The sequence below is a fragment of the Acomys minous genome (genome assembly GCF_964271855.1).
Source record: "Acomys minous genome assembly, chromosome: 14".
In the NCBI taxonomy this organism is placed as follows: Eukaryota; Metazoa; Chordata; class Mammalia; order Rodentia; family Muridae; genus Acomys; species Acomys minous.
This window is the reverse complement of record NC_140496.1, coordinates 23,628,799-23,700,887: the sequence shown is the minus strand read 5'-3', so window position 1 is coordinate 23,700,887 and position 72,089 is coordinate 23,628,799. Positions and strand designations below refer to the sequence as shown.

At 47.9% G+C, this 72,089-nt stretch overlaps 1 protein-coding gene across 1 annotated transcript; it reads left to right on the top strand.

The window, feature by feature from the left end:
* Positions 1 to 19,312: 19,312 nt before the first annotated feature.
* On the top strand, positions 19,313 to 65,614 carry BEAN1 (brain expressed associated with NEDD4 1). Its single transcript, XM_084756449.1, has 5 exons — positions 19,313 to 19,447; positions 29,891 to 29,994; positions 58,837 to 59,097; positions 62,567 to 62,717; positions 64,251 to 65,614. The coding sequence occupies exons 2-5, from the start codon at positions 29,970 to 29,972 to the stop codon at positions 64,585 to 64,587; spliced, it is 774 nt and encodes a 257-aa protein (XP_084612575.1). The 5' UTR covers positions 19,313 to 19,447; positions 29,891 to 29,969; the 3' UTR covers positions 64,588 to 65,614.
* The last annotated feature ends 6,475 nt before the right edge of the window (positions 65,615 to 72,089 follow it).

Sequence of the window (72,089 nt, the reverse complement as noted above, 5' to 3'; positions counted from 1 at the left end):
CTGCTACCCTATCGATACTAGGACCTCATCCTATTGTTGCCCTGTGTCATGGAGATCCCGTAGTTTTGGATCTATAAGACTGGTCCCCTCATGCACTCTAGCAGTTTTATCGATGAAGTAGATGTTAGGGTAGGCCAATTCAAAGCCCTGCATCTAGTCCTGAGAGATATCTGAGCAGGTCAGCCCAACAACTCTCCTGCACCCAGGCACCCACACCACCAGGGTGATTTCTCCTGCTCGTCTACAGCTGGCCCATCCAAAGAACTCAGGCCATTCCCAAGCCTATAGGTTGCTCTCCACCAACTGATGGTAAGGTCCTACTGCAGAAGACAACCCCTACAGATCTCAGTGAACATAGAGAAGTTGAACTGGTCCCCAGCTAGAGCCTTCACTCTTACTTGTATTCATAGTACTAGAAGGCACTCTCCACGCTACCAAAGGAGAAAAGTAAACATCAACCCAGCTATAAACCCTTCCATCTACATGGTGACCTGCCTATATGACACACTGGTACAATAGTAGCACATTAAGGGAATAACCAACCAGTATCTGAGTGGATGTAAGACCCACACCCTGAGATGGACCCACTCTGAACACTGCTTGGGTGGCCCAAAGCATAGACCCTAGATAGCCATTAACCTAGAGAAAAAGCAAATACTATTGTTCTGCTAAAAGGACATGGCAATAAAATGACTCCTAATGACATTCCGCTAAACCAATAGATCAGTGTCTTCCTTGGCCATCATCAGAGAACCTTCCACCAGAAATATGTAGGGACAAGACACCCATGCCTAGACAATATGCACAAAGTGAAAGCACTCAGCACACTCAGTTCTGAGTGGAATTGCCTCCATCACACCTCTCCCCTAAGAGCTCAGGGAACTTTGTAGAAGGAGAGGCAGAAAGATTGTAAGAGCCAGTAGAGATGTAGGACACCAAGGAAACAATGCCTTCCAGACATAACAGGGTTGACGCACGTATGAGCTCACAAATACTGGGGCGGCGTACACAGGTCCAAGCCAGACAGGGTCCTGGAACCAAAAGGTGAGAAACAGACATGAGCTCTCAGCCGTAAGCAACTATCTGTAATTGACAACAGCTCACAAAGAAAATGTTTTGAAGTTGGACCTGGATGCCTAGCACATTAAGATATGCTACAGGTCTATGGGGGCCCAGGGAATGGAGTGTGATGGTTTGGATGAGAATGGTGCCCAGAGGGCCATATATTTGAATGCTTGTTTAAGGTTTAAGATGTGTGGCCTTGGAGGAGGTGCAGGTATGCCATTGGTGATAGGCTTTCAGGTTTCAAAAGCCCATGACAGGCCCAGTTGCCTCTCTCTGTGTCTCTGTGTCTCTGTGTCTCTGTGTCTCTGTGTCTCTGTGTCTCTCTGTCTCTCTGTCTCTCTGTCTCTCTGTCTCTCTCTGTGTATCTCTGTCTCTCTTTCTCTCTGTATCTCTCTGTGTCTCTCTGTGCTCTGTCTCTCTCTCCCTCCTTCCCTCCCTCCCTCCCTCTTCCCCTCCTTCCCTCCCTCTGTACCCCCCCCCGCCCCCGTCTTTGCCACATACTTGTGAATCGGGTTACTGCTCCAGTGCCATGCCTGCCTGCCTGTTGCAATGTTCCCACCATGGTGGTCCGGACGCAAGCAAGCCCTCAACTAAATGCTTTCCTTTAGATGCTGCCTTGGTCATGGGATCTCTTCACATTAACAGAAAAGTAACTAAGACACTCAGACATACATACAAATAAATATAAAGAAATCTTTGGGGGTCTCTAGGTTGATACTAATATTCACATTTAAAAAGGTAAAGACTCTAGAAAAGCCAAGCAATTTGGCGGAAAAAAACCGATGATGGCAGATGGCTCAGTGAGTCAAGGCACTTGCCACTAAACCTGATGACCCATCTTTGATCCCTGTGTACAGCGTGGTGGGAGGAGCCTGACTCCCAGCATTGTCTTCTGAGCTCCACGTGCATGGGATGGCATGGCATGCACACACCCCCCACAACAACAAGAAAAACTGACTAAATAAATGTAATTAAAAATTTAAAAACCTCTGTAGTCATCAACTTCTATGAGCATAACACAGAACTCAGAAATAACAGAACCACATGAACCAGTTCAATGGAATCTTGGCTAAAGTGAAGAAAATAACAGAATGAACCGTATCTCCAATAAATGGTGCTGGGACAATCAGACACCCCTGTACAGGAAATGCTTTTACATGTGGTACAATAGTTTCTACAAAAAAAAAATTATTTAAAAAGAATCACAGCCCCAACTGTAAAATGTAAAGATCTTTAAAAAAAAAAAAACGGAGTTCATTAAAGCAACCCCCCAAAATATGCTTACTTTATGAAAGACAGAATTCATGGACTAGGAAGGCAAGCCACAGACTGTAGGTGTCTGACAAATACATCCAGACTGTATAAAGCACCCTCTAAACGCAAGAGTAAGAAAGGGTAAAGCCCGCTGTAAGACACAGAGCAGACACAGAAGGAGACAGACGGGGCAAATAAGCTCACGCAAGTTACTGAGCACGGCCAGTCTTTATGGAAGGGCGCGCTAAAGATGCCACCGTGTACCTGTTAAGATGGGGAGGGATGCCGAATCCTATTGAAGATTCAGAGCCCTGGGACTCTGAGTCATTGCTGATGATCACCATAGAAAACAGGCTGGCAGTTCTCATAAAGCAGTCGTGTGCTTAAGCAAATGACCCTGGAACCCCAGTAAATACCCAGGTGGATTAGCAATCTCTTTCTCTTTCCTGACTCCTGACCCTCCTAGGTCCTTCTAGCAGCTCTATTCACCCACCCTGCCCTCATGGCCCCTTGGGCAGTGGAGGACGAGAAGCTGTACCTGTCCCTGCTGCTGCGCCCCAGGGTTCATCCAGCCCAGCCCCCTCCTTCTTCTGCACAGCCAGACTGCATCCTTGCTTGGCTTCTGGCTGCAGCTTCTGTCTGTCCCAGCCTCTTCCTGGGTCCCTCTGCCATCTATTTTCCCCACCCCACCTCATACCTCCTGCCCCAAACTCCACGCCCTGTCTTCCCTCTGAACCATCCTTCCTTAGACTGATTTGGGGACCACCGTTGACTCTAGCCCTCAGGCTAGCTACAGGGACCAGATCAGGATTTCTAGTTATTTTATGTCAGTTACAAAGCACATTTTAAAAGTAAACAAAGGTTGAGGTTTTAAGAGTAGAAAGGCGTTTGATAAGAACCCGTGCTGTTGTTGGCGAGAACATTGTTTGCTTTACTGGTACACAAGGCCTGGGCACACCTACTTACATATACTCTCTCTAAAGCATCTGTTGATTGGCATGCTAGCTGCTCCCTTTGATCCTATTCCTGCTCCTTCTCTCCTAGGCCAGCTTTAGTTCAGGCCCACTTCCCCATCTCTTCTATGGTGTCGCTATAACAAAATACCTAAGGCTGAGTAAAATGTATGAAGATTATATATGCCCATTTGCTTACAACTCCACAAATGCCTTTAGGTTCTCCCTACTAACCAATCAGTGGAGCCCAAACTCTCAGCCTGGTAACCAAAGTCCAGGTGACTTTGAGCTTCTGCTTGACATTTCATCTCGCTTTTGTCATGTCTGCCCTCATGCCACGCATTCCAGTCACACTGAGCTCTTCACCTCCCTCAAAGATAAGATGGGCTATAGTTTTGGTCTAAATGGTCACTGCTGTTTTCTGTAAGAAGATTACATATGCCCGACTCATCAGTGCCTACCTTGATCATGTGACTCACTTTGTCAAGTATAACGTGAGACATGACTCTTAATAGGATTATTTTTAAGAACTAACACATGGGCTCTGGGAGCCCATAGGACACTGCTGAGGAGCAGGTAGGCTGATGCAGATATCCACCTCTTCCTCCATTCCTCTAAGTCCAACCCCCCCTGCCCCCCCCCCCCCGCCCCGCTCTCATGCTCAGCTCTGTAACAGACCTTCTGTTGTGGCCTCTCCTCACACTCTGCCCCTATTTTCAGGGAGTTAAGCAGATCCTGGTGGAACACCCTGCTTTCCTCCCTCTTCTGAAAACTCTCCACTGTTTCCGCCCCATCCCATTCCTAAGGCTCAGGACCCAATACCTAGAAACACATTTGACCTGGAACCCTTAGAGCCACATCTCTCTAGACCACAGACGATGTTCCTGCCAGGTGATTACACAGCCTCATACTCTCATGAGAACCAAAAAGGAAACAGAAATCAAGGGGAAAATACCCACCCAAAAAAGACAAGACATCAGCACCTAGAATTACAATCTGCCCAAACCCATATGCCTGGATGCCAGTGTAAAAACAACTGGACAGTATGTCTTCACTAGAGCCAACAACCCTATCATAGCAGGCCCTGAATACTCCAACATAGCTAAAGTACAAAAATACATTAAAGCAGCCTTTATTAATATGATATGGGTCCTTAAAGAAGAAATTAATAAATCCCTTAAAGATATCTGTGAAAATGCAAACAGTGGATAAAAATGAATAAAACCTTTCAAGACATAAAAGTGGAAATAAAATCAATAAAGAAAACCCAAACTAAGGGATAGCTGGAAATGAAAACTTTAAGAACTCAAACAGGAACCACAGAGGCATGCTTCATCAACGGAATGCAAGAGATGGAAGAAAGAGTCCCAGACACTGAAGACGCAATAGAAGAAATGGATACATTGACCAAAGAAAATGTTAAATCTAAAATACTCCTGGCACAAAACATCCACGAAATCTGGGACACTATGAAAAGATCAAATCTAAGAATAATAGGAGTAGAAGAAAGAGAAGAAACACAGGACAGGGGCACAGAAAATATTTTCAACAAAATCATAGAAGAAAATTCCCCTAACATACAGAAGGAGATATCTATCGAGGTACAAGAAGCACAAAGAACATCAAATGGACTGGACCAGAAAAGAAAGTCCCCTTGGCACATCTTAATCAAAACACTAAATGTACAAAACAAAGAAAGAATATTAAAAGCTGTCAGGTAAAATATCACGTAACATATATTAGAGTTACACCTGACTTCTGAATGGAGACTCTAAACTCCAGACGGGCCTGGACAGATGTGCTGCAGACTCAGAGATCACAGATGTCAACCCAGACATCTAATCACCATATATGGAAAAATAAAACACTCAGTGGTAAAACTAAATGTAAGCAATATCTATCTACAAATCCAGCTCTACAGAAGGTGATAAAAGGTAAACTGCAACCAAAGAGGTTCATTGCATCCAAGAAAACACAGTGGAAAAAAATAATCCCAGACCAGCAAAGGTTTTTTTTTTTAAGGAGATTTGGGGAAGACACACACACACACACACACACACACACACACACACACACACACACCTCCACCACCACCACCACCAACAACAACAACAACAATGAACAACAATAACAATAACAACAGTAAAATAACAGGTATCAACAATCATTGGTCATTATTATCTCTCAACATCAATGATCTCAATACCCCAATAAAAAGACACAGACTAACAGAATGGACAAGAAAACATGATTCATTCCTCTGCTGCACCCAAGAAACATACCTTAACATCAATGATAAATATCACCTCCCAGTAAAGGATTGTAAAAGGATATTCCAGGCAAATGAACCTAAGAAACAAGCTGGTCTAGCTATTTTAATATATGAAAAAAATAGACTTTAAACCAAAACTGGCCAGAAGAGATAGAGATGAACACTACAAACTCATCAAAGGAAAACTCCATCAAGAGGACATTTCAATTTTTTTTTCTTTTTTATCTTTTCACTTTCTTTTTTTTTCTCCTTTGTTAATTTATTCTTGTTACATCTCAATGGTTATCCCATCCCTTGTATCCTCCCATTCTTCCCTCCCTCCCATTTTCCCCTTATTCCCCTCACCTATGACTGTTCCTGAGGGGGATTACCTCCCCTGTATATGTTCATAGGGTATCAAGTCTCTTCTTGGTAACCTGCTGTCCTTCCTCTGAGTGCCACCAGGTCTCCCCCTCCAAGGGACATGGTCAAAGGTGAGGTACCAGAGTATGTGAGAAAGTAATATCCCACTCTCCACTCTACTATGGAGAGTGTTCTGTCCATTGGCTAGATCTGGGTAGGGGTTTAAGGTTTACCGCCTGTATTGTCCTTGGCTGGTGCCTTAGTTTGAGCGGGACCCCTGTGCCCAAATCTGCCTATCATAATGTTCTACTTGTAGGCTTCTAGGACCCTCTGGATCCTTCTACTTTGCCATTCTCCCATACTTCTCTCATCTAGAGTCCCAATAGAATGTCCTCCCCTCTGTCTCAGTTTCCTGGTAAGTGAAGGCTTTCGTGGGACATGTCCCTTGGACTAATATGCAGATATAAGTGAGTATATACCATTTGAGTCTTTCTGCTTCCCGACATTTCAATTCTTAACATCTATGTCCCAAACACAAGGGCACCCATGTTTGTAAAAGAAACACTACTAAAGCTTAAATCACCTGTTAATCCTATTGTCATAACAGATAATTACAGAATACTCTGCCCAAACACAAAAGAATAAACCTCTCAGCAACTCGTGGAATTTTCTCCAAAACTGACCGCATAGTCAGACACAAAGCAAGTCTCAACAGATACAAGAAAATCAAGATAACATCCTGCATATTATCTGACTACTACAGACTAAAGCTATATATCAACAATGATAAAAACAGAAAGTTTACAAACTCGTGGAAACTGAACAACTCTCCACTAAATGAAAATTGGATCAAGACAGAAATTAATAAAGAAATAAAAGACTTTCTAGACTTGAATGAAAATGAATAAGCAACATACTCAAACTTATAAGACAAAATGAAGGCAGTTCTAAGAAACAAATTCATATCACTAAGTATCTACATTTAAAAAAAAAAATGGAGAGATCTCATACTAGCAACTTTACAGCACACCCGAAAACTCTAGAACAAAAAGAAAAAAAATCACACCCAAAAGGAATAGATGACAAGAAATAATCAAGTTTAGGGATGAAATCAATAAAATAGAGACAAATTAAAACAATACGAAGAATCAGCAAAACAAAGAACAAAGAGTTAATTATTTGAAAAAAAAACAGTAAGATTGACAAACCTTAAAAAAAAAAAAAGATTGACAAACCCTTATCTAAATTAAATGAAAGAAAGACAGTACCCAAATTAACAAAATTAGAAACAAAAAGGGGGACATACCAACAGACACTGAGGAAATCTGGAGAATCTTAAGAATGTATTTTTAAAAACCTGTACTCCACTAAATTGGAAAAATATATAAAAGAAATGGATATTTTTCTTGATATATATCACTTGCCAAAGTTAAAGCAAGATCAAATAAGCAATTTAAACCAACCTATAACCTCTTTCTAGTGACATAGAAGCAGTAATTAAGTCTCACAGCCAAAAATAAAAGCTGAGGGACAGATTGTTTTAGCACAGAATTCTACTAGACTTTCAAAGAAGAGTTAATGCCAATATTCCTCAAATTATTCCAAAAAAATAGAAAAGGGAAATTGTCTGATATATTTAACAAGACAACAGTTAGCCTGATACCAAAGCCCCCTAAAGACTCAACAAAGAAGGAATTACAGACTTTCTTTAAGTTAGGGAAGAACTCCTGTCAACACCCAGCCTATCTCAAAGAGGATGATGAACATCAAAGAACCTCCTTATGGAGATGGCTTCAAATGTGGCAAACCAGCCACTGAGCAAAATGTCCTCATTTCTGTCACAGACAGAATTCTGCCTAAAATGGATGCAGGCAGAGTCAATGGCCAAACTCTGCCAAGACAGGGTAAGGAAGTCCTCAACAGTTTCTGCTTCGAAAATATGTCAGTCTGTTATATTGGGCCAGAATGCTGGAGATGATGCTCCAATGTTATAGAGAGTTTTGAGTGACTATTCAGGCAGTAAACTGTCTCTGTCATTTTTTCATTTTGCAAGCTGCTAAACTGTACCTCCAGTTCACTCAGGTAATTAAGTTTTATTCCTTGTCAAGTCTCTGATGGGGTTGAACACCAGATAGCTTAGTCTTACAATTAAGCTTAGTTGGTTACAGGTTAAGATGTTTTTATATCTAAATAGATGTTTTAAGTTAATAGAGATGAGATATGATAGATATTGATTTTCATTCAGAATTTTAGACTCAACAATCTAGGAAAGATGTTTACTTCATGTTTGCCAAATACAAATAGCCAAATCACTATGAATGTAACAGCTATATAATTCCTGATTGTTTTATGGTTCTTCCTGCTGTATGTAACTTACCTTATTTATGTGTAATAATATAAATGTATATGCTTTAAAAAGAAATATAAGAAGAATAAAAATGTTGTAAAATATCAGAAAATAAAAAACAAAGAATTATAGATCAATTTCCCTCATGAACATAGATGCAAAAAGTTCTTAATAATATATTTGCAAACTGGATTCAAGAACACATCAAGGGGCTGGAGAGATGGCTCAGAGGTTAAGAGCACTGTCTGCTCTTCCAGAGATCTTGAGTTTAATTCCCAGAAACCACATGGTGGCTTCTAACTATCTATAATGAAATTTGGTGCCCTCTTCTGGTGTGTAGGCATACATGCAGTCAGAACACTGTATATGTAATAAATAAAATAAATCTTACACACACACATACACACACACACACACACACACACACACACACACACACACACACATCAAAAAGATCACCCAACATGATCAAGTAGGCTTCATCTCAAAGACCCAGGTTCAACATATGTAAATTGATGAATTAATCCACTATATAAATAAACTGAAAGAAAAAACCCACAGGATCATCTCATTAGATGCAGAAAAGGCCTTTAACAAAATCCAACATGCTTTCATGACAAAAGTCCAGGCGAGACTGGAAACACAAGGCCCATACCTCAACATAATAAAGGTGATTTACAGCAAGCCCACAGTTACATCGACTTAAACAGAAAGAAATTCAAAGCACTTTCACTAAATTCAAGAACAAGATAAGGCTGTGCACTCTCTCCATACCTACTCAATATAGTACTTGAAGTTCTAGCTAGCTAGAGCAATGAGACAATTTTAAAATGTCAAAGGGGTACAAACTGAAAAGGAAAAAGTCAAAGTATCTTTATTTGCAGATGATATGATAGTATACACAAGTGACTCAAAAAATTCCACCAGGAAACTCCTACAGCTGATAAACACTTTCAGCAAAATGGCTGGATACAAACTTACCTCACAAAAATCCATAGACCTCCTGTATACAAACAAAAAACAGGCCAAGAAAGAAATTAGGGAAACAGCTCAATTCAGTTGCCTCAAATAATATAAAATATATTGTGATAGCTCTAACCAAAGTAAGACTTATATAGTAAAACAAAAAAATTCAAGTCTTTGAAGAAAGAAATTGAGAAAGATATCAGAAGATGGAAAGCTCTCCCATGCTCATGGATCAGGAGGATTGACCCAATAAAAATGGACATCCTACCAAAAGCAATCTTCAAAATTCCAACACAGCTCTCCATAGATCTTAAAAAGACAATTTTAAGCTTCATATGGAAATACACATGCACGAGTACAAATGGCAAAGACAAACAAAACAAAACAACAACAACAAAAAAAAAACCCACTCCAGAACAGCTAAAATGATCCTAAAAATTAAAAGAACTACTAGAAGTATCCTCGTTCCTGATTTCAAGTTTTACTACAAAGCTGTAGTAATAAAAATTAGTGTAGTATTAGACACAAACTCAAATACATTGATCGAAGGGATTAAAGTGAAGCCACAGACTTAAATCCTCACACTTATGGACCCCTGGCTTTTGATAGAAGCCAGAAATACACACACTGGGAAAAAAAAAAAAGATAGCGTCATCAACAAATGGTGCTGGGCAAACTGGACGGCTGCATGTAGAAGAATAGATGCTTATCACCCCGCATAAAACTCAACGCCCAATGGATCAAAACCCTCGACATAAAGCCAGATACACTGAACATGATAGACAAGAAACTAGGGAATAGCCTTGAACTATGTTCCGCCATCTTGGATACAGAAAGGTACACTACATGCTACCAGAAGGGAAATATAAACACCATGCTAGCCACAAACTCTTTGATCTTCAATGGCGTAGTATCTGCAAGGGAAATGGTGGCGCAACGATTGTGGGAGTAACCAACCAATCCCTGATTTGACTGAAGGCCCGTCCCATGAGATGGAACCCATACCCAGTGCTGTTTGGGTTACCAAGAACCAGAGACTAGAGAGGCCAGGGGACCTAGGGTAAAGCAAAATACGACTGGTCTTTTTTGTTTGATTTATATGATAAAATGACTCCTAATGACTTCGGCTATGCTCATAGATCAGTGCCTTATTCAGCCATCGTCAGAGAAGCTTCTTCCTGCAGCCGATGAGAATAGAGAGACCCACAGCCAGACGCGACACAGAGAGTGCAAGACTTTGGAACACTCAGCCTAAAGTGAATGTCTTCATCAAATCCCTCCGGCCAGAGTTCAGAGAAAGCTGTGGAAGCAGAGGCAGGAAGAGAGTAGGAGCTGCAGGGGATGCAGGGCGCCAAGAAAACAGAGCCTCTGAATCAACACCAGCAGAGCTCATCTGCGCTCACAGAGACTGAAGAGGCCTGCACAGGGCCCGCCTGGGTCTGCAGCAGGTCCTCCATGATTGTATTATGGCTTCAGTTGTGGGATACTATGGGATTCCTGAGTGGGCGAAAGAGTGTGTTCCTGATTCGTGTGCCTTCTCTGGGGCTCTTTTCCTTCTGTTGGTTTCTCTTGACCAACTCCAATGTAATAGTTTTTGTTTTGTCTTATTATATTTTATTATCTTGTTATGTTTTTGAACGAATGAACGAATACCTAGCAACTAGGCTAAAGGCTAACAACTAAACTGTCCTTTATACCTGCTGGGAGAGAGAAAAATCAGTTTTCTCCAGTGGAGTGACACTGGGTACCCCAAGCACTCCAGGACAGGCATCATGTTCAAGAGTAGTTGGCCAACATATAACAGATTCCACAGGGTTTTGTGTGCTTTTGTTTGCTTACAGTTTGGTGGAGTTTTGTTTGTTTGTTTGTTTGTTTTGCTTGTTTTGAGTGTTGTTTTTGTTTGGATTGCTTTGGTTTTGGAGGAGGTTGTCTTTTTGTGAGGCTTTGATGTGGTATTGGGTTTTTATTTGTCTGTTTGAGAAAGGACTTCAAGTTGGGTGGGTAGGGAGGAGAAAGATCTGGAAAAACTTGGGGGAGGGGAAGAATATGATCAAAATATATTTAAATTTTAAATTTGATTTAAAAAAATAAAAATGGGGGTGGAGACTGGAGAGATGGCCCATTAGTTAAGAACGTTCCTTCTCCTTGTTCTTACAAATTCCTCCAAGAGCCTGTGTCACAGGGCACTATGCTCTGTAATGGTCTGTTACCCTACAGGAGCACACTGAGGGCAGCGCCTTCAGCAGCTTCAGCCTATCACTATAAGTTAACATTAATAACAACAATAAAAACCAGCTACAGTTTGCTGGGGTCAAATGAATGGGAATATGTTATAGTAACTTTTTTCATCCTCTCTCAGAAAAGCCCAGGTGCATCATGGGAAGATGAGTTTCTGAATTATGTTGGGTAAGGCTGTGTCGACTAGCACTTTGTTATCAAGGGTGAGCTCCATCCCAGATGACTCTATGAGTCTCAGGACCCCAGCTAGGGAGTATCTCATGTCCTGAGCATGACTCAGCACACAGTGTCCACCACCAACCCATTCCCAACCCAGCCCCGCCCCCCACCTTCTCAGCTGGCCTAGAAAGTGTCTTAGTACATGACCCCTGAAAAGGGTGTGCTCCTCACCTGACAGGCCTAGGGTCCTCTCCCTCCAGTCTGTTACCAAGGAGACCAAGGGGGATGGGGAGTGGAGACAGATGGGCAGAACAAGGGGTGGAGCAAGAAGGCATCACGTCCATCACAAGGCCATTGTGCATAGCTAATTGTGTAATCAACCGCAGATGTGGCCGGAGTCCTGCTAGACCAGAAACAAATGTCCAAGGTCAAGAAACAGTAATTGCCTCCTTCTGACTCTAGAAATCCCAAGGGAAGCAAGGAGGAGCAAAGGAAAAAAAGAGAAAAGAGCTCTTACCCAGCGCCTGCCTTAAGGGCAAACTTCCAGAAACTTCAGTCATCTGGAAGCCAACCAGGAATTGGAAATAAATAAATAAATAGCTTCTGTAAGAGTGATCAATACTTATCAGAGGAATCAAGGCCATGACAGCCAAGGAGGAAGGATGAACTGTCAGAAACCGGAAGGGCTGAAGAGATACAATAGCTGTGAGCGACTTGGGGTCCTGAACTGGTTTCTAGAACTGAAAATAACATTCTAGAAAGATTGGTGAGGGTCACATGCAATACCCCATTGGTTTCCTGGGTTTATGGTTACATATGTTGTTGAGGTCACAGATTGTTGACATTGGAGGAATCTTGGTAAAGGGTACACATGAACTCTTTGTACTGATCTGATGGCTTTTCACTAAGTCTAGACATAGTAAAATTAGAAGGGTATTTTGTATCCAGCCGGCAACATCCTGGCAAAGATGACGCCATTATCCCCACCAAACCTGGTTTTCCTGGTTGTCCATGAACTGTAATCTGCTAATTTAGGCAGTTAATTTGTGATTTTACAAAAGCTCTCAAGATGTAGACCAGGCTGGCCTCAAACTCACAGAGATCCTCCTACCTCTGCCTCCCAAGTGCTGGGATTAAAGTGTATGCCACCATCCCTGGCTCTTAACCCCCAATTTTATTTCCTATTGTTCTCTCAAGAGGACCCCAAGCTGAGGACTTGGTGCTGAATTAGACTCAATCCGGGCCCTGGAGAAGCAGGTGTGGGAGACAAGTGCATAGCCGAGAAGCCTCACCTGCTAGACAGAAGATCTATTTGTTCAGCCCAGAGGGAACAGAGGCTAGGGAAGTCTCCAGATGGGCCATTTGGATGTCTAAAGTGTCTAAGGTACAGAGTTAAGAGGGGCTAGGAGAGACCCTGGACAGGTGGGCAGGGTCCTCATCAGAAAGGACCAAGACCCTGCTGCCACAGGGCCCTGTAGACAGAAGCCCTAAACAGAAGCTGAAGGCTTTGACAAGGCTTTGACAAGGTCGACGCTGGACCGAAGGATGCTCCTGAGTCTGCGGTTGGACAAGTAGCATTCACACACATATCTCTATTTTCCTTTGTTGGGGGAATAAGTCAGGGCAAAAGGAAACATTTTAACTTTTTTAAGAGAGCAGAGAGAAAAAAAAAAATACAGACAGGAAACAACAAGTCCAGAATGACACAGAAATGTACAATCCTCATATTTGCCTGAGGTGAAATTCCCACCCCACCCTACCCCCAACACTCAACCCTTCTACCCCCAGCAGGATTGGCTGAGTGGCAGCAGTTGCAGAGGGAAGCATTCTGTGGGAAACTCTGCAATATTCAAGAGGTGCCTTCAAATAAATGAAAAGATGGGGAAAACTGCTGCTCAGAAGAAAGGCAACTATTTCTGTAGCCGGGGAAATTCTCGCACAGGTGGGATAAATATTATTTCCTTTTCCTCTGCCCCTGCTGTTTGGAATCCCGTGACGAGACCCCACTCCCCCCCCCACCCCCTCCATCTTCATGCCCAACCCTCTTTCTGAAACTGGACGAGCATGAAAACCGGATGCTTTGTTGTTTAGTATTTGTCAGTATTGTTGATATTGCTATTGCTATTATAGATTAGGATTAAAATGCACATCTCTCTGCTGCTGAGAGAACCTGCACAAAGAAAATGTAGTAGTCTACCCAGCCCCCAGGGCAGGAAACACCGGAAGCTCCCACCCAATCACAGCATTGCCCCAATAGAAACTGCCCAGGCACGCGCAACCGTGCAGGTCTCCTTCCTGCTTTGGACCATTATATAAATAGAGTCATACAGTATCTGGCTTCTTTCACTCAGCATTGTTTGTCAGTTGTCTGTTCTAGCCTACCCTCACTCTTGTGGCTGGATTCTATCATGTGACTTTACTACAAATGACTCTCCCTTGGGTGGGCAGGAACATGAAGGAGATCATAGGTTGCCAGTTGTGCCCCGAGTTCGCTCCTTATAATTCCTTCAATGTCTGAGTTCGGAGGATGTCAATATTGTTTTTCTAAATGTTTCGATTAGACTCAAATGCAGTCTCTGGAAACTGTGTGTCTGGCAGCTGACAGTATTTTAAACACTGAAATCTATTTTCGTAACTAAAGATACTCTGTCCTTGGGCCAGCAGAGGAAAAAAAAAAAAAGAAAACAATCAAACAAACAAAAAACAAATAGAAAAGCTGTAAAAGACATGCTTTCCTTTGCTCTCTCGTGCAAGTTAATATTCAACATTTCTGCACAACACTTGTTGAGGCTTTGCTGTGAGTCAGGAACTGTATCTAACACTTTGTGGGTCAACAGCCCTGGAAAACAGCTTTGCTTTTTCACTTATTTTCTATGTACTATCTGTATTCATTTTTCACCCCCTTAGGTTTAACTCTATAAACATTTTCCAGCCATCAGTGTCCCCTCTTCTGGAAGCACTCCAGGGCTAATCCAACCCACATTTATTTCCCTCCCTTCTTAGGACCCAAGCCCCAGGTATGTGCAATAAATGGAAAAAATGCTGACAGAAGACAGACCCATTTGGGTAGGATAGTGAGCTTATTACTGTAAATGGATAAAGGATTAAAGGGTAAAAATCACAAATGTCACAACGTGAGGGTCTGCCCCATCTGAGTGAAAACACAGGGAAGGGAGTGCTTGCAGAAACAAATGTGGTGAGAAAGACAATAAAAAAAATCACAAATGTCATACAAATATAAAGTGAACACACATGTAAATTTTTATTTAACTTATTAGTAAAAGAATCATTAACCACATGTATGCATTGTTCTTTCTCACACAGACCCTAGATTTAAATATATATATGAAGTCAGGTATGATGGCACAAACTTCTAACTCCCCACACTTGGGAGGTGGAAGCAAGCGGATCAAGAGTTCAAGGTCAAGGGATGGAGAGATGGCTCAGCAGTTAAGAACACTGGCTGTTCTTCCAGAGGGCCTGGGTTCGATTCCCAGGTGGTTCTCCTGGTGGCTCACAACCACCTGTAACTTTAGTCCTAGGGGATTTGATGCCCACATACACCGACAGACATGCATGCAGAACATTCACACATGAAATGAATGATAATTGTACAAAGAAGTTCAATCTAGAGCAGGCTACATGATATACTTCAAAAAAAAAAAAAACAAATAAATAAATAAATAAAGAGGGGCGTACAGACTGCTCCCAGGTTAAGAGTGCTTGCTACTTTTCCAAAGAATCTACTTGGTTCCCAACGCCCACATCAGGCTGCTCACAACTGCTTGTTAACTCCAGGTCCAAGGAATCTAGTGCCCTCTTCTGGCCTTCAAAAGCACCTGCACACAGATGACATACACAAATACATACATATAAACAAAAAAGTCTAAAAATAAAATCATTTCTCTTCAATAGAAGGAAGAAAGATGGAAAGGGAACTATTTGGGGTCAGTAGGAGGGGGAAGGGAGACAGGGAAGGTAATGAGGGTATATGAGCAAAGTATAATGACACATGTATAAACACATCATAATGAAACTAATTGTTTTGAATTATTATGCTATGTTTTTTTAATTTTAAAAAGATGTTATGCCCTATTCTAATGGAGACTCCAAAGAGTGTATATTCATGGACAGCTGTGATCGGCTCCCACAGATCTCACAGGCCACTCAGTGGACGTGAAAATTTACATCATGGCCCATTTTCTAGAACTCATAGATAATACATTAGCTCAAAAGCCATGGCAAGAACAAAGCCCTAGAGAAACAAATGACAATATTCAATTTCAGGACACCTGGAGATTTTTTGCCTATTGGAAAAAAAAGATAAACCCTCCTATTCTTTCCTGGTGCCACCTACCCAGCTGTGCATCACTGGAGAGTCACTAAATGTTGAAGGCCTTGATCTTTCCATCTGTGTGTATCTGTGTGTGGGAGGGGGTGTACAAAAACTGCCCAAGGTCTCAGAGCTATCCCCAAGGGGTATGGATGCTTCCCTCATTCTGTGTCAGCCGACACGACGGTACATGTGGCTTTAGGAAGGACTGCTCTATCTCCCCACCACCTCCACCAGCCATGAACCAGGGTACCTTGCTTTATCAGCCCCTAGTGCCACCAGAACAGGTTGCAGGGCACTGAATGACATAATCTATACGGAAAGAAGAAAGCTCTTCACCAAACTGGCAGAAGAGGTTTTTCCGGCCTCCCTGCCCCTACTCTCAAAGTCAAGGCCACGTAGAGATTCGGGTCCTTTGTGACATAGGTCAAGGCTGGAAAAGCATTGCGTCATACTTCTATAAAAGTACCCCAGATGACTTAAGGGACTTGCTCTTTACAAAATGAAATTGCTTTAGGGAAGGGGGTAGTAGTTCCCTGTTAGTGACTGGGGTAAAGTCACTCTAGGGTAAAGTCTCAACAGCCAGCCTTTTGGGGGGGAACTCTCAGTGCACTGTCCTGAAAAGTCCCCCTTAGTCCACTGTAAACTGGAACACGACAGACTGGTAATTTATAATGGATAGGAATGCATCTGTCTTGTGTCTTTGGAGGCTCAGAGGTCCAAGGTCGAGGGCCACACTTCGGGAGAGCCTTCGTGCTGCATCGTAGTATGTTTATGAGTATCCCATGGGTGAAGAGATGAAAAAGAAGTTCTCAGGAGGCCGCTCTGATGGTACCACTCCCTCCATAACAGCTCAGTTAGCTCTTAAAGTTACCCACCTTTCAACCCTGTTGCACTGGGAATTCTAACACATGGCCCTTACCATTACCACATGAATTCCCAAAGGGCTCTCCTCTGCAGCCTCCCCTCCCGATTCCTGACAGACAGATGCCCAGCATCACTGCGCTTCTCTGATGTCCATGATGTGCCCTGACAACACCCACTGGCATAAGGGACATCCATAGACATGCCCAAACTCAACCCATCCCGATATCTACTGCGGTGTCCGACTATGGGCAGAAAGGGGAAACAAACTGGACGCCCACAATAAAGAAACAATTAAGTAAAAGCCAGCATGACCCTCAAGTACAGTGCTAGGCGGCTAGTCAAACTGTGACACAGGTGAGGAAAGAGGCCACACTCAGCAAGCTCATTCTATTTAAGGGTGTAAGCAGAGTTACACAACTCTTTTTTTTTTTTTTTTTTAAGGGGAAAGAAGAGTCGGTGGTTTTACTTTCTTATTCCTGTTTGGTGTTTTCCTCGTGGCCTACTCTAGTATGCATCTGCGGATGGGTGAAGATACAGGTAGCAGGCAAGCGGTCGCAACCCAACTCCTTCAAGCTAGGCCCGGCCTCACGGAGCCCACTTGAAACCACTCTGGGAGCTGAGGCACAGGTTTCTCAGAGCCGAGAGTAGAAAGCGATGAACTCTTTAGGGTTGTATCCTTCCAAAGTGAGGCATGCCCATACCCCATACTCCCAAAATACACACTCAGGCTCACCCACCAGTTGGGCTCACCCAACAACTACAACACTATCTGAATTAGCTGATGTCTCCCCCAGGGGACCTGGCTGGTCTTGGTGCAATGCGCAGAAGTGTGGCCTAAGAGTCAGCCTCCAGTCCTAGCTAGCTCCCTGCCTTGGTCCTATCTTCTCTTTTCCTGGTATTTAATTTGTTCATTCACAAGATAAAGGAAATGTTTGGGTTTGGACAAAGGGCCCAACCAGGCCTTTTCTTAGGATCCTTTGTTCTGACCCCACAGCTCACATTTCTCAGCCCTCCCCCTCCCCCCCCACCCGCCATGAGAGCCCCAATGGGTTGAGATGAACCCCTTTAGGTGTGAGAAGGGACTGAGGACCCAGTCAAGGAGGCAGAATCCCAAATGAACTGTTGCCCATAAAGGCTAGGAGGGGCTCTAAACCCGACTCCTCACATGGAAACTGGAGCCGTGGTGCCTAACAGAGCTGAGGTACTAAGCCATTTGTTTTTTTCCTGGAGGCCGCTCTGTCCCCACCTCCCAGTTGGGGCCTGCAGCTGCCTCACTTCTCTTCCAGAAGGTCCCCTAGGGCTCCTCTGCCTCCCCAAGGTTTTATCATCAACGCGTTTTATTTTTGAGAACTGTTTTCCAGCCAGCGGCAGGCATCAGGGTTTCGGGTGTCCTTGCTTCTTCTTCAAACCTCAGCTCCCTCATCAATAAAATAAGAATTTAGAGCGGATTGGCAACAACTCAAGTTATAGATTCGCTGGTCAGATTGATCAGGCGTCCCCCTGTGCAGACCTCTACAGTCCCACTGAGATGTAGCAAGCAGCCCTTGCAGGACTCTCCTAGGTGAATAAATAAATATTCAAAATGGTTCTACCAGTAACTGTAGAGCCCACCAACATATTTAAGTGTGTAATAAACAGGGACTTTGTGGCAACGCTGAAAAATAAGGCCTGAGGGTGGGGGTGGGGGGATGCTGGAGCATGCCTGAAGCCAGCAAAGTGGTGTGGGGGTGGGGGAGCAAGAGATGGAGCCCAGGCCCCTCCCCTGAGCCAGGTATCTTTCAAGGCAGGCTTGCATCTGCCAAGACTGAGCGCCAGACCAGAGGGCCCCAGGTGGGCAAGGAGTGGAAGAAAAGAAAAAAAAAAAAGCTGATTGCTCAGATCAGAGGCCTTGACCAAGCAAGCCTACGTGAAGAGAATTCTACCAGCTGGGAAGCAGCGGGCCTTGACAGACTCCTCTGCCCATCCCAAAGGCCAGCAGCCAGTGTCCCTCCTGCCACCCCCACCCTCTGCTCTGCCCTTTGCTCTTGCCTCTGTCCAACCTGTCTGGCTGTCCTTCCCTGACATATGGTTGGTCCACCCTTCTCTGCACTTGTCTGTCTGTCCACCCTTCACACGTCTGGCAGGCGCGCCGGCCTCCTTGCATCCCTCGGCCTCCTCGCCGCCCTGCCCCGCCCCGCCCGCCGCTGTGTGGGTGTCGAGCTGGCTGTGCGCAGAGGGGCGCGGCTCGGCGCTCCCACCTCCCCCGCGTCCCTATCTCAGCAATGACCCGGGCCGCGGCGCCGCCGAGCTGAGACCCAGGAGCCGCGCCGCCGCCAAGGAGGACCTGAGAGGGTGACGGTGGCGCGAGCAGCCGCGCGGGGACGGCGAAGGGCGGCCGGGCGGGGCTGCGGCAGGGCAGGGCAGGGCAGGGCCCCGGAGACCGCGGCCAGCGGCCCGCTGCGGGATCGCGGGCGCGGGTCCGCTCGCCCGGCCCCGCCGGTGCGCCCCGCCCCTGCACGCACAGCAGGCCCAGGCGGAGCGGCGCTACGCTCCAGCCCAGCCGGAGCGCCGCGGCAGCCGAGAGGGAGCCGGAGCCCGAGCGGGACCGGAGCTGGAACCGAAGCTGGAGCCAGCACTGCGGCGCACGGAGCGGAGCGCCGCCGCCAAGCCGAGTAAGGGGCGCAGGGCGCGGGGAGGGATGCGGGGGGGGGTAGTCCCGGCAGTTTACGCAGGCAGCCGGGGACGCGCCGGGCGGCGGGGGACGCGGTCGCGAGCCGAGCCTAGGCGCGCGGAACTGAGCGGCTTCCCGGGACCCCTGCGGTTTCTGCTCCTGCATCCCCGAGAGGGTCTCCGGGACCGCGCACCCCCGGGAAACCCGCGGAATCCGAGGTTTCTCGCCTGCCTCAGTCTCAGACGAGTATCCTCCCGAAGTGGAAGTGGGTCCCCAGCCCTGCGCTTGGTTTGGATAGTCGCAGACCAACCTACTCAAGAAAAGATACTAGGGCGCACTCTTGGGTGAGAGAGAAGGGCTGGGGTTCTTTGGAGTTTGAGCCTGAACCCTCTCCAACTACCTTTAAGCTAGAAGTTTGACGCTCCAAAGAGCAAGTTACCTGGACCATGCCCCTGATGTTGTAGCACCGCCCCCAGTCAGCTCCTCCACCCTCCAGCCCCTCAGTAAGGCAGACTTTCCAGAGCATCTCTTAGGAAGCCGAATCGAGGTGGCGGTTCAGCTGACTGCGCTGTGTAACACTGCCACTTCTCTCCACATGCTCACTCTGCCCCTAGCTGACTCCCTTCCTAGCTGTCCTTCAGACTCTGCGGTCTGGGAACAGACTCCTGGCCTACCTTCCTCACTCACTCCAGTGCCAGCATGGGCAGGCAAAACCAGGCTAAGAAGGGAAGAACACAAGTGACATGCGACGTGCCAGAGAAGCAGGGGCTGTGAGAGTCTTGATTGACAGAGCCCAAGTGCCCCTGAGGGCCAACAGAGGGCCCTCTAGACTCTCCTCAATTATAAGGACCGCTTACTAGAACCACTGACCTGATCACAGAGTGCCTTGGGTTCCCTCTTTGAAAAGAATGCGTGATTTTGTTAGTGGACTGTGCAGGAACTTCGGAGCCATGAGAAAGCCTTGACTGGTTTCCCAGCTGTGTGATCATTAGACGATTCTCCTGCAGCACCTGACTCTTATCTACTACTTGGCTACATTTGGCCACAGGTGTCGATTTTTCGAGGCAGTTTCCCTGACGGGAAGCAACACGAATGCTGCCCTCTTTCCCACCCTCTAAGAAAGGCGGTTGGCTCCCTGTGGGCCTACTGACATCTCATTGCAAAACCAGACTTCCTTTAGCCTCCCTCTTTCTCAGGTACTTGCTGGCGTCCTCTGCCCAGCCCAACCCGTCTTCCCCAGCCTCTATCCAGGTTGCAGGAGGCTCACTGACTACTTTGGCTGGCTGAACCCCTTCCCACTCCCACCCCCCCACGTAGTGTTCATATTCTGTAAAAGGAAGGTTTGCACACCTCGATCCAGTCTGGTTTAGGTAAAGAGAGGATTGCTTTCCATGGAGGGTGACTTAGGTGAGCCGCTGCAGGGGATGATTCTAACAGGTGGCAAGAAGCTCAGTCAATGGAGCTGTGGTGAGATTACCATGAGCCAGAAGGGAACCCAGTGTGATGCCTTGCTAACTATGATGTCTGTCCAGACCAGTAGTTCTGAAGAGGACCCCATGGTGAACCTAAGGAAGGAACTGGAACTAGTGAGTGACAGCACGATTTGAACTGAAGAGCTGGCCTGAAATTATAGAAAGGATTTCCCTGAGTCTGGACAGCTGGGACCTTAGGACCAGAGCAGACCAGTCACGTGGCCAGGGCTTAGGGAGAATAGGAGCGTCCATGGGATGGCATGGAGAGTGTAGGGGGCCAGGAGCAGAGGACACCCACATCCAAGCCACCTAGAACCGGAATGAAATCAGAAAATGTGTCCACCTGTTGCTAGCCAGAGTGGCTGCCTCCTTTGGGGTTCTTTTCAGAAGTCCCCCTCTCTGTAGGCTCCTCCGTCCCTCCCCATCCCCTCTGTCTTTTATAATCCTTTCCCCTCCTCTTCCCAAAGGAGTTCCTCAGAAGCTAATTAGGTGCAGTCTGCTGCTTCTCTCCGTATTTGGAGCACAGCTGATAGGGATCAGGATGGGTATATGGGGTGCTTGTGGGTCTTTGGCAGTAATGGGCTGGACACCCTCGGAGGGCACCACGGTCTCTTGAAACCCTAGTGCCAAGCACGGGGCAGCAGAGCAGGAACGCACTGATCTGTTCACAGCTAAAGGAGAAACTGAGGCCAGGGAGGTTTGGGAAGTGAGCACAAGGTAGACTTGTGGCTGCAAGCACCGCTCTTGGAGCTAGCAGCCAGGTTTACCGCGCTTGATTCCGGGCAGGTGGCCTCCCTTTCACAGCCTCAGTGTTGTCTCGTAAATGGGATGAGCACTGATTGCACACCTGCCAGGCCAGTCGTGAGACTAAAGAAATGACCATGCCCAGTGGACCTTGGCCAGGGGCCCTGCCATGCCTGTGTTGTAAACACCCCTCATCCATGATTTTGCAAGCACGAGCTTTTTTTTTTTTTTTCCACTTTGATTTCAGACAACAGCATTCCCATAGAGTGGGGTCCGGGAGGAGTATCTTATAACCATATCCCCGCTGTGTCAGTAAGAACACTGAGGCTCCCAAAGGTTAGGAACTGCAACTACGTATAGAGTACATAACATCACTGGGGCTCGTTGCAGTTTTACAGGAGCTTTGTGAAACTGATAATTAGCACATTTTAACTTCGGCGGCCATGTAATTAGTTATCAAGATTATTCCTCCATGGAGATCTTTAATCATTTTGTGTCTGAGAGCTGAAAAGGAAGGCGCTTCCTGTTCATGGGCTATCACATTTTTAGACACCCCTCTTCTCCCCCCTACTCAGACAATTATCAAACTCGCGTAGTCAAATTGACTTAAAAGAGCAGTCTCCCACTCCCTGTCTACACCTCTTCTCTCCAGTTTTCTCCGAAGCCTTTGTCATCTTCAGTATCCATAGCCCCATGTATCCATTACCTTCCCTCACTAAGATCGCTCACTGTGTGTGCTGCCTCCTGAGACTAGAGCGGCACTCAGCATTTAGTCTGCTTTGCAAAAATCACAAGGTGTCTTGTAAAGCAGCAGACCTGCTACTTTTATTATTCTTGCCAAATGTGTAGATTGATTAGAAACAAAAATGTGACAGTGTGGGAGACACCAGCCCCTCAAATATTTGGCAAACAAGGGCTTGCTTCCAGAGCTCAAAGAGATGGCTCAGTGGTTAGGAGCGCTTGCTGCTGTTCTGGCAGAAAGCCAGCATTTGGTTGCTTCACAGCACCCACACTGGGTGGCTCACAGGCACCTGTAACTCCTGCTCCAGGGGATCTGAGGCCCTCTTCCAACCTCCAAGGAGCACACACATGCACACATGATCACACGTGTGAGGACATGCAACATACACATGTACAACATAAAAGAAAAAATCTTTTAAAAAAAGACTTGCTTAAATGTCATGGATAACTTGGTGAATATTAAAGGAATGAAGCAATGATGGCCTGGTGATGCAAGCTGTAACCCCAGCCACTCTGGGGCCTGAGACAAAGGAATCAGGGGCTTATGGCAACTCTGGGCTACACAGTGAGTTCAGTGTCAACCTACGTTACTTAGGAACAAGCATAAAAATAGTAAGTGTTTAAGGAGTCCAGGTGTGGGGGGATGTGGCTTTGTAGTGGAGTACTTCTGTCACATATATAAGACCCTGAGATCAACCCCCCAGACCACAGAAAAGATTATTTTTCAAATTTTTGTGGGGGAGGGCAGTTTCTGAACAGAGTTTCTCTGTGTAGCCTTGCCTGTCCTGGATTGCTTTGTAGACCAGTCTGGCCTTGAATTCACAGAGATCTGCCTGCCTCTGTCTCCCTGGGTGCTGGGATTACAGGTGCACACCCTTATGAAACTTCTTATCACTAAACTCGATGAAAATTTAATTTTCAAAAAGAGAAAAGAAAAAAAAAACCCTTTTCAGTAATGAAAGTTCAAAAGCAAGTTAGTTTTAGCCTTTCTCAATAAACTGGCCCTGACTTTTTCATCCAGTTCCTTTCTACCACAAAAGATTCTTTTCTGAATCTCCGTTTTGATGATCTTTCAGGTTATGAAATCAATACATCTCACTGGAGAAAATTTTGGATATCATAAAAAATATAATATACATAAAAACTCTCCTTAGTCCCTCCAGTGTAGTTTGTTTTCATCCTAATCATCTGCTGTGTGTGAATGTTTTCACTCAGATTTCCTTCTACACAATAAATATCACGCTTTATAACGTGTGTGTGTGTGTGTGTGTGTGTGTGTGTGTGTGTGTGTTGCTCAGGATTCTTTTTTTACATGTAACATCATACTGAGGGTCTATATGCCATTAAGTTTTTCAAAAAGCATGATTTCATGGCTACATAACATCCCACTATAAGTGAGTCCCATAATTTGCTCAGTCTGATAATATCATATTTCACTGTTATAAATAATGCCTACGTGGCTCTCTTCTGATGTTACTGAGCCCTGAGTCGGGCTTCTGTGTACTGTTGGTCAAGATCAGACCAGCTTACAGATGACCCAGCCTATAACATTGCATAGGGCATCAGACCTCTATGTTTCAGCCATGTGGTAGGATTTTACCCTGTAGAACCTGTGGGTCGAGACCCCCTTGGCAAACCTCTATCTGTCAAACTTCTGTCTACGAAAATATTTGCATTACAATTGATTACAGTAGCCAAAACAAAAACAAATGCAATACCTCTACTTAGAAAAATATTTACGGCTGGGCGTGGTGGCGCACGCCTTTAATCCCAGCACTCGGGAGGCGGAAGCTAGCAGATCACTGTGAGTTCGAGGCCAGCCTGGTCTACAAAGTGAGTCCAAGACAGCTGAGGCTACACAGAGAAACCCAGTCTCAAAAAAAAAAAAACAAAAACAAAAAAAGAAAAAAGAAAAAAAAATATTTACATCACAACTGATAACAGTAGCAAAATTACAGTTATAAGGTAGCAACAAAAACAATTTTATGGTTGGAGGGTGACCACAACAGAAGGAGCTGTATTAAGGGGCCAAAGCATTAGAAAGGTTGAGAACCACTGCTGTAGAGGGACAGTTCTGGTAAATTAGGTTACATAGAGACACCAAAGCCTCCAGACAGATCTTGAGCAATCCAGTACAGCACACATGCGGCCAGATGTTGCCCAGAGAAAGAAGCAGAGGCTAAGACACCTGCCAGCGAGCTTCAAGGCTTCCTACCCACCTCTGTACCTTCAACCACACAGTTAATAGTGTGTGAGTTAGCAGCACTCACCAAGGCGTGGACCTCCCCATTGAGGAAGTCCCCAGCTGGGTCCCTTCCTGTGGCAGGACAAAGTTCTGCTGCTGGTGTTAGACATGCTGGGCTGAGGTGGATAGCGCCCTTGCAAAAAGCAGTGCATCTAACCAAGTCAGGGAAATTTTCTCACTTCCTTCCTGCTCCGAGTAATCACAAGCCCCACCCACAGATCCAGAGACCAGAAGCTCTGTGCAATGACATCATTCATTCACTCAGGAGTCACTGTGCACTTCCTGTAGACCAGGCTGGTGCTAGGTTATTTGTGTCTGCAGTTGTCCCCTCTGCACCTGAGCAGAGTCAGGACCATGACCACCACCTCACCTTTCTCACCCTCTATCTCAGATCCACACATCTGTCAAACTCACCAGTACTTTCCTGCCCAGGGCGTTTGAATGCTCTGTTCTATTCACCTAGAGTCTCCTCCCCGAGGAATCCACCCAGCTGGCTGGCTTTCTCTTAACCCTGCTCCCCAGTCATCCTCCTACCAAAGCCAGATATGATTACTTTATTTAAATGTGTCCCACTGGCACAGCTGTCTCTGTCCTGTCTCCCCTGTCACCTAACATACATGACCATTGTCACCATGGCACCACCATAGCACCATAGTGGGAAAGTTTTGATGTGTACACAGACCCTCAAAGATCGCCCCATTGACGGTTCTCAAGACTTGGTACACGTAGACTTGCTCTAGCACCAGAACCAGTGAGAGGCATCTTACACATCATCTGTCGTCCGGTGTCACCCTAAGCCCAGAGATGCCTTCCAGAAACAACAGAGCCCAGCTATGACTCTTTCTAGGAGCCCGCTTAGGGCAAGATATTTGCCACCTCAACAGGCCCCTTTCTGTCTGTATCTCAGAATTGTCATCTTGTAAGAGCCAAGGTTCACATTGAGGACCTGGTGAGCTGACAGCATGGGGCAGCAGTTGAGTCACATGGCCTCCATGACGTGACTAGCGTGCCAGTTCATTCCCAAAGCCCTTCCCTGTCTGCTGCCCTCTGACGTGAGGCAGGTGGCTCCTGGATTCAGCTCCACTGCATCTTGCCTGGCACTATTCCCCAGTAGACCCCCCACACTCTCCTTTATCCAGGTCGGAGTGTCCCACAAGCCCAGAGTACAGGCATGCCAGGAGCAGGACCATAAAGGGGTGTACAAATGACGTGGTCCTCCCCACACACCATTCAGCCACTTCAGAGCCTGGAGTGCTGCCCGCCCACCCTCCCCTGCGTTCCCAGCCAGACAATCCAGTCAGAGATGAGTCACAGCAGGAAAAGCTGAGCCTCTGGTGCTCAGAGAGAGGTGGGCAGAGTAATAGTGACCTCGAATGGGCCCACGCTGGCCAGGGCAAGTGGGGTGTACTCCCTACATACAGAAAGCCATGGTCTCAACCCACCCAAGCCAGGCACGTTCAGCTGTTCTCATCACTGTTCCACAGCTCTGGAACCCAGCTGGGTACTTGCTCACATCGACACCGTACATCCAGTGTCTTTATCCTGGGAACTGCAACAGAGCTTTGCCCAGAGAGAGGGCCTGATGCAACCAAGAAGTGATTGTTCCTGTGGGTCACGTGGCAGGTCCTCTAGGGGGCAGAGGGAAGAGAAAATACACTAAGAGGTTGGGACATCTGCTGCTTCTTTAGAGTCCAGATAAACCCCATGAAAGGTGAGGTGAGGCATATATATGTATGTGTATGTGTATATATATATATATATCATGGGGTCCTAGGTATGGTGATATGTTTGTATCCCAGCGTTCAAAACACTGAAGCAGGAGGATCTTGAGTTCAAGGCCAACCTGGCCTACATAGCAAGACCCAGCCTAAAAAAAAAAAAGAACAACAAAGCAAATAAGAAATTTTTCCAAAGAAAAGCCATTCTTTATGTTGCCAAGGATCTAAGGGGACCCCTTGAGAGTCTGAGTGGGGTGGGTACTGGGAAAGTGCAGCCAGAGGCTACGTGTAAGATGCTAGCTGGGGTACACACTACAGGGAATGGTGGCCTTGGCTGTGGGAAACACCAGTGTCACCATCGGCAACAGGATGTACGGCAATACAACTTTACAGGAAAGGCCTGCTTCTTGGCATTATTTGAAGGCTGTCTCTGTAGAGTACCATATGTTAGTATAGGCTGAGGTTGGCTTCAGCATTCCAGCTACTTTTGAAAAGGTCTAGTAACCTGAGCCCCAAGCTAATGCGCATAGACCGTGCTGATCCTCCATGCTCCCAAGATGCTCTGTGTCTAGGATCATTTAGCGTTGGTTGAGGATGTCTACCTGCTGAGGAAGAGCCACCATTGTGTGACTGCTCTGTCGCCATCAGTCAAGGAGGCCTCACAAAGATCTCTGAAGCTGAGATTTGATAGCATCGTAGGAGTTCTCCAAGTAGACAAGCCAAGGAGAGAAAACAGTCCCAAAGTCCAAGAGACTCACTCTAGCCTAAACTGCTATGTTATACCTTATTTCCAGGAAGGAAGGCTCGAGGGCTGTGGATGCTAGAGTGAGGAAATGGATGTTTTCCTAGAGAGGCAAGGGAGCTGTGGAAGCGGTTTATACAAGAGATCAACACATCCATTTTGTCTTTAAAAGAGATTTCTCAGGGCCTGGAGAAATGGCTCAGTGGATAAGAGGCTTTCTCTCTGAGCATGAGGACCTGAGTTAGGGTCACAGCACCCATATTAAAACAAAGGATTGGCCATCTATACCTTTAACCCCAAAGCTGGGCACAGGGGACAGAGACAGGATCTCTGGGGCTTGCTGAATCCAGGTTCAGTGAGAGACTATGTTTAAAGGGAATAAGGTAGAGAGTGTCAGAGCACTCTGGCTTTCACATACACACAGGCGCATACTCACATGCGTGCGCATGTGTGCGCGCGCGCACACACACACACACACACACACACACACACACACACACACACATACACACACAGAGTGAGCATCCTTAACATACACATGTATGTACATACACTGCACATCCACAAATGTAAATACAGACATCAGTTCTCATGTGTTATCTTCAAAAGCAAGAGTTGCAGGCCTTAAAAATCCTTCTTGAATCTTCCGGTGTAAAACTGGCTCTCTTAGCAGCCCGGAAGATCACCTCATACCCTGCCCCATACCCACACCCACACCCACGCTCCACCTCACCACCATCCTTCGGTCAAATCTCTCTCAGTTTCTGTGGAGACCCAGAGTGGATGTCAGGCCAGCCTAAGGTTCACATGGGGAAAGCTGAACAGTTGTGAGAGGTGACCCCAGGTCAGCTATATTCCTCCTGCCCCCACAGAGAACAAAGTGAACTCCTCGCCGAGGCCTGTTAGACACACCTGGCGCTCCTAAAGCCTGTCCCAAGGTTATCCCTGCTTTCCCAGGAAGGATATGAGGTTCAGGGAGGTGAAGCACTTTGTCCAGCGACAATGTCAAGAAGTGGCTGCGTTGACTTTAGTATAAGGGATCAGGGAGAAAAGCAAGGCAGCCCAAACACAGTTCAGTTCCCTTGCTCACTTACTATACAAAAAAGCCAATGTTTCCACCCAGGATGCTCAGCCAATGGGCTCCATCTAGGCTTTGTGCCCCCGGGTTGGGGCAGAAAACACATATGAAAAGGGCTCCTAAGTGAGGCAAGGCTGAGAGCCTCTTGACTCTGACTCTCTTGGGTAAATTCTGGCTACCCGATGTAATCCTCAGTGTCTCAGAGGCTGGTGGCCTCTGAGACGGGGTGGAGGGGGAGGGGCAGGCTGGTCCCACTGGCATCCTTAGAGGAGACTGTAGAGGAAGCATCATGGTCCTACTTCATCACTCCCAAAAGTGCATTTTAGGGGACTGGAGAGATGGCTCAGCAGCTAATAGGACTGGCTGCTCTTCCAGAGGACCCAGGTTCAGTTCCCAGCACCTATATGGTGGCTTACAACTATCTGAAACTCTAGTTTCGGGAAAGTAAAAGCCTTCTTCTGGCCTCTAAGCGCACCAAGAGAACACAGACCCATATATACAGACAAAATGCCCATATACTACCACCACCATCACTAATAATAATAATAATAATAATAATAATAATAATAATAACAATAACAACAACAACAACAATAACAATAATAAATTCTTTTTAATTTATATATTCACTTTACATCCTTATTGTAGTCCCTTCCCTCCTCTCCTCCTGGTCTCTCCCTCCCACCCTTTCCCCCGTCCCCATGTCTCCTAAGAAAAGGGGAGCGCCCCCCTAAACCCATCTCAGCACATCAGGTCGCAGCAGGACAGAGTGCCTCCTCATCTTCCAAGGCCAGGCAAGGCAACAGGGTTAGGGCAAGTGCGTTTTAGTTTCTGAAGTCAAGTGTGCCAGTCCCTAAGAGGTGGTGCTGTATCCTCCGGAGAGATACAAGGAGAGAGTGTCTGGGCTCAGATCTTTAGAGGCATGAGAAGATGTTATTTTGAAAACGTGTCCCCTTATAAAGGAGTGTTCAAGTGACCTGGCACAGCCTAGCTGCACTGAAAATCAAGGTATCACACCAAGTTCGTGTGGGGATAAGAAGGGGTCTGGGAGAGGCGTTTTCCTTCCTCTTGCCTTTATTTCTGAATTGGTGATGTAATGTGTTAGGTACCTTCTAATGGGATATGCTGGCTGGCTGGGGACATGAGAGAGAAATGGACCCGGAGTCTCACCTCAGCCTGTGGTTGGCAGCTGCATGATCTTGGCCAAGTTAAAGGGCTTCTCTGAGCCTCTGTTTCCTTATTTACAAAGTGAGGAGGGAAAGCAACAATCACAACAGTTTGAGCTGGGAGTCAGGGGACACCCTCCCAAAGCCAGCCAGCCAGCCTCCCAAAGCAGTGTACAGGCATCTCTCTGTTCCACATCTGGTTTTCCCTGTGGCTGAGGACTCTGGACCAGTCTTTAAGAATCGCTCCAGCCCTTACTGCCTCCAGGCACTCGGGGTGCTGTAGTCTATGGAAGATGTGGGAACAGGGCGCCACACTCTCACTCCAGAGTCTACCCAAGAGAGATTTGCACATCCCTGTGACATTAACACCCACTCACCCACACCCCGTATTTTGTAGCCCAGGGATCCCAGACTAGGAACATGTTCATAAGGGACCCTCCCCGCTCAAAAGTGATGGTCCAGGTGATGTCGGCAGCCAGCCGGTGGACATGGTAGATGCTGTAGGTGTCCCATCACCTGCTTCTTTGTGTTTCTACAGGTGAGTGGAGGAGCCTCTCCTCAAGAAGTCAGCTGTGCTCGTGGGCAGGCTGGCTCCGCTGTTCTGCTCCAGGGATTACATGTCCTTCAAACGCCCTTGCCCCTGTAAGTCTCTTCCTTGTCCATCCTTGGGGTCCAGTTACTGCAGAGCTAGAGAGTGGAGTTGTAAGGATGCTGCTGGGATCTTTGGCCAAGGCGTTGAGGGTCTGACCAGGGCTAGAGTAGAGGGACTGAATCTCAGGCAGGGGCGGGGGCGGGGTGGGGATGGGACAGAGGGACCACAGGCCATCCCACTATCGGCAGCAGGCTCCCTGGAAATGGAAAGTCACACTTTGTCCCATTCCCAAAATGTGGACCAAGGTTCCTCTGAAGGATGCTGATGCATTCATTCTCCGCCCACACACGACCCCATGGCCAAGTAAGTGTGAGAAATGTTGAATGGGACATGTAAGAAATGTGTTTCCTGCTGCCACGCTATTCAGGGCCTATAGTGTGATGGAGTGTGGTGTAGTGTGGTATAGTGTGGTGTGGTGTGCTGTGCTGTGGTGTGTGTGGTTTCAATGTGAAACAAAAACCTTAAGTTCTTCCGACACTTAAATGCCCACAAAAAATGCTTAATGGATTTAGGACCTACAGAATATGTTCCTTGGAGCTGACTCCCTGAGGAGATCATCCACCTTATACCTCTCTCCAGAAAGCCCCCACTGACTGGGGAAAAAAAAATACACTGTTTTGCCTTTAAGAGTCTCCTCACGACTCCCAGTGGGAGAAGTCCAGGTAATAGACTAGCCAGGTTGGCCTCAAGAGCCTCTGTAGACCCTCCGGGTTGGCCTCCACCACTCATGCCACCTCCGTGGCACCATAGCAGAACCAGCTTCCTCTCCTTACACCCCCTGAGCTCCCCAAGCTGGCATCACTTACAATTTGGGAAGCATGCCTACTGCCTATCCCTCATTGAGAAGTCACAGCAGTGTGTAGAGGTGACATCAAAGGATGCCACCTCAGTGTCCACACACACACACACACACACACACACACACACACACACACACCCGCACCCCGACTCTCACCCCACCTCTCACTAAGGTCTGCTTGAGTTTCTGCCACTAGTCTGTGTCATCTGGAGCTGAGGACATCTTTGTCACATAGTCACAGCCCCAGATGTTAACTCCTGAGGGGATTCCAGTGAAAGAGAAGAGGAGGGGCCTGCATGTCCCATACAGATGGGACTCAGTCAGAACCTGGGCACGGTCCTCACCACTTACATTGCAGGAAAGAGGTTGACTGTGGGCTCATCTGCCAAGAGTATATGTAAATGTGACGAGGCAGCAGGTGCTAGCTGCTGTTGGGGGGGGGGGGGACGGACACGCAAGGGAGGGGGGAGAATGTGGGGGGTTTGCAGCAGGAGAGGGGTCAGTGCGATTATTTCTGATGGACCACCATCTGTAAACTTAGAATATTCAGATCACTGTTGTTAAAGCTGCCAGGGCAGAATCAGGAAACACAAAAGCTCCTGTCCTGGGTCAGCTGCTGTTCAAGGCCTGGGAATACTTGCGTGCAGAAGACTAATTTGGCTGTGTTCTTACTGCCCCCACCCCCACCCCCGCATCCTCCTGGTGAGACACAAGGAAGCTAGGAATGCTGGGTGTGGCAGGCTTTTCACAACTTGAGAGCCTGGCCTCTTGTGCTAGTAGAAGCCATGGCCACCAAACAGCTCAGCCTCCTCCTGAGGACCCAAGGTTATAGTCACAGATACTGTAGGCCACCCACAAGGAAACGATCCTTTAATGTTCCCGGTCCACTTCTTGCAGCCGCCACCCTGGCAGGTCTAATGCCTGGTACACAGTAGGCACCTAATAAGAGCATGTTGTACGAATAGTTCCATAACCGAGCCTTGTGGGTGAGGAGGAGCTGCAGCTGTCGGGACCAGAACATCTCAGCTCTCCCCCAGCATGTCTGGGTCACACAGCCCTGCCTCCGAGATGAAGGAATGTCTGAGCCCCTGGGCCTCCAAGAGCTTGGAATACTGTGGGGTTCCAGGGAGCCTCTTTGCCTCAGTTGTCCAGTCAGCTCTTTCCTTTTCTTCAAAGTCTCCTCAGCACACTCAGTTTGCTTCGCTGCGGCATCTGCCTCCTTGCCTAGACCTACAGCCCACCCGTTTCCATGTGGCTCAGTCCTTTCTGCGGTTTCTGAAGCTCAGTTGTAGAGCTGGCCCTGCTGGTGACTTCCACCTTCCTGACTCCTGACCCTCCTCCTAGGACCTTCCGGCAGCTCAGTTCACCCACCCTGCCTCGCAAGGCCCCTTTGGCAGTGGAGGAGGGGAAACTGCACCTTTTCCTGCTGCTGCGCCCCAGGGTTCATCCAGCCCAGCCCCCTCCTTCTTCTGCACAGCCAGACTGCATCCTTGCTTGGCTTCTGGCTGCAGCTTCTGTCTGTCCCAGCCTCTTCCTGGGTCCCTCTGCTGTCTGTTTCCCCCACTCCACCTCATACTCATCCTGCCCCAAACTGTCTTCCCTCTGAACCATCCATCCTTAGACTGATTTGGGGACCACCATTGACTCTAGCCCTCAGGCCAGAAATAGGAGAGTGACTCGACACCGCCCCCCCCCACACCCCCACCCCCTGCAACTCTCCCTGTTGTACACACCCCGATCGGGGCTGGCTGCCCAGGGGAACCCTGGGGTTTTTTGAGTGAGGTCAACAGTTGGCTGTCTTGGATCCCCTTGCGCGCACCCCCTCCGCCTTCAGATACAGTTTAGAAGTTGCTCACTCACCTTTATGCTTGTTTGCTTGGCCACGTCTCAGTAGAAGGTGAACCTTCCAGAAAGCGGGTCCGCTCTGGCTTCGCCCTCTGGTTGTCTTCAGCACCAAGCTCACTGCCCAGCACCTAGTAGGTAGTAAATGCTGGTTGATCAAATGACCAGGAGAATGAAGAATCAGAGAGTGTCCTATGGGCTCTGCCACTGCATGCAGCTTGACGGCCCTCTGCATGTGGTCCTGGGAGGCATGGAGGGGCGGGGGGGGGGTACCTGAAAACCCTGGAAAGCCCCCTGCCAGAAGCTCTCTGGAGCCAGGCATGTGGAGCATACTGTAATTCTAGCACTTGGGAGGGTGATCACTAGCTCAAGGCCAGCCTGGGCTACAGGGTGAGTCTGAGTTCAGCCTGGACTACAGAATGAGACTGTATCTCAAATTTTTAAAACCTAAAAATAATAAAGAAAAGAAATGCTCAGGAGGAATCCCAGGAGCGGCCATCTGGGGGTCACATACCCTTTCTTTTTAACATCTCTTTTCCAGTCTAGAGTGGCTCTGTGCAGCGACAAACCTGGCAGAGAACACCAGGCTAGCTCATCTGATGATCTTGCCAGGCTGTACAAAGATGCTGCAGCCATGAAACATGGAGACAGTTTGTACCCACACACATCTCCACATCACTGGCCCCTGTGGTTTAGAAGTGCAACTCACAGAAGGAAAACCAAGCCCGAGCGAGGGCTGCCCAAAGAAAGACCTCCATCTTGGAGTCAGAGCTTATGAAGTTTGCAGAGTAGGTGGGTCACATCTACCGGAACAGAGGGCAGGGTAGCTGGTTAAATGGTGCTAAGCTACCCCTGAAAACAGATCTGCCAGTACCAGCAGACACTGAGGATGTCGTGAGTTCCTCTGGCCTCCTGGGAGTTGGGCAGGCATCAGCCACAAAGACAATGCTGTAGGTCTGTTAATGCCCAACCTCATTTCACCTTCAGATACCTCGGCTTGTCTCTGCTCCTTGTAGGATGCGGCTCCCCCATCCCTGCAGCTCTTAGCAGCAGCCCCGCTAGGAAGATGGGAGGACTGAGGCAGAAAGGCAGCAAGAACAAGAAGGAGGAGGACAGGGGAACCCTGTCAGGGAAGATTGGATGCTTTCCGGCCATGCAGCTGTAAAAGAAAAGGGGCTTCTTTTGCTGGAAGTGATGTCATAGCCTGCAGAGATCTTGCCTGGAGCCCTGAGTGTGGAGGAGGTCTGGTGTTCCTCGGGAAGGCTGGGGTTGAGGGAATCAGTTCCATCTGGCCCCTGCTGGGCAGAACAGCCTAGAACTCCCTGGGGACCCAGGCTCTAAGCACAGATGCTACACAGTCTCTTCACTGTCATTTAGCAGATGGCAGTACCATGTAGTTCCCTGTGAGATAGGGGCAGGCTGCTTCCCTATGGCCTCTGGGGACAGATCTGAAAGAGGAGAGGTTTGGGGTGGCGGGGCAGTGGGGGATGGAGATTGGAGACTAAGCAAGTAACAAAGGGAAATAAAGGAGGGGAAAATGTGCCCTGCAATCTATGGAAAGACAAGTGAGCACAGCACTGTCAAGTTCAGAGGCCTGGCAGGGCCCCATATGCCAACAGTCCCCCTCGGCGTAAGGGCACTGTTAGGTCATAGTATGGCAACACCTTAGCTTGCCAGCTGTATGAGCAAACTACTCACCTGCCCAAACCTTCCGTTTGATCATCTCTAAAGTAGATGGTGGAATCTTACAGTTTGCTGCACAGCTTTGAGGGACCCCCCCCCCCCCACCGGAGAGTTGAGTTTGGTACCAGACTCTGAAAAGATGCTCAAGAACTGTCCCTCTGCCTTTCTCGGTATTAGCCACGCCTTTAATGATGGAGATGGAAAACCGAGAAGTGAATGTCTAGGGGTAACTTTGAGATTTGGACCATGTGTTAGCTTTCTGATACTGGGACAAAATTAACTTTTGGAGGACAAGGTTATTTGGCTCATGATTTGGAGGTTTCAGCCCATAGTCAGTTGGTCATAATGCTTTTGGGCATGTGATAAGGCAGAACATTATAGCAAAAAGCATGTGGTAGATGGAGCCTGTTTGCCTCATGACTACAAGGGAGCACTTAGATTCCCAATATCCTCTTCAAGGGCCTACCCTAGTGACCTAACTTCTCTGGCAAGGCTCCACCTCTTAAGGGCTATACCACTTCTCATCAACGCATGGACATTTGGGGGACATTCACAGTGGCTTTTTGCTTGTTGTCACAGTTATCCTCTGCTACCATGAATAGAAGGAAGAATTTGAGGGCAAATAGGCAAAATAATGGAGCACACTCAACAATCCACCATTTCTGGGTCCAGAGCAGACATCACTAATCAATCATGGTACTCTTTCCCAGTAAGCCTGGACGTAAACTCAGAGTCCCTCTAAATGCATAGTGGTACAAAGATCCTTTGTCCATCCCTTGGTGAAGCAAGGGTCTAGAGGGAAGGGACTTTAGTTGTTCACCCCTGGGTCTCAGTTCCCTCAATCATAAAATGGAAGAGTTGGTAAGCATGTCAGAGCTGCTGTGAGGACCCAGTGAGGTAACATTGGGAAAATCGTATAAGGCTTTAGGATCCATATTCCCTGTGGCATCCTCACTTGCTTGAAAAAGTTCTACAAAGAAGTGTTAAGGTGTCTATTCCACACATGAGGGAACCGGAGCTTAACGAGGTAAAGGAATTAGTTGGTGTGCTGTAGTTAATAGATGGGGTGCCAGGCCAGAGTGAGGGTGATCAGGTCTCAGTTTGAACCATAGCTGGATTGATATACAAAGTGGAGCCCAGTTTTTCCCACATTTAAAAAATAAAAGCTAGATATGGTGGCATGGGTTTGTAATCCTAGCCCTGGAAAGATGGTGACAAGAAAATCCCTGGAGTTTTCTGGCCAGCCAATCAGTGAGCTCCAAATTCAGTGAGATGTCTTACCTGAAAGAAAGAAAGAAAGAAAGACAGAAAGAAAGAAAGAAAGAACAGAAGTAAGGAAAGAAAGGGATAGAGGAGGCACCTGGGGCCAACCTCTGGCCTCTGCATATATGTGTGCATGTACACACACACACACACACACACACACACACACACACACGTGCACAAACATTCACATGAGCATAAGCAATCTGTATATTTATTTAGTTATAAGATATGGGATGGTATGAACCAAATACAGCAGGATGAAGTGACAGGCAAAGAGTGAGTTAAGCAGACAGTCCTGGCCTGGAGAGATGGCTTAGCAGTTAAGAGCACTTACTGCTCTTAAAGAGGGCCCACGTTCATGTCCCTGCACCCACATGGTGGTCACCTACTTTACTTCCAACTCCAAGGGAACCCATGCCCTCTTCCGTCCTCCACAGGTGTGCAAGCATGCAGAATACAGAACAGACACATGCATGCAAACATCCACACCCATAAGATTCACACACACACACACACACACACACACACACACACACACACACACAAAGATGCTCACAAATATAAGCATTGTTAGAGGTGGTGGTGGAACGGGGCTATCATGGGGGAGACTGAGTCATGTGGAAGAGAACTCTTGAGTAGGAGGATTCAGAAATGGGGATCAGGTATGGCTTGTTCCAGCATACGAAAGATGGTGGGCATGAAGAATACAGAGAAAGTACCAGAGTTACCACATCAGCCAGATGACGCAGGGCCCTGGGGCCAAGGTCAGCTTTTGCTTCCTGGGAATCTTTGTAGGATTACAAGCTGAGAAAAGTTTTGATCTCCTTGCTGTGATAGAGACTAGGAGGGGACCAGAGAAGGGGTGGAGGCTAGGATGTAATCCAGGACCGAGAGATTGACGATGGCAATAGGCTGGAAAAGGGCGCCGGTCAGATACAGAGTGGATGGGAAGAAAGGACTCATGATTGGCAGCGCTTAGGGCTGAGCATGTGGAAGGACAGGTCTGCCATTGGCTGAGCTGGGGAAAGTCCTGAAACAGCTGGCCTCCTGGCTGAGCAGGCCTTTATGGCACACTGTGTCTCAGATGCTGTGGAGACACCAGGGTGGTGATGCAGGCAGATGGTGAAGATATATGAGCCTGGGGTTCAGCAGTGAGTCTGGAGCTGGAGAGAATCTGGATGAGGTCACTTGGCAGGGCAAGCGTGGGAAGGTCCCTGAGGAGGGTGATCATTGCGTTGGTGGAGGGCAAATGATTTCCACACTGAGTGGTCGCCCGGCGCCATATCCATGGAGAGGATGGCTGCTCTCCAGCCAGGGGATGAGTAAGTGCACTGTGGCTCCTCTTCCAAGGGCCCCCATGAGTTAGCCGCCCTGGCACTCAGGTCTCCCTGTACCTGGAACCCTGCCCAGGCCTCAGGAGAGGCAGGTCGTCCTCTGTGATACCCCCACAGAAATGGGCAGCCTGAAAGAGAGCAGGACCCAGAGGGACCCTATGTCCCCCGTGAGTCCCCAAACCATCAGCTTCTAGAGGCTGCTCTGTGACCCCACCCCTCTAACTTAACACTTGAGGGCACCTCCCTCTGCAGGGTTTGAGAAACCTATCCTTCTGCCCAGAGAACTCCGCACTCCTCACACCCCACACACCCCCCCCACACACACACACCCGCCTCTCACTCCTAAGCCCTCAACCTGCCTCCTGGCCCTGCATCCCTGGATGTCATCCATCTTCAGCAGGAAAGGGTGGAAGGGTAGGATGTGGGAGGAGGTGTACCCTAACCCAGTAGCAGCACCTAGATCTGAAGGAGCCGGGCTCAGCCAACACTGGGGCAAACCTGGTTAGCTCACCTGCACCTCTGCTTAGCTCTGTTTGAAATGGAATAACTAAGCTCAGTTTCTAGTGTGCCCTGAGGATTTGGTGAACACACTGAGGGTGCTCAGTAAAGCTGATTCCTCCCTGACTCACTCACTCACTCACTCTGTCTCTCTCCTCTCTCCTCCTGTCCCCTCCTTTCCTCTCTCCTCTCTCCTTTCTCTTCTCTCTCCTCTCTACAGGGTTTCTCTGTGTTGTAGCTTTGGCTGTCCTGGATCTCACTCTGTAGACTAGGCTGGCCTCGAACTTACAGGCCTGCCTGTCTCTACCTCCTGAGTACTGGGATTCCACCTGAGGGCTGGGCACCACCACCACAGGCCCACCCTGACTCTTAATCCCACAGTGATAACCATGGACCTACACTAAGACTTCCCTGCAGGCTCCTCCTAAGATGGCCCCTCCCTGAAAAGAATAGTCTTCTCTCCCTTCCCATGAACCCCAGCGAGGTACAGGGACTGTCCTGCAACTTTGACAGGCAGTCATCAGGAACACCCTTCCCCCCCGCCCACCCTCACTTCTCTTGCCCAGAAGTAAATCAGCCCCCCAGGTCTTGTAATGTAGTAGGCTAGATATAAGCCCTCTGCAGGAACTGTTCATGTCACAGAGCATGTGAGTTGATGCCTCCGCATTAAGTGTGGCTGCCACACAAAAGTGAGAAAGTACCCCAGGAGAGAGGCTCCACTGATTTCTGGGCAGGAAGAAAGGGACCCCTTGTCAGAGCTGTTTCAAGGGACAAGGGTTGTCACAGCATGGTCCCTGCATCCCCCTACCCCACCCCCCACCCCCCACCCATCCTCACTTAAGAGGCCAGGGACAGTCAGAGAAGCTTACCTTGAGATCCTGGCAGGAGCAGCTCTCACCCCATTTCAAGCTTCAGTTACTGAGAGGCTCCAGCTCTGGAGGAAGTGCTGAACCTCCCCTACCCTGCTCAGTCTCTGGGGATCTTCCTCTTCCTCCAACTCCTCCTCTTCCTCCTCCTCCTCCTCTTCCTTCCTTCTTTCCTTTTTTTTTTTTTTTTTTTTTTTTTTTTTTTTTTTAGCAGAAATATCAGCCCACAAGAGCCAACAATTGAAAATATTTAGGGTTTTAATGAGCAAATGTTTAAACTATTGGTAGCTTTAAAATCACCATGTTGGGAGTATTTACAACATAGAGATTGGCAAGCTACAAATCTGAGACCCTTCCTCCCTTCTGCCTTCCTTCCTTTCTCTCTTCTCCCTTCACACTTTATTCTTGCCTTCCTCCCTCCCTCCCGCTCTTTCTTCAATCATCCCTCCTTTTCTCCTTCCTTCCTTCCTTCCCTTCCCTCTCTCTTTTCTCTCTCTCTCCCTCCTGCTTGCCTTTTTTTGTTCTACAAAAGCTGTCATTCCAACACTCTACTGACTTTAATGTGCATACAGAAAGGTGTGCTGTCACCAGCGTACAGCTCAAAGGATTCTCACAAACCGAGCATGCTCCTGCTAGGAAACACAGTCTCACCTGCACCCAGACTCCTTCTGTGCTTCTCCAGCTCACTGTCCTGTGCCAACGGCAACCACAAATTGCTGTTGTCTACATGTCAAACTTTATTGGAATCATGAAGTGTGTTCTTTTTGCTCAACATCGTGTTGTGTACTTTACCTGCCTCATTGAGTATAACTGTAGATCATGTTTTCTCTCCACCGTATAGTATTCCTTTGTATAAATACACCACAAGCAACTTACCCATTCTACTCTGAGCATCTGGGTGTTTTGAAATGATGAATAAATAGCAGTACATGGATGTTCTAGTACAGTGATGGTAAGAGGACAGTAATGAGAATGGTTTCTATCTTCATTGTTCAGTATAAACAGCCCAAGCCATATGTGGCTGCTGAGCATTCAAAAAATGTGGCTACTGCAAATAAAGAGGCGTCTTTTAGATTTTTAGTTAGTTTGTAGTTAGTAGCTTCCTGTGGCCATCACACTATACAGTGCAATTCCAATGAAATATATAGAAAAGACATCCCACCTGGGAGTAGGAGCCTGAATGGTAGAATATACATATATTTAGCTTTCATAGGTAAAAGCTAAACACTTCCAAAGGGACTGTCCCTACCTGGCCTCTCATCAGCAAATATGACATTTCTGAGCACCATATGCCCTGACAACAGTGGGTATAGTCTAGGTTTTTCTTCTTAGCCATTCAAGTAGGAAATAGAAACAGTGTATGGTGGTTCTAGTTTGAATGTCTATGGTGACGTAGGATAGTACTGTGAACAGTCTTGTTGAATGACATCTCAAGTCTTTGCCCACTTAGGGTGTGCTTTTATTGCCGATTTCTAGGCACTCTTTATATACCGTGAATGACTTCCCAGCTGGACATATTATTGCAAAAAATCTTTCCTCTCTGGGGATGGCCTCTGGTTTTCATCTTGAAATATTTGGATTAATAGAATATGCCTTACTCTTTTGCCCATAAAATGTGCTAATTTTCATATATACAATTATTTAACTTATATGTACTTAACTAAACATGAGGCAATGAACTAACTTAATTGTGCTCCTTGGGAGTAGAGGGTTTATCACTGCCATTCCAAGAATAAAATTTTACAAATTTGAAAACAACGTTGAGCACTTTCAGTCACATAGCAGTCTTGGGGAAGAGGTTTTATCTATTGTTCATGACACTTCAGGTTTTATTCATGCATGTATAATAACATTTAAGGGCGCATTTGTGAAATAATTTAACCTTTTCCATAACTGTCCCTTCCTTTTCTAGGTAGAGAGAGATTCCCCAATACTTTAAGCTGTCTACGGTGATGCTGACATTTTAAGGACATTAGAGGACATGTGGCTATTACACATGCATAAAGTCTCATCAGCACACTGTCAACAGTGGGGACAGTGACATTGTGGAGGCGTGAGATGATCAATTATACCTGCAGTAGTGACGCGATGGCCCGCCTGCCAAGCGTAAAAATCCAATTATCTACAACAACATGACTATCGGCAACCCAGACAGTGTCTAATTTACAACCGAGCGCGTATCTTCAGAAACCTGGCTCATGATCTTTACGTTCTTTTAAAAATATAAATTATACTGAGTGTTAAGTAAAAACTCTGGACATCAGTAAAGGGTAAGACTGAAGCTTGCAGCATGGCTTAGTAAATGGTTACCTGCCGTTCCCATGTCGGATTTTGTTCCATCTTAGCTCCTAAACTGGGATTTAAGAAGTGCAAGGCCCCGCTGTACACAGCTGCCTCCTCACAGATGCTGTGGGTGCCGCAAGTCGATAAAGCACACGGGGGACAAAGGGGCACACGGCCCTTTCCCTCCATTGGACATCGGCTTTGATGTAAATGAAAATGCGAAGACTATAAAAGCCAAATGAAGGTCTGCTTGTCAGTTTAAGTCAGTGACCAGGAAGATGCATTTCAGCTGTAGAAATGGGGTCTGAAAGTGGCTCAGTCAACCCCGAGACAGGTAGCGTGAGGTGCTGGAGGAGGCGCTGACGATGTAAGTGTCACTCAAAGACACTCTGGGTGAATGGCATACACTTCCTGGCATCTGTGGCGGGGAACTGCATATTTCCCTCTGGAAAAGATTGCTGTGGGGCTCCTTATCATTTGAAGAAAGGCAGGCTGTCTCGGGTTCTCTCCGTGAACACGAGGCCTAGGGTTTAACATCGGTTTCCCTGCATCATCACAGACGGGTTTGGCTGTTAATGCTGTTGGACACTGAGCCGCCGTACTGGGTGCCATGACTAATCACTTGTGTATCCAGCGAAGAGCAAGGCCGCTAGAGGGGAAAGCTAATCATGGGAAAAGGATGATTCTGTGAAGATGTGGGAAAGGATTGTTTTGTGTGTCAGTCGGTAAAGCAGCTCATAGCGGTGTACTGCAGGGTCCCTGGGCACACTGTGCATGATGGGGTATATTTGAGAAGTCTTTGTTCAGCATCCCTGTCCATTTCAGATATGACCTTGGTCTGGTTCATATCTCAGCCTCTGGGCAACCCTATAACCCTCTCCCTATTCTATTCACCCCATTGTGCAGCCCAAAATCACAGCGGGGTTCTTTACTTCAGTGTGGACCTATTGTATATTTTCCACTGTTAGAGCCTTTTGTGTTCTACGTAAAGGTTCTAAAGTCATGAAGATGTTTGTGGATTTTTTTTTCCTCTTCAAGTGTTATGGTTTTGCCCTTCACATTTATTTTTGTTTGGTTTTGCTGCTGCTGCTGCTGCTGCTGCTGTTGATTCAAGACAGGATTTCTCTGTGTAGCACTAACTGTCTTAGAATTCACTGTGTAGCCCAGGCTGGCCTCAAACTCAGAGATCCACCTGCCTCTGCCTCCTGGGTGCTGGGATTCAAGGCACGTGCCATGCCTGATAGCCCTTCCATTTAAATCTGCAACTGGGAAATATCTTCAGGGTTGGAAAGTTAAATTCCATATATTGAGCACTTGTTATGAGCCAGGCATCCTGTTAGCCAGTGTGTTCCGATCAGCTTATATCGGAGGCAGGATTTGAACCCATGACTTTTGATCTTGCTCTGCAACTTAGGCTGGCCTAGGTCTCTTCCTACTAGTGATATATAACCTTCAGTACAGTGCTAACTTTTGTGTGGTTAACTCTGTTACTGGGAAAACTTCTGTGGATATGGAGACAAATTCTACCACCTTTAACGTGTCCCAGACTCCGACACCTCAGAGCCCTGCAGGGGCAGCAAGCATGGGGCTGTAACTCCTCCTCTTGTATGAAGGTGTACAGGGCTTGTAGGAGACAGTGTAGCATTTCTCATGTGTCTTTCTGTTGTGAGTGTCCACTTTAATTACACTATAGCCAAAGAATATACTTCATACATTCCAGTCTTTCTGAATGCATTGCTGCTCGTGCTGTGACCCACACATCCTCAGGATGTGTCACACATGGTGCCGGGATAGTCCAGCAATCTTCAGCCGGTAAAGTGTTCTTTAAGTATTAATTATGTCAAGCTGGTTGCTCGTGTGCTTCAAGCCCCCTTGATTTTTGCAGAGTTTCTAGATAGCTGTTGTGTTCCTGAGGTTGGTTGAGGAGTTGAAATCCCTGGGGCTTTTCAATCCTGATATTCTTCTCCTTCATGTTCTGGGGGGACTCGTTGTTTGGTACGTGCACCCAACAATTCCATCTTCCTGGCTTGGCACTAGGAAATGTCCTTGTCTCCAGTAATGTTTCTTGCCTTGAATTAAGTTTTGTCTGAAGTTAGCACAATTAGCCAACTAAGGCCAGTAAGATGGCTCAGTATGGAATGGTTCTTGCCGCCAAGCCTGACGCTCTGAGCCCCATGCCTGGGACTCACATGGAGTGGAATGGGCGAACCTCTTCCCACAGGTTGCGTTCTGACCTCAACATGAGGGCTGTGGTGCATGCATGTGTGCACACACAGAGCGACTAGGCCGTTTATTTAATTAAATTTAAAAAAAAAAAGCATGCTAACTATTTGTGGGATACTTCTTCTCCCATTCTTTTATTTTCACCGGCTTGGTTTTTTTGTTTTGTTTAAGATGTATTTATTTAACACCTGCAGGCCAGAAGAGGGCACCAGATCTCATTATAGATGGTCGGGAGCCACCATGTGGCTGCTGGGAGTTGAACTCAGGACCTCTGGAAGAGCAGACAAGTGGCCTTAACTTCTGAGCCATCTCTCCAGCTCCTGTTTGTTTTTTGCTTTTGTTTTTGTTTTAATCTAACTAAAATATGTCCCCTGTGGTCAGTATATGTTAGTCTTGCCTTTTTGTTCACTCTGATAGTCTCTGTTGCTTAAGTAATTAATCTATCCATATATATGTACATATGTGTGTATATGTGTATATGTATATTATATATTCTTTTTGTTGTTGTTTTTTGAGTCCGAGTTTCTCTGTGTAGCCTTGACTGTCCTGGACTCACTCTGTAGATCAGGCTGGCCTCGAACTCACAGAGATCCGCCTGCCTCTACCTCCCAAGTGCTGGGATTAAAGGCATGCACCACCACTCCCGGCTTATCCATATATTTTCACAAACACAAATTAATAACAAATACAAACAATGGACTGGTACAAGGGCCATTTTAATGTGCGTTTTGCTTTTGTCTCATGTATCTTTTGTCCATGTGTTCCTCCTTTATCTCTTTGTCATCAAGTAAACATATTTAATCTACTGGTTGTATTCTTCTGGGATTTTTAAAAATTCCGTTAGTAATTGCTCTGAGAGTTATACACGTCTCTTGTATCACAACCTATTTCAGAATAGCAGTAACTCAAGCCAGTAAAGCAGGGAAACTTTGATCTAATGCATCCCCCCCCCTCAATTTTTGTGTTTATATTACCATATTCAGTACATCCATATATGATGTGAATGTAACAAAATGACATTATAGTTAGTGTTGCAGAACCGTGTGTCTTGTAAGGTCGCTAGGGGGAGAAATGAGGCGACAGGAGAGATGGTTCAGCAATGAAGAGAGCTTGCAAAGGAGCCAGTTCAGTTCCAGCCCTCACAACCACCTGTGACTCCAGCTCCAGCGGATCCAGGGCCGCCTTCTAGCCCCCGTGGGTACCCTTATGCACATCTACTTACTTACACACATATGAACACACACACACACACACACACACACACACACACACACTGTACATGTCAGTAAATTATTTTAGAGAGAATAAGTGAGAAAGAATATATTTACAAAAATCTTGTCTAATTATCTTTATACTTACCCTGGCCGGAACCTTGCGTTTCCGCCTGTGAAATCAGGCTAACACCCGCTGTCACCTCTTCCTCAGCTTCAGTGACTCTCGTCTGACAAGTCTGTCAGCAGCAAAACCGCTCACTTTTGTTTACCTGGAAATTCATTCATGTGTTTTCACTCTTGAGGGAGTATTGTGAATACAGGGGCTCTTGTTTTAATGGTTAGCTTGACTGTGCCACTCCGCTGCCTGGGGTGCTCCATGTTTGCTTGTTAGACATTAACTGTGTGTCGTATCGGTATCCTTGTATGTGCTTTCCCATTTTCTCTGTCTTTGGTGATGTGTTGAAGTGTGGATCTCTCTTTATGTTTATTCTGCTTGGGATTTGCTGAGTTTCTTGGCTATGTAGAGCAGGTTGTCAAATTGGGAGAAATTTGATGTGTCTGGGGCGCTTTCTCTCTCTCTCTCTCTCTCTCTCTCTCTCTCTCTCTCTCTCTCTCTCTCCCTCCCTCCCTCCCTCCCTCCCTCCCTCCCTCTGTGTGTGTGTATGTGTGTGTGTGTTCACATTGGGTGATGTTCTGTTGTTTTCACCAGTTCTCTGGCACTCATCTGCTGATGAGTTCCTCTTATGGTTTCTGACCATTATCTTCACTTGGCTCTGGCTGGCTTTGAACTCACCGTACAGCTGAGTGTCCTAGTTAGCTTTACCTGTCAACTTGATACAACCTAAAATCATCTGATAAAGGAGTTCTAATGGAGGAAAATTCTGAGATCAGATTGGCTTATGGATTTATCTGGGGGGGGGGGAGCGCATGTATTGTTAATTGATGTAGACAGACCCAGCCCACTGTGGGCAGCACCATCCCCTTGGCCAGCAGTCCTGGCCAGAGCTTATGAGTAAGCAAGGAACATTCCTCTGGTTTCTGCTTCAAGTTCCCCCTTGAGTTCCTAGCCTGACCTCCCTCAGTGTCAGACTGTAACCTTTAACCCGAAGTAAACCACTTCCTCCCTATGTTGCTTTTGATCAGTGTTTTGTGACAGCAATAGAAAGGAAGCTAGAACACTGAGGATAGCATTGAAATCCTGGTCCTCCTAGCATTCATTCCCAGGCGCTGGGACTGCAAGTATGTGATGCTCTGCCTGGCTTCATCTGGTTCCCTATTGTGGTTTACCAAGAATCTCTCTTCCCTGGAGCACTGTAATCATACTTTCCTTAAACTCTTTAAACATAGCTTCCTTGTTCACTTACACGGATTTATAATTGCATTAAAGTTTTTTTCTCTCCTAGTCTGGTAATCTGAAGACAAGGACAGCTTTTATTGGCTGGCTTTTGTTTAGCTTTTATTTTGCATATTTTGACTATAAGCCGTATTTCCCCGTTTCCTTTTGTGTGTGTGTGTGGTTTTTTTTTTTATGACCATTGAACATTTTAGATAATGTAGTAACTATAGATTGTTCCTTTTTACACCATAGGAACTGTTATTTGTCCAGTCATTTAGGACATGGTTTGAACTAAGGCTGCAAAAATTGGTTTCTACCGCAACATCCAGTTGCTAATGTTTCTACTTGGATTTTTTTTTCTTTCTTGGTTCTAGTCTTAAGATTTCCTTCCTTCTGAGTGACTGGTGTTTGCGTGGCTCAATGTTCACCCAAAGAGCCGTCAGAGGTGTATTCAAATGCTTCGAGACAACACAGCTTGCTGGCCCTCTCTGCTGATGAATTTGTAGTGTAAGGCCCAGGGAAACAGTGACTCCCCAGGTTGTTTTCCAAATGGCTCTCATCTTCAGTTCTCATTAAGATTACATCTCTTTGCACATAAACAAAGGCCACATTACCCTAAGACAGAGGTTCTCAGCCTGTGGGTTGAGAACCCTTTAGGGGTGAGGGGCAAACAACCCTTTCACTGTGGTTGCCTAAGGGTATTGGAAAACACTGATGTTTGTATTATGATTAATTACAGTAGCAAATGTATAGTTTTGAAGTAGTAATGAAAATACTTTTATGGTTGGGAGTCACCACGGTATGAGGAACTGTATTAAAGTGGTGCAGCATTAGGAAAGTTGAGAACCACTGGCCTAAGAGATCTGGGCTCTCTACTCCACTGGATCCCAGACAGTAGTCACCCCCAGGAGATTTGGAAAGCCTTTCAGGCCACTGAAGCTCACCTCCCACCCCACCCCACCCCATGCCCAATCAGGTACCAGCTAGCCCACCCACTAAGCTATTTCTTGCTATACTCAGAGCCTCATCTGGAGGCTAGCGTGGCAGCTAGCCCTGTTTATTCCTCACTGCTGCTTAAATAATAGCATCCTAAGTAAGCTGTACTGCCTCTTACCCACAGAAGCTTGAGCTGCTGGCTTCTCAACCTGCCCCATGTGGACTGGCAGAGTCCGTGGGGAGCCATGGGGAGCCGTGGGGAGCTGTGAGAAGCAATCCCAGGGAAGAGCCCCACAGATTCTCACTGTTGTTCAGTCAAGTGGAAGTGAAATGGGTATTCTGACAGTCCTGCCCAGCTTTGTGTTTGGAGTGTTCATATAATCTACCTACATGGTCTTGTGCCATTCATAGAAACACCGTCAAATATACTTACCTTATTTGAGTGATGAGGACATTAAGGTACGTAGATAGCCAGTGTCACCAACCAAGGGTTTTAATCACTGTGTTAGCTTTCAGGACTCCCTCTCCCGAAAGCTCTTAGATCTTTTAAGTGTTTAAGTGGCAGTGGGCATAGGCAACCACCACACCAAGATGATTATTCACTCTGCAATAGCAAATAATGTAGAGGTGAGTCGCACAGACCCTTAATCTGACTCACAGAAATAATCAAGATTTTCTTTCTTACATAATGCTAATTAGCACAAGAAAGATGAGGAAAGACCAGCTTTTGTTCACGTTGAAGGCAGTTGCAGGGGTATCTCTGAGTGTCCTGGGGGCCAAAGCAAAAAGGGCAACAGGAGTCAGCTCTGCAGTTCCTGTGTTCTTCTGTTCTGTTGCGTTTTGTTTTCTTTCTTTGTGACAAGGTCTCACATATCCCAGGCTGGCCTTGAACTCACTAGGTAGCAGAGAGTGATCTTGAACCGGTTCTCTCCTGTTTCTGCCTCCTGAATGTTAGGATTGTTGGTATGTGCCAAAAATCTGTGCATCATCTCTTTGGGGGAAAACAAAGATCTTCACATCTTGAACATGTTTTACATTGAGTTTCTGTCCCAGTTAGCTTTAATTATCAATATCACAGAGCCTGCAGTCACCGTGTGAGGTTGTCTAGATCAGCCAGGCCTGTGGACATGGCTGGTGGGGGGGGGAGACAATTGTCTTATTTATTAATTGGTGTAGGAGGGCCCAGCCCACGATAGGCGGCACCATTCCCTAGGCAAGTAGTCCTGGCTAAGCATAAGCCTGCAAGTGAGCCAGTAAGTGTTCCCCTGTGGTTTCTGCTTCAAGCTCCTCAGGAATATTGGACCGTGACCTGGAAGGATAAGATGAAATAAACTCTTTCCTCCCTTAGTTTCCCACAGTCAGATACCGACAGGCCTAATGGACAGTACCAGCAGTGACGCACCTTTGACAAAGCTGCTTCCTACGTCAGTCACCTCAGACTGGCCTCTGAGGCAGAAGGCCGCAGAGAAACTCTGACAAGGCAGTGGTACTTAAGAAGCCCTCAGCCACCACAGCTCTAGGCTGTTCCGGGGACCAAGACATTGCAGTACAGAGGTCTGAGGCTGACATGGTTTCCACTAGTAATCTCTCTCCCTACACAGGACAGCTGGTGGTCACCTGCAGCATTTGTGAATGCCACAGTTTGTGGCTTAGAGATATTCATGAGCTCCTGGAAATCCCCTGTTGAAGTGAATGGTCCTTTTTCCTTTTCTTTTTTATTAATTTATTCATATTACATCTAAATTGTTAGCCCATCCCTTGTATCCTCCCATTCCTCCCTCCCGCTTTCCTCCTACTCCCCTCCCCTATGTCTGTGACTGAGGGGCACCTCCTCCCCCTGTATATGCTCATAGGGTATCAGGTCTCTTCTTGGTAGCCTGCTATCCTTCCTCTGAGTGCCACCAGGCCTCCCCATCCAGGGGATGTGGTCAAATATAGGGCACCAGAGTTCGCATGAAAGTCAGACCCCACTCTCCACAACACAGCCTAAGTGTCCCTCAGTAGAAGAATGGATAAAGAAACTGTGGTACATTTACACTATGGAATGGTCCTTTTTCATATCCAAGTTGGCAGGTTGGAGCTAATCTCCTGGCTGATGGGTGGGGCCAGCCAGTCCCCTCACTCCCACCCCCATAGATGCTTCTCAACCCAGTGCCACACCTCCCACTTACCCAGCATAAGCAGCGACTCTTATAGGAACCCGGCTTCTCAGGGCTGGAGATAGAGCTCAGTGGTGAGGTGCTTGTCCGGGATGCACAAGGCAATGGGTTCAGTCCTCAGCACTGTGAAAAAAGAGAGGAAACGTGGAGCCAACTCTAGATAGAGATGAAAGAGAGGACAGCTGGCAACGAACTGAAGCTGCTATGTTGGTCCATCACAGCTCTGGCCTGCAACAGTGAGTACCCCAGAAATGGGGAAATCAGCTTGTGAAACTGCTTCAGTGGACTTCCAGTCAGTGAATAAATATTTCTGCAAGCCAGAAATAAAATATTGGTGAATAATGGCCAAATGGCAAAAATATGGGATTGAGGTATCTGGGGGATGGGCGGGGGGGGGGGGAAGGAGGACCATCTGAGCTCACTTTAGTGTGTTTATTTGAGAGGCAGGATGCGCCTAAATAGAATAAATAACTCTGAGTTCATGTTTAGAGAATCATTAGTGGCTTGTGGGTGGGCATATATATTTCCCCAGTTATATTTGAACGTGGTGGTTGAAAGGGTTCTAGTTGGCAATGGTGTGCTCCTCTGTTAACTCCGACTTGTAGACCAAATGGGAACAGAATTATTCTGTTGCAGTGGGACCAGGAAGCCCCATAACACAGTCAGTCTCCCCATCTCCATGCCAGGACAGCTGCTGGGGGAAATCTCTTCCTGTCCAGTTTGAGAGGTTCATTTCCGTCTGGTTCATAGTTATGTTGCAAGCCTCGAATGTGTACAGGATGAGCACTTGGTAAGTATTGGTGAGGGAATGCATGGATGAATGGAAAATGGATGAGTGAGTGGGTGGATGGATAAAATCTGGGTGGATGGGTAGATATATGGATGGTGGATAGATGAATGGATGAATTGATATATACATATATGGATGGTTATGCAAGATAGATGAATGTTTGGTGAGTGAATGGCTCAATAGATGAGCAAACAGACAAGTGAATGGTGGGTATGTGGGTGAAAGGAATGTGTTTATGGATGGGTGGGTAAATGGACACATGAGTGGATTACTAAGTAGATGCTAAGAGGATACCTCTATGGATAATGCCTGAGAGAGTGGGTAATTTGTTAGTTGTACCAACTAATAGAGAATTGGTGAATACGTAGACAACTTTATACTTCACTCCTTTCTTCCATAATCTGCCCCCGACTCCTGACATCGCAGACAGACCTTGATGTTAAATTCATATAGAGGTACATCCTGAACAGCAAGTAGCCTCACCTCACCCCTGTGGTCTGAGACAACACTCCCGCTCCCATCCTGTTCCCTGAGCTCTTCTAGAACTTAACTCCTCTGTGGTTTTGACCATGGTCCTCCCACCTCTCATCTTGTTCTGTCACCCTTTGTGTCCTCTCCAAGACGTCTCTGACCTGCCACACCCTCTGACATCCTCATGTCCATCTCCTGAGACATCTGTTCCATAAGTGGGTATCAGCAAGTGAGATGAGGTATCATTCAAGACAGCAGGGGAGGGAGATGCAAAGGAGGCCAAGTCAACACGCTCTGTCCTCTGCACTCTCTCCAGGTCCCTTCGGGAAGCTGGGACCTGTCAGTGGGGAGGAGAGGAAGATGGTGCCTACACCATGTTTCCTTCATCCCTTCCACTGACTGCATGGCTACCCTGTCCACCTCTGCTGTGAAAGAATGCCCTGCTGAGTCCAGACCTCCTAGGAAACTGCACTTGTGACAAATGCCTTAGGAATTTTTATGACAGGAGCCATCAGTCAGATTTATGTCCTTGCTTCCTGCCCTTCTTTCTCTCACCAGCATCTCTGGGAGAACGGACTGGAGGAGAGTTGAAAAGTGTTGACTCAGCACCATGGTGTCACTTTGCCTCCCCCTCCTCCCTGAGGCTCAGCTAGCCAGGGGCCGTAAGGAGGATTCCCCGTACTTACTGAGACCCTTGGGCTGCCCAAGTGCTATACCCAGCAAGGATTTAGCAGCAGTGGCCTGCTACCACGTCCCTGCCCTGCCTGAGTTCTCCAGACTAGAGCCAACCTCACCCTCAGCTGCCTAACTGGGAGGTTGAATCTTGCTATGTCCCTTCATGGTTGTCACCCCAGCTCTGTCCTCTTAACCCTATTCACTTACCCTGCAGAGAGAACAGTTCATGGCAGACAACAGGTCCCGAGAAGAATATATCCAAAGTCACACAGTGAGTGAGTGTTAGAGCCAGGATAGACCAGACACTGCCCCCCTTATCCAGCCCCTGTGCTCTCTTTTACTGATGTCTTAGTCTATTTGTTGCTTTAAAAATGTCTGAGGTTGGCTACTTTATTATTTTGATTCGTGAGTTTGGAGGTGTAGAAGTGTGCCACCTGTATTGGCTTCTACCAAGAGCCTTGAGGAGGAGGGAAAGAGGGAGAGGAAGAGACTTGACGGGAGCCACGTTAATTCTTTCACCACTCCTGTAAGACCTAACTTGCTCCAAGACCAACACTGATCCCTCCCAAGGGTGTTATCCCATGACGTGTCTCCCTTCTGTTGATCCCCACCTCTTAAAGGTCACTGTGTCTCACTCCCTGTTACTTTGGGGCCCAACTTCCAGCACATAACCTCCTGAGGGAGAAGCCACGCACAGAGCACAGTGCCTGTTGTATACGTCACTGCTTCATGAACTTCTAGACAAGCCTTGGTTTAGATCCCAGACCTGCATGCCCTAGGTATATGATCATAAGCACGGTACTCCAGCTCCTGGGATGAAGTGTCTTCATCTGTAAATAGGGTGACAATGGCATCCACACAGATCATTTAAAACCTTCTGAGTTAGTCTGAGTCCCACCCAACCCACTCATGGACCATCAACCCAGAAGCAGGAGGGCTTGACTTCTGCTTGGCATACTAGTGACCCATGGATCCAGGCACCACCCCAGCTCTGTGGGGCCTCGGAACCCCATCTGCAGAACAGGACAATACTAGGATGTCCCCAAAGCTTGCTCTGAGGACAGGTTTATGGAGCCAAGACATTCTCTGTGGCATTAGGCTGTAGCCTCATGTGCATCTGCCTAAGTCAAGGTCTGCTCTATCCTGCATGGTGTGGGAAACTGCTCAGCATCCTGTATCCCCAGCTCCATGTTTATGTGGGTACTGCCCCACCCCAGTATCAGATGCAGCCAACAGTCTCCCGCCTCCACCCTGTCATGCTTCTGCCCATCCGCCTCCCCTTACAGCCCACAGGCTCCCTTAAAACACTCTAACCATGCCACTGTTTGCCCTTGGGCAACGGATGGCCTCTTGCTTTGACTCTGAAGAGCCCTCGTGGTCTGGCCCTGCTAGCATCTCCAAGGTCACTCCCATCAGTCTTCTCTGCAGCCTCTGCCACCTGTGGTTTCTCACATGCACTGACCCTCATCGGGGCCCCTAAGTTCTTGTGTAGTGCAATTCTCATGAACTGTGATCTTCCCCAAATTTGGACACCTCCGTCAGGACTTGATCTTCATGCCTGTAATCTCAGTACTTGGGAGATTGAAGCCAAAGCATCAGTCCGGGCCAGCCTGGGCTACATAGTAAGACATTCCATAGTGTCTTAAAGGAGAAACAAAGTAGAAATCAAATAAAAATCCCACAAGACCTGGTGAACTCTCTTTTGTTCATCAGCGATGTGCATGCTCTGCCTAGCTTATGCATATCTGTGGAACTAATCATTAGACTTGGAGAGCTGGATGAGTGATGGACAGGAGGATAAGCCAATGAGTGAGTGAGAAAGAGAGGGCAGTTCCCTCATCCTCCTCCAAGGCACACAGAGCAGTGAGTCACTGGTCACTCTTGGTGCCGTTCAGGTAGCCATTCAGGTGAGCTTTTCTGAGGTAGCTCTGGGCAGAGGGAAGTGACAGACAGAAAGGGTACATGCCCACCCTCCAGAGGCGCCAACCCAAGGCTTCTCACAGCACAGGGTCCCGAACTGTAAAAAGCAGTCCGCCCCAAGGCCTGGCTTTATCCCTTCAACCAGCCCTGTGCCTCTGCTTCTTTACCTTAGATGTGTAGAAAGACAACACCTGCCTCTGGGGAGGGGGTGGCAACTCAAGATTAAATGAGCTAAACATTTGTGAAGAGAGGATGCCACCTGCCTGGTACATAGCAGATGCTCATCCTGTGCCGGCCGCAGCACGATCGGCAGCTGCAGGTCACCCAACAGTCCCCCTCTGCAGTCCAGAATACCTCCAGGTGTTCTGGAGCCAATCCAGAGGTTTAACATCCACAGCCCAGTGGCCCAGCGCCAGGCAGCTTCCTCTTCCATGTGTACCTGCCTGAGACACAAGAGCTCCCACCTCTGGGAACTTGGTATCTCACCAGCAGCGTTCTGCTAACTCAGCCTGAGCGGGCCTAGATCGCAGCCTGACAACGCAGAAAACAGCCCACACGCCAGCCATCATTTAAGGAGAAATTTGGCTTTTGCAAGCAACCGTGGGCTCCCAGAATACACTACCCTGTGTCCAGAGCTCTTCAGCTGAATGTCAACCAAGGGGGCTTTGGCTTCCCGCTGGCCCAAACCCCTTTCTGTGGCGCTCTGTGACCTTAAGGAAATTCCTTAGCCCCTCTGTGGCTGTTTCCTTACCTCTTGGCTGGAGAGCCTGTCATTGAATTAAGTGAGATGATCTGGCAGAACCCACACAGTAGGTACTCTCACACAGTAGGGACTCTGGAGACAGTCACCACTCCTGATGGCTCTCAGGAGTGGTGACATATCAGGGAATTGTACATGGTGAGGTAGTGTCAACTTGATCCTGGCCACCATTGAAGACATTGCCCAGAAAACAAGTCAGGGGCTAAGACAGAGATCGCTTCTTCCCCTGTCCTCGCCACAGCTGGCACAGGGGAGAGGGGGACAGGGAGGCAGAATATTGAAGGGGGCTGTCACATTATCGCTCTGCAGTCAAATTTATCTTCTTGATAAAATGGCCCCGAGTTTGAAATTTGCGAAGAGTTGCTCTCATAATTCAAAGCAAGCCTCCTCTCTGGGTGACGGTGACTGGGAGATTAATTTCCCAGCCAGCCATGCAAGAGACACTGGCGCCAACTGCCTTCATCTGCAGGCATGAGAGGTGCCATATCGCACCCAGCTCGTAATGAGCTTGGAGTCCGCAGACAAGGCAAGGCTCAGCTCTCATCTTCCTCTGCAGCGGGTGGAGGTCGGGACATCTTCAGGGTAGCCCCTCGGGGCTGGCACCTTGTTGGCAGCAGGTTCTGCACACTGAGCAAATCAGACAGGGCCTATATGCACACACACCCCTCTGTTTACAGTCTAGGCACCTGCAGCTCTGACCGTGACAGCTTTCTAGTATCATGTAATTTAGATCAGAGTGTGGCTAGTGTGTCCCCACAAGCCTCCCCACATCTGTTCAGAACAGGACAGTCCAGAGTTTCACTGGGAGCAAGGTTCTTGCACTGAGCTCTCTGTTCCCCAGTAATGCACACACCACAATCCCTGCCCTTGACTCTGAAGGTGAGAACAAGAGCATGGCCATTGGTTTGGGAGGGACAACATGGTGTATTGTGTCACGCTAAATGACAGATGGCCAAAAGCTCCGTTTCCTGACCAGCTCTAGGCAGCTCAAGTCATTGCATGGAATGCCATGTTGAAATGTTGCTAAAGCTGTCAAATGTGGAGGAGACTCCTGATCGATTAGTAGTGCCTGTAACCGGCATAGATAAGAAATAGTAAACCAGGCAGTGGTGGCACATGCCTTTAATTCTAGCACCCAGGAGGCAGAGGCAGGTGGATTGCTGTGAGTTCATGGCCAGCCTGGTCTACAAAGTGAGTCCAGGACAGTAAAGGCTAAAAAGAGAAAGCCTGTCTTGAAAAACTAAAAGAAGAAGAAAAATAGTGAAAGGCATGCTATAGATTAGCCCTAAATTGAGGTCAGACAGCACAATTTAAAATTATTACTTTGGAATAGGGGAGGGTAGGTAGAAGGGAGTATTACTTACCATTCATCTGTGTATCTTGAAGAAAAATAGAAAACCATAGCTGACAGTAAAAATGAGACGTTGGCACTTTGACTAAAAAGCAAGCTGTTAAGTAGAGGAGAAACTGGATTCTAGCCTAATAGAAAAACAGAGAGCCAACCAGGTCCACTGCAGCTCATTCTGTCATCCTGCAGATATTTAATGAGCATCTATTATGGAGCTGGCATTTGACCAAGTGCTGCAGACTCCGTGAGAATCAGGCAAGGCAGATGAGGTGTCTGTCTTAAAGGGGCTAACAAACTAGTAATGTGGACAGTGAGCCCAAAGACACAGTATCACAATAAATAAGCAAACGAATAAGTGAGATATTCGGAGATTATAGTGCCATTTGAAGAACACACATGCTGTATATGCTGTGTGGCCAGGTAAAGTCAATCTGCCTTGTTCATCATGTTTATGGGGCAACTGATGTTATAAAATAACAGGTTCCTTTAGCTTACAGTTGTGAGGTTTTCAAGTACAGATAGCATAGGGAAGCCTTAGCCAGGGCCGCTCTTTGACTGGCTCGCCTCACCACAGTGAAGCTACGAAGGTGGAGGATGAGTGTTGGTGCAGCAAGTGAGAGAATCCACAGGAATCTCACGTGGGGGATGTATCTTCAGTGAGTGACCTACAGGCCTCCCACGAGGCCTCATCTCTCAAGGGTTCCACACCTACCAATCATACTACAGGATCTCTGAATTTAGCACTCTCTGAGGATGCCAGCTTTTAAGGAAAACTCTAAAGACTTGGGAAGAAAAAGCCATGTTCCATGTACTTTGGGGTTGTTAGATTATTTTGAACACTAGTTTTGCACAGATGTGCTTTTGTTTCCCTGGGACCATGCCTAGGAGGATAGTGGCTCGATCGTCTGAGATTATGTTGAATCGCGTGGGAAGGACCAGAGTAGCATCATGTGCGTCCCCACGAGGGATCTATGATTCTCATTCCTCCACAGTAGGTGGTGACTATAGCCATCCCAGGGAGTCACAGTGGCTCTGATGAGCATTTCAGCACTACCTTTTCTTTCATTAATTCTAGTTTTTATTTTCTTCATTTGTTTGTTTTCGAGACAGAGTCTCTGTCTAAATCAATGTTGCATTGCTGTGAAGAGACGCCATGACCACAGCGACTCTTTTATTTTTTTTTTTTTTTTTCTGAGACCAGGGCTTCTCTCTGTATAGCCTTGGCTGTCCTGGACTGGCTTTGTAGACCAGGCTGGCCTCGAACTCACAGAAATCTGCCTGCCTCTGCCACCACGCCCGGCTCTTTATGACCATAGCAACTCTTATCAAGGAAAACATTTAACTGGGACTGGCTTACAGTTTCAGAGGTTTAGTCCATTATCATCACGGAAGGAAGCGTGGTGGCAAGCAGGCAGACATAGTGCTGGAGAGCTCAGAGCTCTGTTTCCAGATCTGCCAGTGACACAGAGAGAGAGAGAGGCGGGAGAGGGGCATAGCTTGGAGATTTGAAACCCCAAAGCTCACCCCCAGTGACACACTTCTCCCCCAAACACCTACTCCAACAAGGCCATATTTCCCAATCTCTGCCAAGTGGAACCACTCCCTAATGACCGAGCATTAACATATATGAGCCTATGGGGGACATCCAAAAGAGTTGTTTACCACATCAGAAGTCATGAAGTCAAGCATTGCTGAGCACATTTCACTAGCATTGTAGCAGATTTTCCTCTACAAATATGGGAGTGTATTTTATTCTTGTAATGCCTTTGTCTGGTTTTGGTACCCAGGTGAAGATGACCTTACATAATGAGTTGGTAAGCATTCTCACATATATTATTGTTTTTTAGAATACTTTGGAAATTGACATTATTTCATATATATGAATAATGATTTAAACTATATAGATGAATTGCATTATGTCTGTCCACACCTTGTGTAGCTATCATCTCCAGAAGTTTTTTTCATCTTCTAAGACTGAAACTTTGTACCTATTAAGCTTATTTATTCTTTAAATGTTTGGTACAATTCATCAACAGAACAGACCCGTGCTAGATTTTTCCTTGTGTAATTGTTTTTATTAGTCATTCAGTCTCTTCACTAGTGACAAATCTGCTTAGAGGTTCTGATTTCTCCTGAGTCTATTTGTTTAGTTTTGTATATGTCTAAGAATTTTTACATTTCATGCATAATAGGCAACTTGCCAGCATTTAATTGTTCACTGTATTCCTTGAATACAGTTTGTATTTCTTTTGGGTCTATAGTAAAGCCCCCCTCCTCTTTCATTTCTGATTTTAGTATTCTGAACCTTCTCCTTCCACCCTCCCTTCCTTGGTCATTCTTGCTTACGGCTCATATGTTTTGTTCATCTTTTTAAAGTATGGCCTTTCTGACTTTATCTTTGCCTTTTGAGTTTCTGTTTCATGAATTTCTATTGTAATCTTTTTTTTTTTCTTCCTTCTTCTAACACAGACTTCAGTTTGCTCTTCTCTTTCTGTATTCTAAAGTAGAAGCTATTTGTTGACTTGAGATCCCTTTTGAAAGGATATAGGCCCTTACAGCTGTAAATTTCCTTTAACCACTACAGTAGCATCTTCTCACAGGGTTTGACCTGCTGGGTTTCACCTTAACTCATCTCAGCATGTGCTTGAATTTCCCCTATGCTTTTCTCTCTGATTTGTTATTTATTGGTATTGGTGTTAGTCACTTCTAAACTTCCTTATAATCAAAGAACATAGTTTGCACAATTTTGATCATTTTAAATGAATTGGGGCTCATCTTACATCCTAGCATAGGGCCCCTTCTAGAAAGCTCTCATTCCATTGTGGTAAATAAGAATGCACATTCTCTTAGGTGGAGTGCTGTGGGTGTATGTTAGGCCTAACTTGTTTATGATCTTGTTCAAGCCTTATGTTTTCTTTTTATCTTCTGCTTACTTGTCCATTTGTTGTTTGGCTGACTCATTGGTTAGTTAGTGAGTTGGTCTCACGACGTAGGCCAGGCTAGCCTTGAATTTATGATTCTCCTGGGCTGGGATTACAGGTATGTGCCACCACACCTGGCTTTTCTCTAATTTTATTTAAAATGGAGTACTGAAGTTCCAGCTGATGTCGTATTGTGTCTGTTTCCTCTCAGTGTTTTAGCCTTTGCTTTAGCCTTTGTTTAATGTATTTTGGGACTTTGCATTTCTAGTTTTTGTGGCTTCCTGATGGATTCACTCTTTTATTATAAGTTTTTAAAACATTTCTAATGACTTTGTTTTTGTTCTTCTTTTCCTAATAATTGTAGCTATTTTATAATTATGTTTTTATAGTATATATTTTTCCATTCTCTTGCTAATTCTGGCTCCCAAGGGAGATGCCTACAGACATAGTTATGGTTTTTCCCAGACTGACAGTCTCTGCCTCCTGGTCAGGTTGGTTAATCAGATCACATTCAGCACAACAGTTGGCACAGCTGTGTTTATGTTTGCCATTTTACTTTTGTCTGTGTGTCTCATGTCTTTTCTCCTTTTTTGCTATAACCAAATACTTTGCAGTATAATACTTGCATCTCTTTAAAATACTTTCCACCGTCTTCATTCTAGGGCTTACCACATACACTTTACCAAGGCCACCTCGTATTTGTAGAGATTAATACCAGTGAGAATTGAGTTACCTCACGCTCTTACATAACTCAGTTCCGTTTTCCCTTCCCCCGTTGTTGTCATGAGCTTCTTATCCATCTCCGTCTGACTTAGTGAGGGAACCACCACCCAGAGAGAGCCTGCCTCGGTTACATGTCAGCACGTGAGTTATCAACAGCTTTTTAGTCTTCAGTGCCCTCGTGCTGAATGGGAAGACTTAAATGAACAAAGCTTCAAAGAAGAAATGAGCTCTTAGCACTGAGCCTAGACACAGTAGGGCCTGTGAACACTGGCCAATGTTTGCCCCCCACGGAATTCCAGGAATCAGTTTACATTGGCACCCTCACGTCAGATCATCAAGCAGTGTGCGTGTCGCCTGGAGAGATGGCTCAGTAGCTAAAGCACCTGCCACACACGCTTGGGGGCTGGAGTTCAGATCTTCAGAACCCAAACAAATGCCGAGCAGGCCATACAATCCCAGCCTCGGAAGTTAGAGACGGAGAAGCCCTGAGTCAGCTGACTCCTGAAACTAGTCATATCCATTGCCCTATCTGAGTTTTCCTGTCTTTGGGTTAGATGAGCTCCTGGGGCAGAGGGGCCAGAGGAAATGAAGGAAGGTAACCAACAAACATGAGAAGCCCCTATGAGCAATTGGGTGGAGATGCAGGACCAACCAGGATGAAAAGCCTTACCCTCACTATCCTCCATTTATTAAGGGATAAATGTCTCCCAGGACGACAGGGGTGAAGGGGGAAGGTGCATGGCAGGCCTGGGAACCATCTCAGTGTCCTGTCTCTCTGTCCACAGTAGCACGATACAACCGTACCAGCTACTTCTACCCCACCACGTTCTCCGAGAGCTCTGAGCACAACCACCTGCTGGTATCCCCAGTGCTGGTAGCAAGCGCTGTCATAGGTGTGGTCATCACCCTCTCCTGCATCACCATCATTGTGGGAAGCATCAGAAGGGACAGACAGGCCCGGATCCAGCGACACCACCATCGCCACCGCCGCCACCATCATCACCGCCACCGCCGGCACAGACACAGAGAATACGAGCAGAGCCACGGTGAGCTCTGGGTCATGCTACTCATGCCATTATGGCTGGTTTAAGGGGGTGTCCAGGGGGAGGGATTTCTTCTATGGGGTCAGGGAAGTATCCTGGTCCATCAGGAAGAGCTCACAGGTGTCCACTGTCATGTCCGCCACAGCATGAAAGGCCTGTGGTCTACTACGTGAAGGACCCTAGGGAGAAGCTGAAGGCGACTTGGAGACTCTGTCATACTCCTCAAGCCCTGCCACTGTTGGGTCAGTGTTGACACTGGCCCAGCTGGCATCTGGATGGATGGATGTGTGGAGAGATGAATGCATAGAGGGATGGATGAATAAAGATGAATTTGTGGGTAGGTAGGTGGATGATAGGATGAATGGGGAGATGGTTAGGTGGGTGGGTGGGTTTGGGGATGGGTAGAGAGATGGGTGAGTAGAGAGTGAGTAAAATGGATGAGTGAAGAGATGGAAGGCTGGGTGAATGGATAAATGGAAGGGTTAATTATGTAGTGGATAAGAAAGGGATGGGTGAGTAGGTGGGTGGGTGAGTAAGTGCAGGTGTGGATGAGAGGAGAAATGAATGAATAGAGAGATGGATGGGTGGGTGAATTATGGATAGAGAGGGATTGGTGGGTAGAATATATATAAGCCAGTAGATGAATGGCCACAGAAGGGCACATTGAATGCATAGGTTGGCGGATAGACGTGCAGAGGGAATGGATGAACAGACAAATGGGTATGATGGCTAGACAGACAAAGAAATAGATGAGTAAGGGGTAGAAGGATGGATTCACAGGTGGACTGAGTGGCATGCTTGAGAGAGCATGATGATCTGGGTCAGGAAAGGATGGAAAGATGGATAAATGAGAACTTAGGGCACAGGTGGGAGTGTGGATAGTAGGATGGATGGATGGATGGATGGATGGATGATGGATGGATGGATGGATGGATGGATGATGGATGGATGATGGATGGATGATGGATGGATGGATGGATGGATGATGGATGGATGGATGATGGATGGATGGATGGATGGATGATGGATGGATGGATGGATGGATGATGGATGGATGGATGGATGGAGGAATGAACGAGCAGTGAAAATATACCACTGAGAGCCCACAAAGAAAAAACACATTATTTCAGGATTTCTTGTCATCCATTGGTGGCTATTTGGGGCAGGGGGACCAGTCCCTGGAGTGCCCATCTTGTCAGAATGCACGAATTGTTACAGAACATGGCCACCTGACCACCTCATTCCTGGCGGGGACCACCATGGTCTAAATGAAGCCGAATAGCTCAATTTTGAGTCAGTGTTGGATGGCAGGAACAAGAAGGCCCACAGGGGTCTGCAGAGGGGCAGCCAGGGCCTCTACCCAGACTACAGACCACCTGCTTCCATAGGGGGAACAGACTTCCCCATCAAGTGCAGGATGCTGGGAGGACTCTCACTGTAGCTGAAGGTTTTGGGGGCCTTTCCAATCCAAGGCAGTAGGAGCCTGGGAGCAAGGAAGAACCAGCAGGGCTGGATCACCTGAAGCCAGCACAGAGGACTGTGGGAAAGAGGACCTGCTGATCCCTGGAACTTCCTTTGCATGTTAGGGTTAGGGGCTAGGGGTTAGGGGTTAGGGGTTAGCGGTTAGGGGTTAGGGGTTAGGGGTTAGTCTCATTGTACAGCATCCTCCTCTTGAGTGGCTGGCTTTGCCCCCACCTCAATTTTGCTGATCCAAAATTAATGTTGGAAGAGTTGACCAGCAGACTTGGGGGTCAACCCTCTTGTAAGAGGCAGATTAGAGATGAGAGCACTGGGTAGCTGCCCTGGGTGCACTCAGACTGGCCCCTGCAACAGCCCTAACTGGCCACCTGTGGGTGTAGCAGGGCTTGGGTCCAGCAAACACTTGGATCCCAAGGGCCCTTCAGACCTAGATGTTGTTCCTCTGGAAAGAGTCTAGAGACAAACAAGAGGCCAGACCTTAGACAAGGCTGAGAGGTGTATCAGTGGAAGAAAGATGGCCTGTTAGTGGGTGACAGGCTCTCCGAACCAGCTAGGACTAGAAGGAAAAGTCAGCAGGTTTGCATGGACAGACAAGGAAGCTCAGCCAGCCCAGGCCCCATGTCTCCCCAGGGGCCAAGCTCTCCCTAGCAGACAAGTCAAGAGTAGAGCCCATACCAGGCTGACATGGCCTATGCTCGCACAAGGAGCCCAGGTACTGCTTTAACCGGCAGCCCCAGTACATCCCTCATGCCCCCTTGCTCCTCCCACCAGTGCCTGCTTCCCTCCCCATGCACCTGCTCCTGCTCCTACCGCATCCACGCTTTGGTATATGCTCTACCTCTGCCCAGCCACTGTTCTGAAGCTGCCTGGGCCTGGCTCCAAAGGCTGCTTACTTCCTGTGGGAAAACATCCCCAGTCTTCCTTCTCCCTCCCAGGAAAGTGAACCAGGAAACCCCTTCTTCCTTGCCTTCATACCCACACCTCCAGCCTCAGTCACAAGGGTGACATCTGTGAGAGCAGGGCCTGTATGTGACTCGCCCCACCTGCACCCAGCCCAGAGAAGGTTTTTCAGAGGCGACACAAGGAGCGACCTTCAGGGGTCTTTGAGGCAAGGCTTCGAACTGAGAGGAGTACTATAGTTCCCAAGCCAGGAATGGGGACACAAGTAATGCAACAACCTCCAGCTCGCTCTGCAAGTGGCTCCCAGTCTGTTTGAGCCCAGAGATCCTTCCGGGCAGTGCTGGCAGTACAGGACCCCAGCTCCAGTGCCCAGGGCCTGGCTTGTTCCGTTGTTTCATCTCTCCTAGCCTTCCTTTTCCACATCCTTCCATGCTCTCCTGAAAGGGAATAAATCTCATCTCAGCTTCTGTCTCACTGCCTGTTATTGGTCTTATTTTCGCTAGTAGAAAAGTAATAATATTCATTATATAAAACCTTAAAAAGACAGGCAATGTGGAAGGATAAAATAAAGGTCATGACCCACCAGACAGGCAGAGCCACCACTGATGAATGGATGTGTCTGCAATATTTGCCTCTGAGAGTTTTTTGATTCTCGTGAATAACTCCAGAATTGGACCTGTGAATACAGTTCCCGATCTAGATTCTTCTATTACTGTTGGGTCAAGACTAAGGAAGAGTTTGTATGGGGAGTGGGAAGCAGTTTCTGGAGTCACGTGTGTGCTAAGCAGACCTCTCTCTTCTCCAATAGTTCCGTACTAACTTGCCAAAGCTTAGCAGAACCACCCAGTGCCAAGGCTCCCCTAGGCTAAGCTGTCATCCATCCTGGAGGCTCCTTGTGATAGGACAAGCCTTGTCTCCTACCTGGGACCCCCACTCCCAGAACTGCACAGTGCTCCACGTTCTGGCGGTGTTATCTGGGATACAGGCAGCTGTGTGTAGTAAGGAAGATGGTCATGGGGGGACTTGTGAGCCTTGGATAAACCACAACTGTGTGGGAAATCCTTAGCACTGCCTGCAATTCTGTTCTCTACAGCGTCAGGAGGACACACGCACAGCCACTCCAGCCACAGGATGCCGTACGCCTGTAGCCCTGCTGAGGACTGGCCCCCACCCTTGGACATCAGCTCTGATGGGGATGTGGATGTCACAGTGCTCAGGGAGCTGTACCCAGATTCTCCACCGGGGTAAGGTCGCCCCGTGGTGGGGAGAGCAGGGGAGCCCCTGGATAAAAAGGTCTCCCACCCATGGGAAGAACTGCTTCCCTCCGACCAAGCAAATCCCCTTGAGGGTGGACATGACTTGGGAGGTGTCACTAGGATGGACTACAGAGACCAGCTGGCCTGCTTCAGGCTGATGGGTGATGGGAGGGGAGCCTCATAGTTTTGGGGGTAGTCTCAGGACAGTTTTCCTAAGCTTCAGTCAGTTCTGACAGGGACTCCCTAGGGACAGGAATCGTGGGATGTCCAGGATCATGGCTGTGGCACCAGTATCCATTTAGGGAGAAAACTCCCTTGAGCTCCTATTTGTGATACCAGGAGCTCATGCCCACCCCAAGGTCAGCATTTCTCACACATTGGGGGTGTAGCCACAGAGTCCTCAGGCTTGGCTAGCCCATATCATCTGTTGGGTCTCAACTGTGTGCTGTGCGGTCAGCCTGCCTTTCCTGTCCCAGGCTTCTGCACAGCCTTAAGTCCTGTCCCCACCTTCTCACATTCCTGCTATTAGCCTTTCCAGTCCTGTCTCTGCCTTCTGCACACTCTTGCCTTAGGCCCATCCAGGTCTCCATCTCAGTGAGCCCAAGCAAAATGGGCTCTCATCAACCCATCCCTGACCGAGCCCTGACTCACAGAGAACCCCACCACCTCCCAGACTCTATGCCTGTGTACCTTTACGCCAGTCCAAGTAGCCCCTGTGGTCCCTGCCCTTTAGATGAACCACAAGGACAGAGGGGTACCCCCATGGGGCCCAATTCCTTCCCATACAGGTTAAAGCAACAGAGCTTCCTGGGGGACAGGGGACAGGGAGGTGGGCATGTTCTCACGGAACACCCTTGGGAGCTCCCAACTACCCAAGTGCCTTCTTCCCACCAAGAAAAATTCAGTAAATTGAATGACCCATCCAAGGAAGTAGATTGTAGAGCCTGAGGAAGAGGATTTAAGATCACTGCTCCTCTGTTCTCGGGGTGGGACATCCCCAGATTCCAAAGCCCATCCTATGGCCAGCCTTCACTGGGGGCATTGGACCCCCATTGCTACCACCATTTAGAGCAGGTCAGAGCCCTGTCACTTCCCTACTGTAGACTCTGGTCCTAGAAAATATGTCATTTTTCCTTCCCACCAGAGGCTCTGGGAGAAGCAGCAGGTGCCCTCAGTCCTGCAGCTAAGGTTTCAGGGATCCTACATGACCCCTTCATGGTGCCCAACCTGGGACTTTTCCCTAGACAGGCCCTGCTCTTGCTCCAGAGAATCTAAATCCTCCAGAGAGAGGGGTGTAGGGACTTGCTACATGTGTCTGACCCAAGATCCATGGCTTGAGGGTGTCAGATGGCCCTCCTTGGGGACTAGCATGGTCTCTCCTTGGGGACTAGCATGGTCTCATTGAATCCCAGCATACGCAAGGCCTTCTACAATGAGGGAAGTAGCTCACCTATAGACTCTTCTACCTGCTCTAAGATTGTGGGATCCATAACCGCCTGTGTGAAAACTCTTCCTTCACAGCTATGACGAGTGTGTGGGACCAGGAGCCACCCAGCTGTATGTCCCCACGGATGCACCACCACCCTACTCGCTGACTGACTCCTGTCCCATCCTGAATGGCGCCCTTGACTCAGGCAGTGGCCACAGCCAACATCAGCAGCAGGAGCAGAGGACCCAGGGCCAGGGTAGCCTCCACACTGTCTCCATGGACACACTGCCACCTTATGAAGCTGTGTGTGGAACAGGCTCCCCGTCTGACCTGCTGCCATTGCCAGAACCAGAACCACGGCCAAGTAACTCCCAGGGCTCACACACCCCAACCCAGGTTCCAACCGCCAGCCCTGAGAGGATTGTGTGAACGACCCAGTCCATAAGTCCTACTGGTCTTTCTGGGCTACCCTAGCTCCTCCAGGCGCACAGGTGCACACACACAACTCATGCACATGCCTATATATATATATGACTATCAACACATACTGACATTCCCCAAGTGTATACACTGACACCACACCCACACATATGTAGACACCTGCATATACACAGGTCCCACTACCACACACACTCACCTGGGAAGGTTTTCTTTAGATGAAGTGCCCCCAGCTGGTGTCTCTTCCTCCCCTGCCTGGTGCCACTCTGAACAGTGCTAGGCTGAGATGAGACAAGAAACTCTTACTTTCTTCCCTCGCCCCTCCCCCCACCCCCACCCCGCGTCCTCTAGGCTGTGGCCACAATCAGATTCTCCTGCAGAAACTGCTTGGTCAGCTTCCTGCCACAACCCCTGCCCCAGGGCTTGTCCCACTGGGAGCTGAGACAGGTCCCAACGAGGTCCCACTGTGCACCGTGCCTCCCTCTCAACGCCAGGGCAAAAGAGCCACAGTGTCACCATCCTTCCACTTACAGGGTGGATAACAACAGGTCTGGTGGCTTAGGCATGACCTGGACGTCCTCACAGCTCATTGACTCTCTTCTCTCCCTGTCTCAGTGTCCCCAGTTTGGCGGTGCTAGTGGGGTTAGCTCAGACACCCACCCTAAGTTACCGGAAGAGGACAGGCAGGCCCTTGGGCCTGTGTCATGGAGGAGCAGTTTTTCCTATATCCATGCCAGGATTGAAAGTTGAAGGAAAACAAGATGCAGGCGGCCTCACCACAGTGTTGCCTAGCCACCGTTCAGAGGCACAGAAAGGCCCACCACTCAGTAAGTGCCCAACCAGCCCTGGCAGCTGAGCCCATGAGGTCTCAAGCCAACCCAAGAGCCAGCGCTGGCATCCAGGGTGGCAACTCACAGCTGGGGAGTGAGCTGATGAATTCTGGCTTTGCCTCTCTGGGACATAAGTAGAGACAAAAATAAAAGGGATATGGACACACACACACACACACACACACACACACACACACAAAAAATCACCATGCCACTATGAGAAGACCAGTGTCTGCTGCCAACATCTGTCATGGAAACGTGTGGAGAAGCAGAGAGGACTCAGATGTTAGCCTGAGCACTCCAGCCATCTCCATCAGAGACTACATAAGGTCACAGAGGTGATCTGTGAAGACCCAGCTTGCCAAAGCTAAGCATCTCTGAGGAGTGTCCTGCCAGCACTGCCTCACCCCACTTGCTACCTTTTGTCACTCATCCCAAAGCAGCAGACTGACCCCCATTGACGCCCCCCCTCCCCACATTTCAATTTCTCCAATGAAGGGCTAAGAAAACTCAGCAATCCCTTTCTTAAGCAGAGGGGTAGCAAGGATGGCTATCTTGAATCTTATTTTCTATAGAAATAGCATTTACTCTGATGCAGAGCCGAGAAAGGGGGCCCCACCCACAGGTTCTGTAGCATCCTGCAAGCACCCTAGTGGCACAGGCTCTGCCTGGGGGAGGGAACCTTGTTTACAAGCAGGTCTGCCCACCTTTGTGGCGGTCTGCTTTCTAGGCAAAAATGTCTGTCTGCTGTACTGTATAGCCTTTAAAATGCACCCCAGGGATGAGACTCTTTAAGAAACACAGTCTGTTTTTATAGCTCTGGAAAGTGCTAGGGGAAGAGAAACATCCCTGCCTACGCCTCATGTTGGAAGGATCTACAGAACAGCTTTTCTCCTTCCCAGATTAGGCTGAATAAACAGCAATGTATCTTTTCCGTATTCAAAATAAATACATCATACCAACAAAGATGGAGAAAGAAGTAACACTTTCAAGGAGTGGGTGAGGGCCCTGGAGGCTCCTGATGGCTGCAAGTTGAGACGGGAGGAGCCCTCTAAACCGAAATAGTCTTAAATCTACCTCTGAATGTTGACTTGCCCAGCTGGTTATTTTTCAGATTTGACTTAGTGAGGCCAGTGGTGCTCCTATAGAGGGGTGCATTTATATGGTCAGTCTCATAGGACTTCCTTTTTTGGGCCCTCTGCTTTTATTTGGGGTTTTGGAACAAGATTTTGCTATGTAGCCTGCCTCACAATTCTCCTGCCTTCTGCTTCCCTAGTTCCTAGAGAGTCCTATTGGTCTAGTCTGGCTGACCAGCCAAGTCTCTGAAGCCTCCTGTCTCTACCTCCCAGCCCATGCTGCTACTGTACCTGGCTTGTTTGTTTTTTGGATTTTTTGTTCTTTGTTTTTGTTTGAGACAGGGTTTCTCTGTTTAGCAAAGCTCTGGCTGCACTTGCCTTTTAGACCAGGCTGGACTCTGGCCTCGAACTCCCATAGATCTGCCTGCCTCTGCCTCCCAGGTGCTGGAATTACAGGCATGTGCCACTACGCCTTGCATTTGGCTCTTTCTGTGGTCCTGGGGATCTGAACTCTGGTCCTCCTGCTTACACAGCAGGCATCTTACCCACTAAGCCACCTCCCCAGGCCCTTGTGGTTTTGTGCCTCACTGAAACATGGCAGCACTTTTCTGAGACCTGTGTGATGCTAGTGAGAATACAGTGAGCCACCAGCTTCAGGACTTGACTCCGTATACACAAAGTAGACTCCGTATACACAAAGTAGCTACGACCTTTTGGGCTTCAGTACTCCAAAGGCTTGTCCTTCCAAGAAAAATGGCAAGCAGTATTCAGACAGAAATATGCTCCTTCCTTCCTCTGCAGAAACACTCCTGTTACCTAGTACCCTTCAGATAGAGATTTTGCATGGTGACCTCTTTACTCACGGAGCCTGACTTCTTTTCTTGGACACATTTTCCTTCCACTAAAACTCCACTGTACTAGCAGAGGCCTAGGCCCCCAAGATCACACCCTGAAATTGGGGCATGATCCTGAACAAAGTGAGGTGGGGGTTCGGGCCAACTATGAGCCAGGGGCCCACAGGCGGCTCCTGGAAATCCTATGTCCCTGGTGGAGAAATGACCTGCTGTCCAGCACTGTCCACACTCAAGCACACACTGCCACCTGCTGGCTTTCTGCTGCCACTGTTCCATCACAAAGATCACCCTAGAATGGGGAAATTGCCCCCTACCCAAGGAGTTTCTCTGTGTAGCTTTGGCTGTCCTGGACTCCCTTTGTGGACCAGGCCGGCCTCGAACTCACGATGGTCTGTTTGCCTCTGCCTCTCTGAATGGTGGGATTAGAAGCATATGCCACCATGCCCGGCTAGGAAATCCCTCCCTTTACTTTAAAACCCACAGCTGTGGGACACTCAGAGCCCTATGCTGAACCTGACGTTTGGATCCTAGGCTTATCTGCTACCGCTGAGATGTTCTGTGAGGTTGAAATCTTTCGTGCATTTTCTAAAGGAGACGCTATCCCATCATCTCCCTTTCTGGGAATTCCTTTTGGCTATGCCCTCCTCTCTCTGTGAACCCTTGCCTCTCTGTTTTATATGCTGCTATGCCCCACTGTGAGGCTCCTTCTCCTTTGTGGTGATGGTGTCCAGCCACGTGCTGAATCCCACCCGGACCACCTACACTAACACTCACTCTAAACTCTGAGGACTATCAGCCTCCGGCTTCTCCCTGTCTCTTCCATCCACACACTCCTTGGGCTGTGGACATCATGCTCAAGACTGCATGGTCCTTCAAGGAGTGTGACTCCTCTCTGTGCCAGGAGACAAGACCCAAGGTGAACCTTTGGGTGCCTGGTATCCCCCCAGGTGAGGGCATACTATTACTCAGATGGTATGCCAGGAGGAAGCGCGACCAGCCCCTGGAACACAGCCATGCTGTCAAAGGCTGGTCAAGGAAATGGAAGGAGGGGAAGGAAGTCTGGAAGGATATGGGCCACCACACTGTCCCACTGTGCCAAGAGACAGGGCACACCATGCCTGAATGGCCTCGAAGTCTGACTTCCAGAGGTGACAGATGTGTGTCACTTGTACCTGGCTCTGAGCAGCGCTGTTTGGAGGCTGCCTTTGTACAGGGTTGCTGTTGGCTAGCAAAGCTGTACAGTGACTGAGTGTGGACACATACAAGTGGACACAGAAAGTCCCCAGCTTTGGATAGCACCAAAGGGCTCTGCCACCACTGAGGACCAGACCTCGCTCAAGCAAAGGGGGAAAGAACAAGATGCTAGTAAGGCTACAGAAGCCATGGGCACCTCACCCAATATCCACCATCATTGGGTTAAGCCTGCTTTCGTACAGAAACCAAGTTTGTATAGGAATCACACACACACACACACACACACACACACACACACACACACACACACGGCAAGTTTGTATAGCTAGTTATTGCATGCATACACGTACATACATGTGGCAGCATTGCTTAACTCCCTCCTCCAGTGGCTTCACACACCTTCACACGCACACTAGTACCCTTTGCATGAAGGGCTCCATCTGCACACCCAGGTGTTGCACATTGATGCAGCCCACACTCATGTGCATGCTCTGACACTAGCATGACTGGCCAGGGACTGGGCCTGGGCAGAAAGGCCACAGCTTCATCATCAGAGGGAGAAGATCTATCGTCCTGGGTTCTGTTCCGCTCATCTGCATGACACATCCCAGGCCCAGGCTAACTCTCTGGAGCCCAGGAGCCCTTGACTAGGCAAGGCTAGGAGGTCTGAGCTTGGAGGCTAAGCATACCTTTGACCACCCAGCTGTGGCACAGCTGCGTCTGCCCAGCACATCTCCAAGAAATCCAAGGTGGCAGCCCTGTCATCACAGCCTCAGCCACAAAAGCGCCACACTCATCAACAGGACTCCTTGGGGCATGGAGAGGGGCTGCAGGGGGCTATAGGTTGGTTTCAATGTCAAGGGAGAGTTTGACCCTCTGACAGACTCTGGGCCCCAACCAGCACCACTTTCCTCAATTGCAAGAGACAAGAAAGAATACTTACTGGTTCATGTAACTAAATTACCCAGGTGATAAATCAGGCTTCGCACATGGCTAGGTCTAGGAAGGCCAAGGGCATGGGTTAGTTTACTGCCTCTCTGGACTGTGGCCACCAAAGCATCTCTATTCTGCCATTGGGAAAGCGAAAGTAAAGGTCTCATATTGGAGTTGGTTGGTTCCTGACACAGAATGAAGAGAGACCCTCTCTGGCAGAAAGCAAGTAGCACATCTCCCAGAAATCGGACTGGCCTGGACAGGACTCTCCTGGAGCCTCTTAGTGGCTGTGGTTTGGGGCAGGGCAAGAAGGTCTCTTATTATTTCTGGCCTGAGGACATGTGCCACTCTCAGGAAGGTAAACAAAAGATTTTGTTCTAGGGTGGGTTTTCCAAAGGTGAGAAAGAGGCGAAGAGGACTATATACTCACAGAACATCAGGCTCCAGCCTGCTTCCTCTGCCTTACCCATCATCCTACCTCCAGGCCCAACGTACCACATTCTACCCACCTCAGCCCTTTCCGTCATGTTGTTCCCATCCTGGTCCTACCCACCCACCCTCAGTCTCAGTGATTGCCAACCAGAGGTGGATGGTGACCACATGGGGATGACAGATGCCCAGGAAGGTAAGGCTGGGGACAGTTGCTGACCAAGGCCCCTGGCCTATGAAGAAATCAGAACTGGCCTCCAGCTACACTGGACTCACTGAGCAACATCTTGAATCCATCTCAACTCGTACCTCTGAGATTTCTCTGTTGGGAGGAGGGGGCCCTGAACCCAGAGAGGCACAGCTCTGATGACCATTGTCCCTAGCGGCAGACTCCATCCTAAAACCATTCTATGAGTTTTGGATGTGCAGGGCCCTAACAAGAAACACAGTCACCACCCCGCCCCCAGTTATACAGGCTTTGCTTCTGAAGAGGAACCTAAAATTGGGCAAAGGTCTAAGGAATGGATCTGTGACATCACATAAGGCGTGAGGCTACAGTCCAGTGGCTGTCTCCTCCCTCAGGACTATTTAAGTGGGAACTCCTGTCTCTCCTCCTCCAGCCTCTCCCTTCCTGAGTGGTCTACCTGAGATGGGGTTCCAGGGTCACGGCTGGTTACTCTCCCCAGGGGGGCAGTCCAGCACAGAGCTCAGCAGGGGTGGGTGAGGCTTTAGAATAGAAAACTGTTAACAACACAGAGTGCTATTCTGACAGGAAACAGCCCTCCCCCTGGTGTTATGCGTGAGCATGACAGTTAGGTGCTGAATCTCAGACCTGGGACCCTCCTCTGCCCAGGCAGCACTTTTAACTGGCTCTCCTCCTCCCTTAGGACCCCAAGTTCATAGGTTATACAAGGGCCTCGGGAGCTATTGAAAATGAAGGTCCCTCAGTCTACTGAGACCAAAGCAGTCCTTGAGTATCCCTTGTCCCAACTCCCTACTAAGCCACATTGTTGTCATTGTACCACCACCACCTCCTCCACCCCTCCCCTCCACCACCACCTCCTCCACCCCTCCCCTCCACCACCACCTCCTCCACCCCTCCCCTCCACCACCACCTCCTCCACCCCTCCCCTCCACCTCCACCACCTCCACCCTCCACCACCACCACCACCTCCACCCCTCCCCTCCACCACCACCACCTCCTCCACCCCTCCCTTGCTCCCCAAGCTAAGCACTTGGGCAGCTAGTGAAAGCAGTTTCTCCCTGAAGGTCCAGAAAGTATAACTGGTTCTCTGCACAACAAATACACCAGGCTGCAGCGGGCCAGTGTGGAGCCAGGCATAAGCTGCCATGGAGAAGCAGGACAGGATCAAACATGGCGGGCGGGGGGTGGGGGGGTGAGGGGGGCACGGAGACCTGAGGAAAACACACCTGGCTTTTTCACTCCCCTTCCAATCACAGCTTCCCGTGGAGAATTAGGAGAGGCCAAGTGCTGGGGGCTGAGATGTCTAGATTGGGGGAAAATGGTTAACTTAGTAAGAAGTCAACAGCAAACAGAAGAATCGCAAGGAGGAAACAACCTGCCAAATTGTGAGGCCTGGGCTAGAGGGAAAAGAGGAGGCCACTCCAGCCTTCCCTTCAAGGAGCAAGCCCGCCTACAGCCAAGGAATGAATGAGAGAGAGACAGGAAGCCAAACATGGTGAAGAACGTCTGTAAGATGCCAGAGTGCATGTCAGCACTCAGAAGAATCAATTGGCTCCGTACCGAGTTTGAGGCCAGCCTGAGTGACATGTGACCCTGTATCAAAAACAGGGGAGAGCGGGGCCTCTCATTTTACACTCTCCCCCGCCACATACATACTTCTTGGCCAAGCGTCTTAGTTAGGGTTTCTATTGCTATGACGAAACACCATGAACAGAAAGCGCATTGGAGAGGAAAGGGCTTATTTGGCTTACACTTCCGCATCAGAGTCCGTCACTTGAAGTCAGGACAGGAACTCAAACAGGGCAGGATCCTGGAGGAGGCAGGAGCTGATGCTGAGGCCACAGAGGGGTGCTGGTTACTGGCTTGCTCAGCCTGCTGTCTTATAGGATCCAGACCACCAGCCCAGGGATGGCACCACCCACAATGGGCTGGGCCACCACTAATTGAGAAAACGCCTTGCATCTGGATCTCA

Excerpts from the sequence above, each read along its gene's own strand:
- BEAN1 (XM_084756449.1), top strand. The coding sequence starts at position 29,970 with ATGTCCTTCAAACGCCCTTGCCCCT. Across the intron at positions 29,995-58,836 it reads CTTCAAACGCCCTTGCCCCT|TAGCACGATACAACCGTACC; the intron begins GTAAGTCTCTTC and ends CTCTGTCCACAG. Across the intron at positions 62,718-64,250 it reads TACCCAGATTCTCCACCGGG|CTATGACGAGTGTGTGGGAC; the intron begins GTAAGGTCGCCC and ends CTTCCTTCACAG.